The sequence below is a fragment of the Drosophila obscura genome, unplaced genomic scaffold (assembly GCF_018151105.1).
Source record: "Drosophila obscura isolate BZ-5 IFL unplaced genomic scaffold, ASM1815110v1 contig_194, whole genome shotgun sequence".
In the NCBI taxonomy this organism is placed as follows: Eukaryota; Metazoa; Arthropoda; class Insecta; order Diptera; family Drosophilidae; genus Drosophila; species Drosophila obscura.
Window position 1 is genome coordinate 1,351,023 of NW_024542783.1, and position 72,089 is coordinate 1,423,111.

The following is a 72,089-nucleotide window of genomic DNA, read 5'->3' on the forward strand; positions in this document are numbered from 1 at the left end:
AAAAAAAATGACACCATAAAAAAAAGAATAAAGTACTACAAAAATTTTTAAAGCCCGAAATCTATCAGAAAAAGTCATTTTGGTTCACAGCCTAAATAAAAAGTTCAATTTTGTCGAGTAGTGTAATTTCAATAAATCATTGTGCTGATCCTCTCCAACTATGCGCCTGGTTATTGCCGAATTAGGGCTATTGTAACCGCGACGTGCATCTACGCGTCCCTACCGCCCATGTAGTATATTTGTAAAAATGTATGTAATTCGGTTGGCATTGGCAGCATGAGCCTACATTATGGTACACTTATCCTTTAATTTTAAATTTGGAATTTTATGGTTGACCATTTTCCTCAGAAGATATTGTTGACTATTTCTGTTGCTCCGAATGCGAATGTACTTCAGGAAGATGTTTGAATCTGAATCCGTGCCGATGAGCAAGCTTTTCAATGGTTCCGGTGGTGTTTCAATTTGATGTAGTTGCACTTTTCCTGATACGCAACACATACCATTTGACTCATACTTATAGTTGAGCGCGTGACAATGGGGACATTCTTTGTCCACCAATCAGCACCAATCAACACTTTCTAATATCGGAATATTCAATATCCGTATGCATATGCGAATGCGAAACGAAGGAACGAAACGGATGTAAATACTCTTTATACTTGTTGGCGTTGTCGGTAATTTTCTGTAATATTGTCCATAATGTAGCAGTGCCCACGTCTCCGTTCCAATTAGCTGTTCTCATCACACAATAACCTAGGTTATATTTTAGCATTTTTATCTTGCTGCCAAAAACAAACATACAAATAAACGCAGGTTAATGTGGAATGCGATGGAATTGTTTTTTTTAGCTCGCGCCACCGAAGCGGAACAAACTGGACAACCGTAGATTGCTCTGGAATGGCTGGAAGTCTAGAAGGAGCAGCAGAAATAAAAGGAATAATCTGGAAAATTGCGAGCAGACTTGTAAATAGAGCTGCTTAAATTTGCAATGGAGTGCAAAGAATTAATTCAGTGAAACTTGTTGAAATTTCACAATTTGCACAAAATCGTTGTTATTGTCATTAGCTGTATTTTGATGGACATGAGATGTGCTCAGTGTGAAATCGGTGTTTTTGAGACTGGGTGTTGTATTTAAAAGTGCGCAGTAAATACTGAAAAGTATTAGTATTTTTTTCAATATATTTACAGTCTGGAATGAACGGTATCTTTTAACGTAAAGCCACGTGTTGAGCTCGTTTCTATTTCAGGCGGGATTTGAACTTCACATAAAACTTGATTAAAATTAAAATTGTATTTAGTTTTTCTAATATAGAATGGATGTAATATCTTGCGGCTGGTTTAGTGAAATTCAGGCCGAGTTATGGCCTGGACAGGCATTTTCTTTAAAAGTAAAAAATGTCATTCATAAAGAAAAGTCCAAATTCCAAGATATTCACATAATTGAAACGTGAGTTATACACATGTACATACATATGTAAAATATCCATACTTACCATTCTACACGTAAAGTTTAAAATCTGTAGTGGCGCCAATCTTGCAACATGCTGTTGCATAGCAGAAAGAGGGAATCCAATATTCTAATCATATCACAATTTAGCAATTTTTTAGTTGTAAATTTATTGAAAGGATGTACGAAGTATGCGAGGTTGCTAACACCGGCTAGCCAAAAATACGAACAATTCTATTCTAACGCTGCAGACGTAGATGTTTCAACTTATATCCTGTTAAGGGCTTTAAATACATGATTACATATTCAAATTTATATGCATATTTTTGAGTCACCAAAAAAACTTTAAAGTACAGACTGCTGTACACACATATGTACATATGTAGTCGGATTGTATAATAAATATTAGCGATTAAAGTATGCCTGTAACAGCATAGTCATCTCAAGATGGAAATAAAAAAGATGGATTTGTTATATGTACATTCGGGTGGCGGTTATTTTCGAAAATTCTGAATTTCTAAGCTCTTGGGGTCTTAAAATGTTCCTTTTGTTATTAAACAATAAATTAAAAAGTGGTATACGATTAGAGGTGCAGACTTGAGGTCACAGTTAAAAAAATACGATATTTTGGTTGTATGGCAGCTGTACCTTATATTACTCCGATCGAAATGATTAAGAATATGAGAATATCAGGGGTGCCACAGAAATCACTAGTGAAATTGGAAACCGCGCAGAGGATTTCCGCCATACCACAAAATTCTGAGCGATTTCATTTTTCTTAGCATTGTCACAAACCAAATTCGAACTAAGGCTAGGGCTGACATCTTTCAAGATTCAATTCGAATAGGGTTCATTTTGCAGTTTTATTGGTTTTATCATATCAAAACAATTGCTTTTTCTTTTATGATATAAAATAATTGATTTTTCAAAGGCAACTCTAGCAGTTCTCTGGCAACTCTCCGTGCTGTTCAAACAAAACGGACATCTGAATTTTACGGTAAACTTTTTTTTTTTTTTTACGTTGTCTGGACGTTGATATGCAATGACTGCACCATCAAGTGGCCCATGCGACACCAAGCCGAAGCCTGTTACGCGCGGAACCCAGGCAGAAACGCAGCCCTCCTCCCGCCCAACCGACCGAGGGGCGCTGCCGCATGACGCGCGACGCGTGTTACCGAACCGATCGCGAGCATGCAGGAAAGATAGGTGTTAGACTAAAATTCGAGGAAAATTAGAGCTAAACACAACTCAAAGAGCTAAGCATGCAAAGATAGCTAAAAAATATAACTAATTACGGGAAAGGTATGTTAGTATTAGTGATTTAAGAAGAGGAAGGGAATTAGTAGTTGATATTATGTGGTAAAGGGAATTGAAGTCCGAGCAAAGTACCCTAAATGGTTCGTGCAAGGAATAATTCTATCTACAAAGCGGAAGGAAAAGAGGAATGAAGTTTCTAGTAGATCTAATAGGAATCGTAAAGCTTATGCGGCTCAACAAGTCAGGGCTATCTACATCACCCTTGATCAGGTTGTGCATAAAAATCACACCAAGCATTTTTCTACGACTAACTAAGGTTGGAAGGTTTATTAAAAGCAATCTACGAGGATAAGATGGCAGTCTCACACCTGCATCCCAGTTAAGGCCACGCAGAGCAAAAAGTAAAAAGTTTTTCTGGACTGATTCTATACGGTCCTGGTGTACTTTGTACTGGGGGCACCATACACAAGAGCCGTATTCTAAAATCGGACGAACAAGCGAGATATAGAGAGTCTTCGTTATATAGGGGTCGTCAAATTCCTTTGACCACCTCTTTATAAACCCAAGCACACCCATGGCCTTATTTACCATGGTAGAAATGTGTTCAGAAAACTTCAACTTTGGGTCTAATTTAACACCAAGATCATCAACCAAGGTAATTCTCTCAAGAGAACCACCGCAGAGGCTATAAGGAGGCAAAAGGGGGCTTGAGCGATGAAATGTCATTACTTTGCATTTCGAGGCATTTAGGTGTAACATATTTGCACAACACCATGATTGAAAGTTATTGAGATCTGATTGCAAGCGAGAGTGAAATGAAATGTCCTTATACTGGACACAAAGTTTAACATCATCCGCATACATGAGTACTCGAGAGTTTGTTAATACTGAAGGCAGATCATTAATAAAGAGTGTGAATAGTAGGGGGCCTAGATGGCTGCCCTGTGGTACTCCAGAAGTAACCTTAACAGGTGAAGAGAAGGAGTTTTTGAAGAGGACTCTTTGAGACCGAGAACGAAGGTAGCTAGAAATCCATCTCAAAAGATTAGGCGGAAACCCTAAAGGGTCAAGTTTTTGTGCTAGAAGGGAATGGTTTACAGAATCGAATGCTTTACTGAAAGCAGTTTAAATGACATCCGTCTGCAAGTTACCTTGAAAGCCTTTAATGATAAAAGAGGTAAACTCTAATAAATTTGTGGTTATTGATCGTCGCCTTATAAATCCGTGCTGGGACGGAGATATAAGTGATTTGCAGAGATGTTGCAAGTGCGGAGTTAAAATTTTTTCAAACATTTTAGGAATAGCGGATAACTTAGATATACCTCTATAATTATTTGCACCAGACTTGCTACCTTTCTTATGGAGCGGAATAATAAAAGATTCCTTCCAGATGGGGGGAAGCATGAAGAGTTAATGGATAGGGTGAATAGTTTAAGCAAGGGTCCACACAGAGCGTCGGCACAGTACCTAAGTACACAGCCGGGAACTCCGTCGGGACCTGGTGAAAACACCGGCTTAACTAGTCGAAGATCATGAAGCAGTGAGCTTTCATTTAACAAGGGGCTGAAGATGCCATTCGACCTTGGTAAACTGTATGGATACGGCTGACCAGAGTAGCTTTCATGAGAATAGGTTGTTTGGAAAAATTTGGCAAAAAGATCGGCAATTGCCTGATCATTGTTTGCTGACATATTGAGAAAAGATAACGAGGATGGATGTACGGACGTTCTACGCTTACTATTTACGAAGCTGTAAAACTGTTTAGGGTCCTGTGAAAATCGTATCCTGCATCGAGATAGGTAAACTTAATTAAAATGCTTTTACCGAGACTGTTGGCCATCGAAGAGCTACGGAGGCAACATATTCGAATACAAACCTTGCAGCTCAGGCTTCTGAGATGCGCATCGGACTCGTTTTCGCGTTCAGACGATACGTATGTGGTTTTTGTGATTATCTTCACAAACTACTGCTAATTTAGTTCGTTACAATTACCTGTTTTAGGTATAATGATCGCTATGCTTCTATTTGTGCTGCCATGGGTCTGCACTTAGCCGAACAGGGTTTTTTGACATAAATGCAATGGCAATAATATGTAGAAATGGTTTGTTAGTTCTGTTTTGGCATGCCACCTGGTATAACTACAAATTTTGTATTTGTATTTATTTATTTAATACGGTTCAACTATGAGCAGTTAAACTAACAAATTATAACGTAATATGAAAAGGACAAGAACATGGATTATCAGACTATGGATATTATCTTGACCCAATAGGACTAATTTATTGGCAAAATAGCCGCTATGGTCCAGCTCACAGCAAGTTGTGGTCAGGAAATAGCCTATAGCCTATTAAGTTAAGATAATTAATTTAAGTTATTTGTTAACAAAGATTTTACCTTAATAGAACTAGTGTCGAAGGAAAACAGATGGAAGAAGGTATTGTAGTTACGGCAAACGCTATGGAAAGATTCATGGTCAGAGTAATTAGAAAGACAGAGTTGAAGATGAAGCGGAAAGTAATGCCTAGTCGGGCGGGAAGTGACAGAAATGCTAATAAGGCTACTAAGGGCAGTGGAATCAACCTCACCAGCGAGAAGTTTTTGAAGAAAAAGCACTCCATGGCAAATCCTACGGCTTTCAAGAGAGCAGATATCGAGGAGCCGGAGCCTACTCTCATAAGAAGGAAGATGTCTAGAGGGGTCCCAATTAAGGCCACGAAGTGCAAAAAGGATAAACTGTTTTTGAACCGACTCAATCATATCCTGATATTTTTGATAATGCGGAGACCAAACGCAGGAACCGTATTCAAGGATAGGTCGGATAAGGGATACATATAAAAGTTTAGTGGTATAGGGGTCGGTGAGCTCCTTAGACCATCTTTTGATAAAGCCCAGGACGCCTCTGGCTTTATTCGAAATAGTGGATATGTGTGAGTTATAACACAGATTAAGTACAAAGATAATTCCCAAGTCAGTAATGGACAGTTATGGATATTATAGTCAAAGAGGTAAGGCTTTTTGCGATGGAATGTCATGACGTTACATTTGGAAATGTTAAGGGGAAGAATGTTTATTAAGCACCAGTTGTTGAAGGCGTCAATATCAGATTAGAGACATAACGGGGGCATGGCGTCGCTATAGGAGAAACATAACTTCACACCGTCCGCATACATAAGTACTCGGGAATGAGTTAAGACTTGGGGAAGATCATTGATGAAAAAATTAAACAACAGAGGGCCAAGATGGCTACCTGGAGGTACCCCCGACGATACAGAAACAGGCTTAGAAAGAGAGTTATTAAAACAGACACGCTGAGATCGACTACAAAGGTATGCCTTAATCCAGAAAAGAAGTTTAGGCGGAAGCCCTAGGAGAGATAATTTATGGATAAGCAGATTATGATTTACTGAATAAAAGGCTTTACTAAAGTCAGTATAGACTACGTCAGTTTGCGACTGCTTAGCGAAATCCTCATGCACGAAAGTGGAGAATTCCAGGAGGCTAGACGAAATAGACCGACGTTTTACAAATCCATGCTGCGATTCAGAGAATAATGAACAACAAAAGTGTTGGAGCTGGAAAGTAATTATTTTTTCGAAGAGTTTGGGAATGGCGGATAAATTGGATCCCACGGTAATTAGAAACATCCGATTTAGAGCCCTTTTTATGAATGGGAATAATATATGACTCTTTCCAGACAGTGGGAAAATCGCCGAGCTCGAGAGATAGGTTAAACAGTTTAAGGAGGGGCACGCAGAGAGAATCTGCACAAAGTTTAAGGACAGCACTAGGAACCATATCGGGGACGGTAGAAAAAGAAAATTTACATGACTTTACATTAATTAAGAGGTCATTATAGTCGATGAAGGGGGGATAGATACAGTTAGAACTATTCATGTGGAAAGGATAAGATTGATTGGGACGAAGTATGTCAGAAGAAGCCAGAATAGAGGGATGGTTATTAGAGGGAACTGAGTAGCAGAGTTGAAAAAATGAAAAAAAAAACATTACAATCGTTATCAGCCTGGCTGCCGTTAAAAGAAAAAGATGACGGAAATTGGGAAGATCTTTGCTTAGGATCATGCTTAAAGCTAAGTCTACATTTGGACAGGTAGTCATTATAACATGTTTTATTAAATAAAAGAAAATTTCCCCTTAGCGATTGAATACCTAGAGAGGTCAGATTGCGAACCAGTTCTTTTGAGCCTTTTATACAAGCGAGATTTAATCTTCCGAAGGTTTAGCAAACGCGGGGTGAACCAAATAGGGCCACTAACATGATGCGAAGGTGAAATTAAAGGTACATAGGTATTAAAGACATTAAACAAGGAACAATAAAATGCATTTGTAGCCGGATCAATTTCATGAAAGTCTTCGAGAAATGACCAATCAATCTGAGAAAGTGCAAGATTCAGGCACGTAAAATCTGCTTTCCTGAAGCCAAATTAGACGGTGGCTTAACGGGAGTTTTGATGGGATCCGAGGAGGGCACCTGCAAGAAATTTCAAGTGTGGGATGATAAGGATCTTGTGGGAAAGATAGAGGAGACCCTCTGCAGACCATGGTATTCGATATGTCGGAAGAAAACACGAGACCAAGAAGTCTACCCAAGTTATTGGATATAGCATTGACCTGACCCAGCGATGTATCCGACAATGAATCAACAAAATCATGCTGAATAGATGGGAACATCAGGTTAGAGTCAACAGAAGGAGACCATGAGATATTAGGTAGGTTAAAGTCGCCAAGGACTATAAGACGATCAGAGTCATTAAGTTGGGACGAAACAGACTGAAGATGGGAAACGTGAAGTATATAAGTGGAGAATTCGGAGGACGGCGGAATGTAAGATCAGGATATAAAGAGCTTAGAAGAGGGCCAGCAAAGCTTAACAACAATAATTTCAATGTTATTAAGCCCTTCGACATGAACGATTTGGGAAGCTATGGTCGAACGAACAGCAATCAGGACTCCGCCACCACGAGATGGACGATCATACCTATATATGTTAAATTTGTCAATGAGAATCTCGGAGTCATAAATAGAGGAGTTGAGCCAGGTTTCGAAAAAAGCGATTACATCAGTCTCAAAAGATGCACTGTCAGTATATAGCTTGTTAAGCTTACTGCCCAAGCCCCGAGCATTCTGATAGGTTATCTTAAGGGAAAGAGGCAAAATTAGTTTTTTGAGGCCGGGGGTAAAGCTGCCGGAGATGGAGTTGGACGGACAGAAGTTAAAGCAGTCGGAGATGGAGTTGGAAGGACACCCACTCGTCGTTCCGGGCTAGAGGGACGATTGGTAAACACATGACAGATAGTATGTCTACAATGGCTACAAATTTTCACAATTTGCACAAAAAGTATGGACACGTTTGACGTAAAGGAAGTATTACTGCAATGAGCTATTTTTATACCCGTACTCAAAAAAGAGTGTGTAATGTGTGTAACGCAGAGAAGAAAACGTTTCCGACCCCATAAAGTATATATATTCTTGATCAGCATCAATAGCCGAGTCGATATAGCCATGTCTGTCTGTCCGTCTGTCTGTCTGTCCGTCTGTCCGTCTCGATGAGCGCCTCGGTCTCAGAGACTATAAAAGCTAGAGAAACCAAATTTTGTTTCCACACTCATGTGATATCACACTGCTACAAGTGTATTTCAAAATTTCGCCCTGCCCCCTTCCGCCCCCACAAAGGACGAAAATCTGTGGCAGGCACATTTTTAAAGATACGATAAAACTAAAAACGCAGTATCGTAGAGAATGCTCATATCTACCGGACTGCCGAATCTGAATCAGATCGGATCATAATTATAGCCAGAATGAAGAAATTAATTTTCAGTTGCTTCCCCTGCTCCCTCCTGAAACGACAACGCAACTCATTTTCTTTCTCGCTCGCACACTCTGCCGCGTTCAGTGCGCGAGCAACCCCTAGCGGAGGAGATGTAGAATATAAATGGTACATGTAAAATCTACATGTTAGATGTAGAATAGACATTGTATATGTAGATGTAGATAGCAGATGTAGCAAAAAAATGTAAAATGTAAAATTTATTTTTTAATTCTAAAATTCTAAAAAATCATATGCTCAAAAATGTATATACTGACTGAGTACGGGTATAAGTAGAGTCGCGTCCCCAGAAGCGACTCGCACGTTCCTTCTCGTTTGTAATGCTTAATTAAAGAAAACCAGAATGCTTTCAATAAAATTAATATTAAATATCTTGCTCCGAATTCGGCTTAAAAAAGGTGGCATTACTATTTTAACTTCGAATGTCCGAATCGCCATAGGTGGCCACCTCGGGCTGCAGCGGATTGAGTGCGGAATCGTTAAGTGAAAATTCAGTCAGCGGATTGAATAGTGATTTACTAAAATACTTATTTTATTAACTTAACATGTATAATGTTAAATTATTTGGATGAGGGTCAATCACCAATTGAACAACCTTTATGGGAAAGTAAGATTCGAATCATTTTAGGTGTGTTTTATGGGTGTATTTAATCAAATCGCTGGAGAAATTGTGAGCGATTTTGATTCCGCTGAAAAATTGGTGTGTGGCACGGCGGAATGGAATTGAGGTGATTTTCCAGCGGAAGTGATTTCTGTGGCACCCCTGTATAACTCTTCTTCAAATATTTCAGCTCGATTGGGTTATATTTAAGCCAAAAAAAAATAGTTAAAGCACAGCCGCTCCCTGATATTTCATGCATTTGTGACTTCTCTAGTCGGTGGTTTTCGCAAATAATATACTTTTTTCCGACCAGAACGGTCAAAATATTGTTTTAACTATTCCAATAGGGCTAAAACTTATTATTAAAACTATTAAACTATTATTTCATAACAAAAGGAACATTTTAAGACCCTGAGATCTTTGAAATTCAGAATTTTCGAAAGTAAGCGCAGACCTAATGTACATGCTTAATTATGAATACTGATGTTTAGTTATTAAATCACTAGCTCTATCCTAGTGGTAAGGTACTTGCGAAAAACCCCATATCCTTTCTGCCTCCTCTGATTAGCGTGTTTTCACATTTTTCTTAGAGATAAATAAATTCAAACATGTGTATGTAGAAACAGCAAACAACAGTACCTTCCGACCGGGGTTCTGTTATATTCTGATCTTTTGGTTTTTAAAATTATAGTATTTTTTTTTCTGTTTTCAGTGAAACATATGGGAAGTGCTTAATATTAGATGGAATAATACAATGTACGTCCAGAGATGAATTTTCGTACCAGGAAATGATAGCCTTTCTACCTCTTTTTTCTCATCGGAATCCCAAGAAAGTATTGATTGTTGGCGGCGGTGATGGTGGCGTGGCGCGTGAAGTTGTAAAACATCCCTTGGTTGAGGAAGTACATCAAATAGAAATAGACGAGCGCGTTGTGGAGCTTTCAAAACAACATTTACCTTCAATGGCATGCGGCTTCAAGAGCGAAAAGGTAAAGCTCACTATTGGCGATGGTTTTGAGTACATGATCAAACATAAAAATGAATTTGATGTCATTATAACGGATAGCTCGGATCCAATTGGTCCAGCAGTAAGCCTGTTTAATGAAAGCTATTATAATTTAATGAAACATGCTTTAAAAGAAGATGGAATCGTGTGCTCGCAAGGAGGTAGCTTTTGGCTAGACTTAAGTTATATAAAAAAAACAATGGCGGGTTGCAAAGAGCACTTCCCAAAAGTTTCCTATGCAATAACTTCAGTTCCGTCTTATCCATGTGGTCATATAGGATTTGTTATAGGTTCTTTAAACAAGAATCAAAAGTTCATTAACTCTGTAAATGAAATAGAAAATTTTGATATCGAAGCTTTGAATTTAAAGTACTATTCTCCGGAAGTACATGATGCAGCATTTGCATTGCCACGCTGGGTACAGAAAAGCTTAATGTCGGACCTAAATTAAATTTTAACTAATAGTCAAAATGTTAATTCCTTATTTCTAATGTTATGTATAAATACAAGTTGAAATTTTCCCAAAAAAATTGTCAATTATTTACTATCGGAAGTGCAACGGTGTATAGAGTTTCGCTGGAGGGGTTCTCCGTATTCCCCGAAAAATCCGAATGATCTCGGATTGATCTCAGCCATCATGTTTTGAGTTCTGGTGAACGCGTATGATGCATACTTTATTATCGCAACGTCGTTAATATAATCGGCTCAGAACCTATCGATATTGGCTTCGAAGATTCGCGACTCGCTCCACGAAACAGGCACGTAAATTTGGCATATTTTTTCGTAAAATCGAAGAATTTAGCTATTTTTATGATTTGTTTATTTATTTTCTTCGCGATTAAGTGTGTCCTCGAATCAATACGTCAACTATCGAAATAAGCCCTTTCGCCACCACAAAAGACGAACATCTGTGGCATCTAAAATTTTAAAGATATGAAAAATCAAAACGAGAAGTAACGCGTGAGTCGCTTCTTTGGACGCGACTATACTTTTATACCAGAGGTCGGCAGCGTCGTATGCCCTGTTCATAATAAAAAATTTCGGGCAGCGCAGTTTGCACACGTACAGCGTAAAGACTTCGTGTGGTTTCGTTATTCTGCGCTGTTGACGTAGCGGCAGAGAAAATTCTGCCTCACTGACGTAGCGGCAGAGAAACATGCTTCGGGCCATGCACAAGCGGCTTCTTATTCTGCTCACTTGCCTCAGCGGCAGAGAAGCATTCGTGTGCCCTATGCACAATTACTCGGCTTTTGCAGCGGCGGAGAATAAGTCACGTATTTGACTTCGTGTCTTTTGTCTTCGCACACAAACGCACCAAAAAAATGTGTGAGTCTGTGTGCCGACCCCTGTTTTATACCCGTACTCAGTCAGTATATAAATTTCTGTCTTACATTTTTTGCTACATCTGTTATCTACATCTACAATGCATATTCTACATATAAAGTATAGGATGTACATCTACTATTTAGATTATACATCTTAGCCAGAGGGCGCTCGCGTACATAACGAGGCAGAGTGTGCGAGCGAGAAAGAAAATGAGTAACGCGATCTCTGGCTGGAGGAGGTGGGGGAAGCAACTGAAAATGAATTTCTTTATTCTGGCTATAATTATGATCCGATCTGATTCAGATTCGGCAATCTGGTAGATATGGTAATTTTCTACGATACTGCGTAGTCTTAGCGTATCTTTAAAATTGTGCCTGCCACAGATTTTCGTCCTTTGAGGGGGCGGAAGGGGGTGGGGCGAAATTTTGAAATACACTTGTAGCAGTGTGATATCACATGAGTCTGGAAACAAAATTTGTTTCCTCTAGCTTTTATAGTCTCTGAGATCCAGGCGGAAAACAAGACGGACAGACAGACATGAATCTATCGACTCGGCTATTGATGCTGATCAAGAATATATATACTTTATGGGGTCGGAAACGTTTCCTTCTCTGCGTTACACACATCCACTTTTACCACAAATCTAATATACCCCTTAACTCTTTTTGAGTACGGGTATAATTAACAGATAAAACAAAATGTTTTTGGATACCTAAATCAAAAGAAACTTATTAAGAGACCTACACATTCTTAACTTTTATTTCGTCTTACCTTTGAGAACCAAATAGAACCATGTAACACATTAATTTAACTAACAACGCACACTGTAATCACTGAATCCACTTACCTGACTAAAAAACTGAAAAAAAAACTTTTAAAAGAATAAACATTGTTTGGTTACGCAGCCAAATAATCAGTAGATCATAGTCAGTGGTACAGCAGTAGAGAAAATATCTATTATTGTTCAGCATTTCTACTGCCCACTGCTTAACTTTGTCATCTACATACATATGTACATATTCATGCTCCCGCACGGCAGCAGCCTATGCCGCCGTCCTCTCGCGTCTTCAACTCACACCTTTCTTTCTATCGCCTTTCGCTATTACTCTCTCGCTTGCATTAGGGCACGGGCAATTCGGCCCGCCTGCCCTTTGAATTAGTCTTGATCTTGCAATCACTGCGCATCGTCTTGGAATCGAGCTATTCAATCCGACACCGTCTTGAACCGACCCCCGCGTCTTCAAGCTGACCCCGTCTTGAATCCAGCTAACTATCTTTTCGACTCTGTATCGCTTATTTACTTCACCACAATAAACTGTGAATATATATATTGAACAATCATCGCCTTTTTAATAATATCGCAATACAACTCTACTGAAGAAGCTCAGTAGCTCAACATTTGGTGACCCCGACGTGATATAAACAATTAAATCACAAAAACAATAAAACTTGTCGTTCGTTGAATTCGCATTAAGCCACGGGCTTTCGGTATTCGGTTGTGCACAAGCAACAAAAACGGTGCTCGCGTCGTCTGCTTTGCGATCTGCTTGCGGTTCTTGCTGCATTTATTGCAAGCGTTCGCTCTTCTTTGCGGTCATCTTCCCGCTAGAAACGTTTTCTAGCGCCTGCTGCCGAAATGGGTGCGAGGAACGACGGTGCAGTGACCGCTGCTGGAAACAGTGTGGCTTTCCTAAAGCGGAAGGCACCAGCGTTATTTCAACGGATGAAGCAGCTAGAAGTTGTCTTGGAGAACGCTTCCCTATTTGACCACTTCATGCTCGTTGGCAGGCTGAAGCAAATCGAGGAGCTGCACGGCACTTTTAAAACCGTGCACAGTGAACTCGAGAAGCTGGACTGCGACGAGATTGGGAGTGAACTCGCCGATGACTTTGAAGAGCTGTTTGTGACGCTCACTGGGATCATTCTCTCAGAGATCACTAAGCGGTCCACTTCCGTAGCTCCGCATCCTGCGTTTGGTCAGGAAATCACACCGGCCCCATTCCAAGTGGATTCGTGCGCGATTTTGGAGCCAATTGGACTGATCGACAGAAGTCAATGCCAATCGAAGCATCTGTTTATTGTTCCGGCTGTTCATGGTGGAGCAGGGGACGATGAATCCTATTCGAAGTTAGATGGCGTCCTCGATTGCATCAACACAGGTGGACTTGCGTCGGATCAGGTTCCTGCTCAGGCTACGACCTCGCTTACATACCTTTAAGCATTGTGGATTCCCTGCAAACGCCCCGTTCCGGCCGATGTTCATCTGAACGAGCCCCCGCTCTCTGCTGGCGGACGTAATTCTGGGCATCGCGCTGGACCTCGAGCTGTGCTGGGCCCAAGACCATCCCCACATTGCCCTATTGGGGGGAGAGCAGAAATTGCTAATCCCTCAGTCTTAATTTCAGAGAGCCATGCTAATCTGGACACATCACTTCCAGTGCCTGGTTTGAATGCGCTATTCTTCTTCGCCTCTTCTTCTGTCGCCGAGCCTCACATTACATGGCTCAACTTCAACCGAATGGGTGCCGGACAACGCGTTGCTTCCATGCATCGAATCTACAGGTCTCGATGGAAGGAAGAACGGCCCCATCAACAACAAGCTTTGCCTGCTGAACCCTGTATGCTGTTGAAAAGGGATGTTAAAGACCCGTGCTCTTCAACGGGGGGAGTATGTTTGGTTACGCAGCCAAATAATCAGTAGATCATAGTCAGTGGTGCAGCAGTAGAGAAAATATCTATTATTGTTCAGCATTTCTACTGCCCACTGCTTAACTTTGTCATCTACATACATATGTACATATTCATGCTCCCGCACGGCAGCAGCCTATGCCGCCGTTCTCTCGCGTCTTCAACTCACACCTTTTTTTCTATCGCCTTTCGCTATTACTCTCTCGATCTGTCGCTCTCTCGCTCGCATTAGGGCACGGGCAATTCGCCCGCCTGCCCTTTGAATTAGTCTGGATCTAGCAACCACTGCACATCGTCTTGGAATCGAGCTATTCAATCCGACACCGTCTTGTACCGACCCCCGCGTCTACAATCTGACCCCGTCTTGAATCCAGCTAACTCTCCAACCGACTCGTCATCAATCTAACTTGAACCTTTCGCTATCTCTTTGACTCTGTATCGCCTTTATACTGTTTACAACAATAAACCATATTTAATCTAAACGACCATCGTCTCGTTAATAAACATATAGCAATACTACGCTAGTGAAAAAGCTCGCTAGCTGAACAAACATCTAAATCAGGGGTGCTTACGGCAGAACCACTCACCAATACTCCCAAACAAAAACACAAATACGAATAAGGGAACAGTGCAATCTCGAAGAAAAGACAACAACAAAATCATAACAAAAGTCGGTAACACCAATCAGAGAAGAGACAAAACCGTTTTTTGCTGTACGGATCGCATACACACAAAGATGTTTGCATGTGTTGGGCTTTCGGTATGCTGGTACACAGCACAAACTGTGTATGCACACAAGAATTGGTTTCCTATGCTGAGGCCAATTACTAAAACAAAAGGGCTCGCAGGGCAATGGGCCTGGGCATCGCTGATCTAAACAGACGCTCAACTAAAAAAATCACAGCTGCTCACAACAAAAGAATGAACCAATTAATCGGTTTTTTTTTCACTCAAACAACAACAACCAAAATCCATATTCTAATGATCCCGTGATTTCATCTATTAGACATTGGAGATTTTAATATAAGTCGGCACATTGTTATTAAACAGAAATGTTAAGTTTATTAGATAAACCTTCCATTGTGGAAGACTATTAAAAAAAATGTTGTTTGCATATTTTTTAAAGCAGGGGGCCCCCTGCTTACTCGTTTCGCTCGTTCGCCAAGTCTTTTATAGATCTTTATTAAAAAGTTATTATACCTGTACTACCTGCAGAGAAGGAAACGTTTCCGACCCCATAAGGTATATATATTCTTGATCAGCATCAATAGCCGAGTCGATATAGCCAGAAGAAGAAGAAGATGTAGAATTCAAATAGTAGATGTATGTACAACCTACATTTTATTTGTAGAATATGCATTTTAGATGTAGATAACAGATATAGCAATAAATTTAAAATGTTTTAAAATTCTACATAAATCATAAGCTCATATATTTAAATACTGACTGAGTACGTACGAGTATAAAAGTAGAGTCGCGAATCACACGTTCCTTTTCGTTTTTGTTTTGTACTTGTATCATTTCATTCATATCAATAAAAAAAACATAATCTCGTATAATTGGAAACATTTAATAATGAAGAATTCACATCAGCAAATGTAGCCATGTCGCTGCCTTTATTCACATACTTGTAAATATATTTGATAAATTGCACTGAAATGCAGACCTCAACATTAGTGTGAATGTTTTGCTCAGCAGAGGAAAATATAGTACTACCCATCGACTGTCAATGTCTACGTTATTGGTTTTTATCATGAATGGTTGTACACAATTATCAATATTTCTTTTTCAACGCTTTGTAAATTTTCCATATTTTATGCGAGGCGGTAAGCGATTCATATCACCGTATGGGCCATGAATCATGTTTGTGGTAATTATATCAGTAGACGGATCTAAAATTTCCGCGGAAATTACACTATCTAAACTTTGTAATGAATCTCATTAAAGACTTCAAATTTTGTTTGATGAATAATTTAAATAATTCACTGTGCTGATTAAGTAGTTCGTCCACCTTTCCAACTATGCGCCTGGCTTTTGCCGAATTAAGGCTATTGTAACCGCAACGTGCATCTACGCGATTGGCTAGTGCGCGATTTATGTCCTTACCACCCATGAAGTATATTTTTAAAAACGTATGTGCTTCGGTTGGCGTTGGCAGCAGTGTTTCGATTTGAGGTTGTTGCACTTTTCCGGATGCGCAACACATTCCATTTGACTCATATTTATATTTGATCGCGTGATAATTGGGACATTCTTTGTCCCTAGCACCAATCAACACTTTCTAATATCGGAATATTCAATATCTGTATACGAATGCGAGACGAAGGAACGTCTCCGTTCCAATTATCTTTGTTCATTTCGTACCTCTACTTATTAGGTTAGGTTAGGTTAAGGCTTTAGTTGGAGAGAGATGGGCAAATCCCCCCACCCCAACTCACTTGGTCCTTCTAGAGGACCGTTGTGACGCCGCATGGGCGTGTACCCTTCTCCCCTACACCGTGGTGAGCAATCTGATTGCGGAGTTAAGGGGAGTCCCATCCGGTGGCTTGGATGTATTTGGACAATATTCATGGTCTGATTTCGGACAGGTCCAAAATGTCGGTGAGGAAAGGAGCCCCAAGGAACCGTAGCCTACGGTTTCCCAGGGCCTGACAGTGACAGAAGAAGTGGGGGACCGACTCCTCATCGACTCCTGGCTAGTTCGTCGGCAGCATCATTCCCGTGAATATCGCTGTGTCCGGGGACCCATATTAGGGAGAGATCTTAATGCTCTGCGGTCTCATTAAGAGACCTACGGCATATTTTGACAGTCGTTGAGTTCGACGGTATTGAGCAAAGTGCTCTGAGAGCTGCTTGGCTGTATGAGAAGACACACACTGAGTGTCTGTCTCAAGAAAGTTTGGAGACGATAGAGATAGCATCGTTTATTGCTTCAACCACCGCTTGGAACACACTACAGTGATACGGGAGTCTGAAACAATGACTAATGTTGAGCTCGTTACAGTAGACGGCACCACCCGGCCGTGTGGGTAACTTTGAGCCATCAGTGTATATGTGGATCGCATTTCTGGGTCCTGGTTCGCCCTTCTCCCAGTCCTCCCTGAGTGGGATTGATACCTGGAAGGGCGTCGAGAGGTGATCACTCGGTATACAGTAATCTGTCCCCTCCGATAGTTGCGGGAGTCTCGTCAAGATTCCCGAGTGTCCAAACGTGGATTCTTTCCAGAGTTTGGATTCTCTCATTCTGAGAGCGAAAAGAGTTGCCACCTTTTTCCCCATGAGTTCTACAGGGAGAAGGTACAACATGGTATCTAGGGCTTCGATTGGGGTTGTGCGTATTCCGCCCGTTATGCATAGCTCTGCTATGCGTTGGACACGGCTGAGTTTGCTAAGACCATTTTTCTTGTCCAGTGCTGGCTACCATACAACCACTCCGTACATTAGGATTGGTCGTATGATGGCGGTATATAGCCGCCGGACTATATACGGGGTCATTCCCCATTTGAGTCCGATGGTTTTTCTGCAGGTATAGAGCGCCACAGTGGCCTTCTTTACCCTACCTCAATGCTCAGTTTCCAATCGAGCTTCCTATCGAGGATCAGACCAAGATACGTGGCATTATTTCTAAAAACTAGCGCTTCCCCACACAGTTTTGGGGGAGTCAGTGTCGGGATCTTGTACTTCCTGGTGAAGAGTACTAATTCCGTTTTAGACGGATTAACACCTAGTCCGCATTTGTCTGCCCATTGGAACAGTTTCATGAGAGTGCTTGTCATGCACTCGCACAGCGTCTGTGGAAATTTCCCAGTGAATGCTATGGTAACATTATCAGCGTACGCCACCACGTGACATCCACCCCCCTCTATCACTCGCAGCAGTTCATTTACCGCTACGTTCCATAGGAGGAGCGAGAGGACTCCGCCCTGCGGCGTACCTCTGCTGACAACCTGGTGGAAGTTGACGTCCCCAGTGAGGCCTCAACGGTCCTGCATCGAAGCATCTGATCGATGAGACTCACCGTCCGGGAATCAGTCCCCAGGTCCGTCAGTGCACCCGTGATGTCGGTCGGGATGATGTTGTTAAAAGCCCCTTCTATGTCAAGAAAGGCCACCAGTGTGTATTTCTTGCAGTTAAGGCACAATTCAATGATCGATGTGATCGCGTGTAGGGCCGTTCCATCGTCTTTAAAAGAAAGGACGAAAGACTTATTGGTCTGAAATCTTTGGGGGCAGTGTGCGAGGGTTTACCTGCCCTGGGTATAAAAACGACTTTGATCTGAAGCCATGTGTCTGGGATTTGTCCGTGAGAGAAAATTCTCTCGTAACTCTGTTTGAGCCAAATTATGGCCCTTTATCCGGCGTGAATCAGTTGGGGTGAGATGATGCCATCTGTTCCCGCAGACTTGTATGGCTTAAAGCTTTTAATTGCCCAGAATATGTTCTCCTCACTTAGCAGGTTAGAATGGATCTTGAGGCAACAGAAGGAGGTGCGCTGTAGTTTGGTCTGTTTACAACGCAGCCTGGCAAGTGTGTGTTGAGGAGAAGCGATTCATTGCTGGGCGTCGTCCATGACTGATCGGCTCTCTTCAGGTAACCCAAGGTTGGGGTCGACTTCGATAGTACTTTGCGCAAGCGTGAAGCTTCGGAGTTACTTTCGATTTCACTGCAGAACTTACGCCATGAGGTGCTTTTGGCTTTCCTAGGTTCCTTGTTATAGGCTCTGTTGAAGAGTCTCCAGGAGACTTTACGGAGTTCCCTCAGTTTCGGAGTCCATCATTCAGACTTCTTCCGGCCCCTAGATTTACTAGGTGGACAGGATTTGTCGAGCGCCGCATTCCAGGCGCTAAGGGAGAATACGGCCCAGGTGGTCTGAGTAACGAGTCCAGTTTGTCCGCCTGAGGTTCCGAAATTGGACTGGGCTCGGTATGTTTCCACGCACCTGTGGTCCGAGAAGGAGTGTTCTTTAAGGACCCTCCCGGATACTCTGTTATTCTGTATCGTGTGAAAGGCAAGTGTGAGGTCCAGGACCTCCTCGCGATTTTTAATAATAAAGGTGGGATCGTTCCCCCGGTTTAATATGACCATCTGAGTGGTCAGTATATAGCTGAAAAGGGACTCACTCCGTTCATTGGTGTCTGTGCTTCCGCACTGACTGTGGTGTGCGTTGGCGTCGCATCCCACAATTAGGCCGATGTCCTTGGCCTCGCAGTCTGCGATGAGAGCTCTTAGGGGCGCGAGCATCTTGGCCGGCGATGGCTTTCACCGTGCCTTGATGCCATCCGGCGTCCCCACATTTATACGGTGGCCCGCCATTCTCCGCGAGCTCCTCCAGAAATCTGTCCTGGAGCTCTGCATCGATCAGATGCCATTTGTCCCGAGGGACATTACCGTCCTTGGCGCCCCTATCCAGGACGCCAATTAGGGTCTTACCCCTCGCCACCTCCGCAAAACGATCTGTTCGCAGGATGGTTTTTCGGCCTTTTGGCTTGCTGGGCGTGGCCTGGCTGTTGAGCAGGATCATCCGCTGAGCGCTGCCGCTTGGTCGAGGCTTTGGCTTCGCCTTTTCCAGCTTTGGCTGCCTGGAAATTCGGGATAATTGAGCTGGCCCAAAGCCTCTGCTCCTTCCCTTTCACCGACGACCTGAAGTCGGGTCGTTGTTCGACAGGATGAAAGCAGCGCTGATCGTAGGCTTTAAACAGCAATATGATCGGCTCTTGGCCATGAACACTCAGTTCAGCAGTTTCCAGCTGCTTTCCGAGGCGCAAGAAGTCTACTCCGCGGGACTTGCAAGTGCCGACTGCCTCATGTCCGCCGGCATCTGAAAAACTTTCTCCGACCACTCCTTTAGTGCAGCAGTTGATTACGTTTGCTACTCCAAGGGCAACGATCGCTGCTGGTGATGCAGATTCGGGAGCCGAATGCGTCACTTCGGAGAGTATGCAGTTAGAAATGTCTGTAGAGTCCGTGTCCATCAAGTCCGCACCCTTAACTATCCCCTCAGTTTCGCTCCCACCAGCTAATAGATGTCCAGGACCACCGGATACTGCCATCACAGGTACTAGGCCTGTGGTGCCAGAACCACTGGTAGGAGTCCCACCAAAGCGACAAGTTTTTGTCTCGCGGTTAGCCCCTGACCTCACATCCAATGATGTGACCACTTTTATACAAAGCAAAATAAAAGCCGTCGGCTTAAAGGTGGAAAAATTTAACTTTTCTTACGCCAGGGAGATATCTTCCTTCAAGATAAGCGTCTCCCCAACTCAATTTGAAACCATTTGTTCCGCCAAGTTTTGGCCAGAGCATTTGGTGGTTAAAGAGTTTAAGGCTAAGAAATAGAATAGGCCCCCCATTACTCTTCCTAGCATTCAGACCAGTGCTCCATCTCCATCCTCATCATCCACCTCTACTTCCACCCATCCAAAAAACTAACTTCCTCTCTTGTAGTTACCTACCAGAATGCTAGAGGCTTGCGTAGTAAGCTCAGCACTCTTTTCCTTGAGAGTCTCGCATTCTCATCCCACGTTATTGTGTTGACCGAGACCTGGTTAAAGCCGGACATCCTTAGTTCCGAAGTTTTGGCAGGTCGGTACACAATTTTTAGAAATGACCATTTGTCTCGACGTGGACTCCTTATTGCAGTGGACTCAAACTTCACATCGGAACATTTCATGGTCCAGGTTCAGCAAGACCTGGAATTCCTGTGCGTAAAACTGATTCTCCCAGGCTTTTCCATTTTCATTACTTGCTCGTATATTCCACCTTCCTCGGATATCTTAATATACGAGCATCACCTGTCCGCTTTAAAAACAGTTTCTTCCTCGCTATCAGATAAAGACCATATGATAGTTCTTGGTGATTTCAATTTGCCAGGTACTGTTTGGTCTTCGGTAAACGAGTCTAATAACCTTGTGCCCATGTCACGACATGACTTTATCGACGGCTTGCTAGACCTATCCCTGTCTCAAGTCAACCATGTGAAAAATTCCTTGGGTCGATTGCTTGATCTGTGCTTTGTCTCGGATCCGACCATAGCGTTGTTAACCCGAGCCCTACCGCTCAGTATACCTGAAGACTCCTACCATCCTACATTCGAAGTGTCAGTCGATATTGGCCCTAGTGTATTGGATCGAATGGGTAGGCTATCTGAACGTGTCCGCTGCTTTCGTAAAGCCGAGTTTACGAAGCTTAATAACCTTATTAGGGATTTTGATTGGTCCGCTCTGTACTTGTGCACTGACGTTATGAAAGGCACAAACATTTTTTACAATGTACTTGACACATTTTTTGATTCTTGTGTCCCACTTTCTTGTCCGGTTAGATCTGGAAAGCCTCCTTGGTTTACCAGAGTTATCCAGTCTAAAAAATTTAAAATCAAGACTTTATAAAAAATTTCGAGAAGTTGGTTCTTCCTCTTCTCTTTCTCCATATGTAATAGCTCGGTCAAATTTCTCCGTTCTTAACGCTCAATGCTATAAAAACTGCCTATCTCGATGCAGGATACGATTTTCACAGGACCCTAAACAGTTTTACAGCTTCGTAAATAGTAAGCGTAGAACGTCCGCACATCCATCCTCGTTATCTTTTCTCAATATGTCAGCAAACAATGATCAGGCAATTGCCGATCTTTTTGCCAAATTTTTCCAAACAACCTATTCTCATGAAAGCTACTCTGGTCAGCCGTATCCATACAGTTTACCAAGGTCGAATGGCATCTTCAGCCCCTTGTTAAATGAAAGCTCACTGCTTCATGATCTTCGACTAGTTAAGCCGGTGTTTTCACCAGGTCCCGACGGAGTTCCCGGCTGTGTACTTAGGTACTGTGCCGACGCTCTGTGTGGACCCTTGCTTAAACTATTCACCCTATCCATTAACTCTTCATGCTTCCCCCCCATCTGGAAGGAATCTTTTATTATTCCGCTCCATAAGAAAGGTAGCAAGTCTGGTGCAAATAATTATAGAGGTATATCTAAGTTATCCGCTATTCCTAAAATGTTTGAAAAAATTTTAACTCCGCACTTGCAACATCTCTGCAAATCACTTATATCTCCGTCCCAGCACGGATTTATAAGGCGACGATCAATAACCACAAATTTATTAGAGTTTACCTCTTTTATCATTAAAGGCTTTCAAGGTAACTTGCAGACGGATGTCATTTAAACTGCTTTCAGTAAAGCATTCGATTCTGTAAACCATTCCCTTCTAGCACAAAAACTTGACCCTTTAGGGTTTCCGCCTAATCTTTTGAGATGGATTTCTAGCTACCTTCGTTCTCGGTCTCAAAGAGTCCTCTTCAAAAACTCCTTCTCTTCACCTGTTAAGGTTACTTCTGGAGTACCACAGGGCAGCCATCTAGGCCCCCTACTATTCACACTCTTTATTAATGATCTGCCTTCAGTATTAACAAACTCTCGAGTACTCATGTATGCGGATGATGTTAAACTTTGTGTCCAGTATAAGGACATTTCATTTCACTCTCGCTTGCAATCCGATCTCAATAACTTTCAATCATGGTGTTGTGCAAATATGTTACACCTAAATGCCTCGAAATGCAAAGTAATGACATTTCATCGCTCCAGCCCCCTTTTGCCTCCTTATAGCCTCTGCGGTGGTTCTCTTGAGAGAATTACCTTGGTTGATGATCTTGGTGTTAAATTAGACCCAAAGTTAAAGTTTTCTGAACACATTTCTACCATGGTAAATAAGGCCATGGGTGTGCTTGGGTTTATAAAGAGGTGGTCAAAGGACCCCTATATAACGAAGACTCTCTACATCTCGCTTGTTCGTCCGATTTTAGAGTACGGCTCTTGTGTATGGTGCCCCCAGTACAATGTACACCAGGACCGTATAGAATCAGTCCAGAAAAACTTTTTACTTTTTGCTCTGCGTGGCCTTAACTGGGATGCAGGTGTTAGACTGCCATCTTGCTTTGCTTTTAATAAACCTTCCAACCTTAGCTAGTCGTAGAAAAATGCTTGGTGTGATTTTTATGCACAACCTGATCAAGGGTGACGTAGATAGCCCTGACTTGTTGAGCCGCATAAACTTTACGATTCCTATTAGATCTACTAGAAACTTCATTCCTCTTTTCCTTCCGCTTTGTAGATCGAATTATTCCTTGCACGAACCATTTAGGGTACTTTGCTCGGACTTCAATTCCCTCTACCACATAATATCAACTACTAATTCCCTTCCTCTTCTTAAATCACTAATACTAACATACCTTTCCCGTAATTAGTTATATTTCTTAGCTATCTTTGCATGTTTAGCTCTTTGAGTTGTGTTTAGCTCTAATTTTCCTCGAATTTTCGTCTAACACCTATCTTTCCTACATGCTCGCGATCGGTTCGGTAACACGCGTCGCGCGTCATGCGGCAGCGCCCCTCGGTCGGTTGGGCGGGAGGAGGGCTGCGTTTCTGCCTGGGTTCCGCGCGTAACAGGCTTCGGCTTGGTGTCGCATGGGCCACTTGATGGTGCAGTCATTGTATATCAACGTCCAGACATATGTCGCATGAATGTTGCATTATTTATTCGAAATTAATATTCAGTTGTTTCCCCCGCCCCATCCTGCCGGCGACCACGCTACTCATTCTTTTTCTCGCTCGCACACTCAGCCTCGTTCAGTGCGCGAGCAACCCCTAGCGGAGGAGATGTAGAATCTAAATGGTACATCTATAATCTACATGTTAGATGTATAATATACATAGTAGATGTGTTATCTACATCTATGTAGAAAAAATGTAAATTTTTTTTTGTTAATTATAAAATTCTAAAAAATCATAACCTCAAAAGTGTATATACTGACTGAGTACGGGTATAAGTAGAGTCGCGTCCCCAGAAGCGTCCCCCACTTTCCTTCTCGTTTTAATTAGATCGCTGGATCAATAGTGCGCGATTCCGAAACAGCGTTAAAATCGGTGTGTGGCGCCGCGGAATGAAATTGAGGAGAAATTCTATCCGTTAATCCATTTGTTTATTCTATATTAAAAATATATTAGCATAAAATGATATACAAACAAACATTTCTTCTAATATTGTTAAGCAAGCTTATAAAAAAACTGTCATAATACTCAAAAAGAGTGTAAAAGGTACGTGAGCTCAAAAGACGAAAATGAAAACAGATAATTTAAAACTGGTTTCGGGAGCTAAGAAATGAAAAAGCATACAATCATGTTTTACACTATACACACATTTGCGTAGCTATGTTGCTGTCGGTCGGCCCGTGTCAAATCATGAGCCGAAAATTACGTTAAAAAAATTAAAATGTTGAATCAAGTTAATTTGTTTTCCATTTTCGGAAAGTTAACAGTTGCGTCAGTTTCTGATTCATGTGCGTCTATTCGAAATATTCGTTTGCTTTTGCTCATTTTTGGGATTTTCTGCCTATCAGCGCAACTATCACCACTAATAACAACAAAAAATTGTAGATCAAAAATCAAATTTTGGCGCTAAAAATGTATGATTGTGCAAAAAGGTGAAAATATACATAAAGTCATTAAATAAAATACTTGAAACTGATTGTATTATTATCATATGAAATTTTTCTGACCCCCTGATGCCATTAAGACACTGCTGGAGACGAACTTCGGTGGTTTTCATAATTTGAAGAAGAACTCCCACAAACTCTACAATGAAATGTCTGAAAATAATATTTAAATATGAGAATCAATTCTTTTTCGTCCATTTTCCTGACGTCTTGCTTAATTCTGTTGATTTTCAAAAATTTGTGTATCTTTCCTTGTCATCAAACACCCAAATCCAAATTCAAGACGCAATGTAAGACGCTTCCAATGTAAACGCCTTTTCTGCTTCATTGCGTCTATGCCGATATCGATAGCAGACGCGCCCAGTGTAAAAAGGCTATTATATAACCGAGACTTTCGTATAATTGATCTTTTTAAATTGTGAGTGATTTTGATTCCGCTGAAAAATCAGAGTGTGTCACCGCGGAATGGAATTGAGGTGATTTTCCAGGGGAAGTGATTTCCGTGGCCTTGTGAAAAAATGTTTAGTCATTTGTAGTTCTACCAGGTGGCATCGCTTCAAAATGCCAGAACTAACAAACCATTTCTACACATTATTGCCATTGCATTTATGTCAAAAACCCGTGTTCGGCTAATTGCAGACCCATGGCAGCACAAATAGAAGCATAGCGATCATTATACCTAAAACAGGTAATTGTAACGAACTAAATTAGCAGTAGTTTGTGAAGATAATCACAAAAACCACATACGTATCGTCTGAACGCGAAAACGAGTCCGATGCGCATCTCAGAAGCCTGAGCTGCAAGGTTTGTATTCGAATATGTTGCCTCCGTAGCTCTTCGATGGCCAACAGTCTCGGTAAAAGCATTTTAATTAAGTTTACCGGAAAATTCAGATGTCTGTTTTTTGTCAGACAACTGCTAGAGTTGCCGAGTACATTTTTTTTTTTGACTCGCAGGATATGGGATTTCTTTTCTACTTTGAAATTATAAAAGTGCAGCTTTGAAAAATCAATTATTTTATATCATAAAAGAAAAAAATAAAAACCAATTTATTTGATATGATAAAATAAAAAAAAAACTGCAAAGTGAACCCTATTCGAATTGAATCTTGAAAGGTGTCAACCCTAGCCTTAGTTCGAATTTTGTTTGTGACAATGCTAAGAAAAATGAAATCGCTCGAAATTCTGTGGCATGGCGGAAATTTTTATGCGGAAATCCTCTGCGCGGATTCCCATTTCACTAGTGATTTCTGTGGCAGCCCTGATAATAAGATAAAAATACAATTATAAAAATAAATTGTTTGTTATATAATTATATGGATTATACATTTTTGTAATTATATATGGAGAAAAGAATTCCATTCCTCTTCAGAAAGTATGATTTTATGCACTTTTAATTTTGTACAGAACCCTTTTTTGTAAGTTAAGCTCAGCTGACCAAGTAGTATAACTGTTTTGTATGTACACCGGGAAGTGTATATTATTTTACTGCGAGGCTTAAATTATTACGGGAATACCCCATTTGTTAATTATAAAATGCATATCGAAAGCAACACTATGAAATGATTACATGTTAAGAGATACGTAGACCAACGCTATTGGTCTGGTCGCACCCAATCAAAACGCTCCAGCGCAAATTTCAAGTGCCTCATTGCCATCTCTTTTTAACACTCAAAGAAAACGCTTGGTTCAGTTTTATATAGCTTGCCGGCATTTAGTAACTCCGCTGGACAAACTTACTTTAGTTGAGTAAGAACATTCACGCGATGTGTTATAGAATTATAATTCTTGCCTTACTGGCAATAGTCGGGTTGATAAATGCACACATATATTTAGAAGAAAAATTTGAAAATGGTATACGCCGGTCGTACTTATTTCGCCTGTGATCCGTTTTCATTCTTTTCGCTTCTTTTTTTTTAGGTAATTGGGATGATACGTGGATTTATAGCAAACATCCTGGTAAGGAATTTGGAAAATTTGTCCACTCTTCCGGTTCATTCTTTAACGATGCTGAATCAGACAAAGGTATGTAATATTTTAAGAGTATCAGTGTAATTATGGTATTTGCATATTGATTATTAATTTGAGGTGCGGTGCTAATATATTTTCATATTAACACGTAGGCATATTTTCATAAAATGTGTTTCTTTGACTATCTAAATATATTCTATATATGTAATTGTGTCCGTTTGCATATTCCAATAGGCATTCAAACTTCGCAGGATGCACGTTTCTACGCAGTTTCCCGGAAATTTGATGCATTTTCCAATGAAGATAAACCGCTTGTTGTTCAATTTTCGGTAAAACACGAACAAAATATTGACTGTGGGGGTGGTTACGTTAAACTCTTTGACTGCTCCCTGGACCAAACAGACATGCACGGCGAGTCACCCTACGAAATTATGTTTGGGCCAGATATATGTGGTCCCGGTACAAAGAAAGTCCACGTCATTTTCAGCTATAAAGGAAAGAATCACTTGATAAACAAAGATGTAAGATGTAAGGATGACGTGTACACTCATTTTTACACGCTTATAGTAAGGCCTGACAACACCTATGAAGTTTTAATTGATAACGAAAAAGTGGAATCTGGTAACTTGGAAGATGACTGGGACTTTTTAGCACCAAAAAAAATTAAAGATCCTAATGCGAAGAAACCGGAGGATTGGGATGATAAGGTATGCATATACAAATTTATAAAACGTAAACCGGCAACATACATATGTTTACATATGTATGCATGTACATTCTGACATGCATATTAATATACTTTTCAAAATTATATTTTAATTTATTGCAAATCAGCCTACAATCCCTGACCCCGACGATAAGAAACCTGAGGATTGGGATAAATCAGAACATATACCAGACCCAGATGCTACAAAACCAGAAGATTGGGATGATGAAATGGATGGTGAATGGGAGCCGCCAATGGTAGATAACCCTGAGTATAAGGGGGAGTGGCAACCAAAACAATTGGATAATCCAAACTACAAAGGGGCTTGGGAGCATCCCGAAATAGATAATCCTGAATATATACCAGATAACAAGCTTTATCTACGCAATGAAATATGCAAATTAGGATTCGATTTATGGCAAGTTAAATCGGGAACAATTTTTGATAATGTCCTCATTACCGATGATATTGAGTTGGCACAAAACACAGCAGCTGATGTAAAAAACACTCAAGCTGGTGAAAAAAAAATGAAAGAGATTCAAGATGAAGTCCAAAGAAAAAAAGATGAAGAAGAGGCGAAAAAGGTCTCGGATAAGGATGACGAGGAGGAAGATGATGATGAAGATGAGAAGGATGAATCTAAGCAAGACAAAGAGCAGAGTGAACATGACGAATTGTAAAAGCATTCTAATAAAATACGTCAAATCTTATTAGGTATTTTTTGTGTATAAAAATTGCTTTAGATTTCAAAAGCATACTAAATCCACAATTACAATTTGTAAGACTTATATTATATTTATAAACACATCTCTATTGTTTTATTTATCAGTAATTTGTATTCAACACATTGGATAGGTAACACATTTTTCGATACTTGCAAACGATACGAGTGTTATAATTTGGGTAACATCTGTGAAGTTTAACCATGGTGTGGCCAAATGTTACTTTCAAAGTAAGGACGGAATGATCCGGGTAATGGTCGTCGGCCACGTGTGTGGGGTTCTTGGGTGGATGTACATGTCCTAAACTGAGGCCAACTTGCTATTATTTTAAATTTAAAAACGTGTGTACAAAGGAAAGTTGAACCGGACATAAATCAAAACACTTTTACTACATTGTAAACGGACATCGAACCAGATTGCTTAGGTGGTCTAAGGAGTAATATAATGTATGTATGCCAAGCTCTTTAAAATTCATTAACAAGACCATCTTAGTGACAAGCACAATAAAAGTGAATTAATGAATGTTTCATTCCACAAATGTATTACTTTCTTTTTTTTAATTTGATCAAGTATATTATATGTTCTTATGAAATTGTATATTCTATTTATATTATAGGGTGAGACTGCCAACAGATGTGTAGATGGTAGAGTTCTGAAAAAATGTTTTTCTGATACTCTCCAGGGTCCAAAATATGTGTTGTTTTTGTTAGTGTGTTGGTTTGCTTTCTCCAGTAAGTAGATATTGGTGGGTTGCGTTACTGTGTCCGATTCGAAGCCTACAAATATAAGACATTCGATCGAGGACAACTGCTTGCGTAACGAAATTTTTCGTGGTTAGGATTAACAAGCTTATATTTGTGTTGAAAAGATGTCGACCTGGCAATCCGTTCAGAGAAAATTGGCTTGGGGGGAGAGTAGCGCCAGAGCCCATTCGTATAATATTGAAAAATTCATTCACTTTGGCAAGTTCTATCATTTTTTTACTTAAAATTATGGCATTTTCGGCGGACATAAGTTTAATTTAATTGTGTTTTAATACAATTTTGTTTATTTGTTTGAAAGCTATTATGAATAAGACTACAGATAGTGGTGATCCTTGGGGTATGCCGTTATATATATAGGTTATAATATTCGGAGAACAAATTGTTAATTTTGACTCAGAATAAGCGTCGGGTCATAAAATCCTTAACGATATTGAATACTATTATACCCACCCCCAATTCGGCAACTGTTGAAGAACAGTGTTGACACCCACGCGATCAAACTCTTTTTATACCCGTACTCAAAAAGAGTTAAGGGGTATATTAGATTTGTGGTAAAAGTGGATGTGTGTAACGCAGAGAAGGAAACGTTTCCGACCCCATAATGTATCTATATTCTTGATCAGCATCAATAGCCGAGTCGATATAGCCATTTCTGTTTGTCCGTCTGTCTCGATGACCGCCTAGATCTCAGAGACTATAAGAACTAGGGCAACCAAATTTGGTTTCCAGACTCATGTGATATCACATTTTTATTTCAAAATTTGGCCCGCCTCCTTCCGCTCCACAAAGGACGAAAATCTGTGGCAGGCACAATTTTAAAGATACGATTAAACTAAAAACGCAGTATCGTAGACCCATATCTACCAGATTGCCGAATCTGAATCAGATCGGATCATAATTATAGCCAGAATGAAGAATTTAATTTTCTGTTAATTCCCCCGCCCCCACCAGCCAACGACCACGCTACTCATTCGGGCTTACGACCTTTATTACAGATGGATTTAAATACTCTCAAAAGCCCCATCTTGCCAGAGGCCGGTAAATGCTTTAACATCGGATAAGATATCCGGTCATGGCCGGGTGTTTTGCCTTTATATTTTTGTAGGGCAATTTCTTTTTCGACGCGTATATTCGTTGTCAAAGTTTTTATCTTTTGAATATTCGAACCAGTTTTTAGCAAATTCGTTAGCGATATCCAATGATGTTGTTAGTAGTTGATCCAGGTGATCCTGAGTTTTAATGCATTTCCCCGGCTGGGAGTTAAGTTGAAGGTAAATGTCTAAAGCTTTCTCGCTTTGCTTCTGTTACTTCTCGTTTAAAGAAGGCGTTTGCTCTTTTATATGCCATGATGTTGGCGTCGTACAGCGGGGACTTCGGCCATTTCAGCTTGTTAAAATAATAAGATAAAGATAAATAATAATAATAATAATAATAAATAAGATATCTTCATGAAATAACTGCATTTTAAAGAAAAATCTTTTAAAATATATGTACTATTCAAGAGAACATGGTGCTACAATGTCTAGAAGTTTTACAATAAATTCTCAAAGTTTAACTTTGTTGCCAGTACATATTTTTTTTGTGGATAAAAAAATTTTTAATTTTACAATAGATAATAGTTTTGCATCTATTTTTTTGCGAATAAAATATTTTTAATTTTCCATTTTACAAAAGATAATAATTTTGTATCTATTTTGTACCTTAATTGGATTTTACAGATTTTTGTGCGAGGTTACGACACAAATCGATCTAGACGGGCCTGTTGCGCAAAACGCCGCAAAAACGACCTATATACATTAAGGCAGCGATGCCCAGGCCCATTGCCCTGCGAGCCCTTTTGTTTTTGTAATTGCCCTCAGTATAGGAAACCAATTCTTGTGTGCATACACAGTTTATGCTGTGTACCAGCATACCGAAAGCCCAACACAGGCAAACCACTTTGTGTGTATGCGATCCGTCCAGCAAAAACCGGTTTTGTCTCTTCTCTGATTGGTGTTTTTGTTTGGGAGTATTGGTGAGTGCCCTGCCGTAAGCTGACTTTGGGCATCGCTGCATTAAGGTTATGAAATATTCAAGGACAATTTAAAAAAAAACCGTGAGGAACGTATGAGTCGCTTCTGTGGACGTGACTCTACTTTTATACCCGTGTTCAGTCACAATATAAATTTGTGACCCTATGATTTATGTAAAATTTTAAAATATTTTACATTTGTTTGCTACATCTGTTATCTACTTCTACATATACAATGTCGATTCCACATCTGAAATGTTGATTCTACATACACAATGTAGGTTCTACATCTTCTCCGAAAAGGTTGCACATTGCACAGGGCAGAGTGTGTACGAGCGAGAAAGAGAATGTTAGCGTGGTCTCGTGCTGGAGGAGGTGGGGAAGAAACTGAAAAAGAATTTCTTTATTCTGTCTATAAAATTGATCCGACCTAATTCCTTTTAGGCTATCTGGTAGATATATTCATTTTCTTTTTTAAATACACTTGTAGCCGTGTTTTACATATCACATGAGTCTAAAGCTTTAGCTCTGAGTCTCTGAGAACTAGGCGCTCATCAAGACGGACAGACAGGCAGACGGACGGACAGACAGACATAGCTATATAAACTCGGCTATTGATGCTGATCAAAAATATACATATATACTTTATGGGGTCGGAAACGTTTCCTTCTCTGCGATGCACACATCCACTTTTACCACAAATACAAGGGATATACCCTTAACTCTTCGAGTACGGGTATAACAAATCTCGCGAGAAGCTGGAAGAAGTAATTTTCTACATGATATCAAAGTTGAAAAATATGAGCTGTCGGGCTTTTCCGACCACTTGAATAATTTCCAAAAAAGAAAGTCAACGCGAAATCGTTTAAACTTAACAATGTTGGCTTTATTCTCGCTATGCACTCGGGCTTGATCAGTGAGCGAGCGTTTGATGGGCGTGCATTCGATGTAAGAGCGACAGCTAGCGCAAAGAGCTTGTTGCCAGCGGCTGCTCCGAACAATAAAATTTCATTTCCAACAATCCAATTTTTTTTTATTGCTCAATGTTAACTAAAAATAGATACCAAAATAATAACCATACATGCCATAGTTTACGTCTTATTTGACCTGAAAGATTAAGTATGTGCATAAAAATTGAGCAAATGCTCATATCTCTGAAACTAAAAACCGATTTTCTTAAAGTTTCCATTTTCGAAATCCTTGGAAAATTCTTTATCAGATTCATGTATTTTAAATTATCCAAAGCTCGCACTCAGAAAATGGCTTGCCACCATCTTTTCGGCTGAGGCTCCACTAAAATGGCCTTATCCTGAGCATTCACCTCGATTAGAAGACTTTGTCGTCTACACGTCGAATTGTGTATGGCTGTTCCAGCGGTTTCTTGACAGAGACTACAATTTTGAATACATGAGTGCAGTTTTGTAAGTTCTTGGATAAGAAAACATGGGGCTTCCTATGGTGAACCGTGGGTATTGGCTTGATGGCACGGATATGCTGCGGATGCGGATATGCTTTTTAATGAAACGATGCTGGGCCATTGGATTTTCCGGGCACTTCTGAGTGTAAAACTTATTGGGAAGTCGAATAGTTGTGCCAAAGAGCATTCCTACAGTTGACGCTTGTAGGTCCTCCTTATATGCTGCGCGCAGACCGAGAAATGCAGTTGGAGGAGGAAGGAGTTGGAAGGATGTGTGAGTTGCACATTGGTAAAGCCTTCAGTGTGCAATGCCATCTCTCGACAAGCCCATTTGACTGTGGTTGGTTTGCTGTAGTCCGTACCCTCATAGCACCGATAATTTCTGACAACTGATCGACAGCACTACGAGTGTGCCGGTGGATTTTCGAGCGCTGACATGAAACACATTGACGTGACAAAGCTATATCGTCCCGGCCAGGTCTGACCTGGCCAAATTAATCGTTGTCTCAATAATTATTAATTTTGCCGTTGTACGACCGCTTGGGTGTGCCAAAGCATGTATGTATTGAGTCAAATTGATTTTCGTGCACAGTAATTCAGCTGCTGTTAATTATGGCTATTGTTTGCAGTGCACCGAAATGCGAATTCAGTGACAACATTACCGGCGATTCTTTTCTGAGTTGCTGGCTATGCGACAATTTTTCTAACATAAAATGACCTGGTGTCGGCTAAACGATCTCATCTCTGTCTTGGTCTTGTTTTATGAGGCAGACTCGAACTATAATTCTTAATCTCGTTTGAGCAACTTTTGAGCAAATCTCTAAGGTGGAAAATTCCTCATAATAACAACAACGACCTCTTGCATTCCAAACCGATCGGGACGCCCGCTTCCCACATCCAAGCATAGGATTGTTTTGCTATCCCGATTGGTCTTGCCTCGCTGATGGAAATTAATCCGCCATCAGAAGCACCATTCTTCTTCACACCTAGCAACAACGAATCTTCAAAATTCAAAGCCACTTCGACTTCTGTTCCTGTTGCCCGCACTGTGGACGGTGCTTCTGTGAGTGCTTCCAGTGTAGGTGTGCTTGCTGGTGATGGCCTCATTGTTCCTATTCATATGCGCTTATGATTTCATGCAGCGATTTCTTTTTGGAGTGGCTCCTCGATTTTCGGGACTAAACTCAGAGCAGTTTTTCCATGGAAAGGTTTTTTTTGTCTCCCGCCATATACCTGCTCTATCTATGCTATCTATGCTCCAAACTTAAAGCATCAAATGATGACATAACTGTGCCCAAATTTACTTTTAAACATAAGCGTAATATCTCCTGTTCTAAAATCCTCCTCCCTGATTCGAAATGACAAATAGTCTTCGAAAATAGGTTAAAACGTACAAAATTGACGTTAAAACGTTTTATTATCTTGTAGGAATGTCAAACTCTCTATTTGAACTTTTGAAGTCCAGTTGATCTTACGCTCCACATTATGTTATGTTCTCATACCTATGTATATTATGCACATACCTAATGTAAATCATATGTGATTGGACATTCTTTTTTATCGAAGCTTGGGTGTTTGATAGAAAACAAATGGCAGTTCATGGGGCTGTTAAATAAGTCCGTGAATTTTTGAATGAAATACAGGTTTTTGGATAAAAAATAGTTTTATTTTCCAACATACCGACAGTCTCCGGTTTTCACTTTCACAAAAAAAAAGTGATTTACTTTTCAAAACGAAAAGACAGGTGCTTACACATTCGTAAAACGCAAGACTTTTCCGTTTTCAAAACTCCAAACAAATTTCTCGCGGAAAAAAGGGTCTTAATTGCAAAATGAAAAAAATAGATGACCGATTGATGCATTGACATGGATTGGACGCCATTACCAGGGAAATCGAGCTTGTGCACTTTTATAAATAATTTTTTTTTAAACCACCTTAAAATTGGGTGTGAAAAAATTTGTCAGGGTAGCAACAAATAAACAACGAACAGCTGTGGCAGCCCGATTCGGCTATAGATAATTCTTTGTTAAACATAACAGAGGCCTTTTTGTATGAGCTGGCTCTAACGCGTGGGTATAACAGCAGTAAATTTTGAGCTTAAAAGTACAGGAGGAAATAACCGTAAACGTAAAACGCAAAAGTAAGTGAAAGCCCGAGCCAGCCTGAATGTCTATTGTGAAATTGACTATTACAAGTTGGGTGAATTTAAGAGATTCGGTGACCCCAAGGCATGCCGTCCGTTGGACTCTACGGAAGTTCTCCAGGTGTGATTTGGTGTTAACCGTTTCCCACCATACCATGCCTCCGTATGTCAGGATGGGTCTTATGGGGCTGTAAGCCCCATGTTCGTCCAAGAGTCTTCCTACAGGTGTAGAAAGCTGCCATTGCCTTTTTCTTCCTTTCCTCCGTGTTTCTCTTCCAGGAGAGTTTGGAGTCAAGGATGACACCAAGATACTTGGCTTCGCTTGATAGATAGAGTGTCGTTCCACCAATTGCTGGTAGTTTGAATCTCGGTATTTTATATCTTCGTGAGAGCAGCACCACTTCTGTTTTTTGAGAATTGACCCCCAAACCATTGTTGCGTGCCCAGCTGGCGGTCGTGCCCAGTGTGGATTCCAGAAGGTCACTGATTGTGGGCAGAAATTTACCCGTTACCAGCACTACTAGATCATCTGCATAGGCCGTGACCTTATACCCGCTCCTCCCCAGCTGAAGAAGAAGGTCGTTGAGGACCAGGTTCCACAGGAGAGGGGATATAAAAATAAATAATAAAAATATAAAAAAAAATATGCGGAGTGCCTCATAACCGTCTTTCTTGACGAGGAGGAGCCCAGGTTGGCGCTTATCGTTCTACTGCCGAGAACGCTGTCTAGCCATCTGGATACTATCGGGTTTGTGCTAATCTTGGCCAGTGCGGCAGTTATTGACTCCATCCTGACGTTGTTGAAGGCCCCCTCTATATCTAGGAAGGCTCCCAAGGCATATTCCTTATGGATTAGAGTCTTTTCGATATGCCCAACAACTTCGTGTAGTGCGGTCTCAACTGATCTACCTTTGAGGTAGACTGAACATCCATGGAATATTGGAGTCAAACCTACAGCAAAAAGTTTCGCAGTACGATGCAAAGAATATCCGAATATTATCCAATGGAAGCTTGTGTACCCCAAGGCAGCGTGCTTGGACCGACAGTGTATATCATCTTCACAGCAGATCTACCGACAAACAGCCTAACAACAACTTCGACATTTGCTGATGATCCAAGTGCCCAACAAGAGCATCGGAACACTTATCATCTCATCTCGTGGCCTTAGAAAAATGGCTAGCAGACTGGCGAATACACGTGGTCGAGCAAAAGTGCAAGCATATCACTTTTACCCTAAACAGAAAAACTTGCCCCTCAGAAGATACTAAGAACTATCACTAGGGCATCATGATACATACGGAATGAAAATATCCATAAAAACTTAAATGTAGGATCAGTTAAAGATGAAATTGACAAGGTGAAAGCCAAGTTTCAGGTCAAGCTTCAGGCCCATCCTAATAGACTTGCGCAGTCCTTAACGTGGTACACTAGCCATACACGACTCCGGCGAATAGACCTCCCCACCCAGCAATAATACTTAGCTAGGGACGTACTCTAAGTAATTAAGAGCAATTAATTAACTTAATATATTAGATTAAGATTTGCATACTTATCGTCGCCTCTAATAGGGAAGATTCGATAAATAAATTACCGTAATAATAAAAAAAAGCCCAGCAAATGACTATCGGCCTTAAAAATAGTCCAGAAAGAGCTCCAATTGACCAAAAACCGCCAAACTTTGGCTGTTAATGATTGGAGAAACGTTATGTTTGAAATAATGACTCCAGCGATTTGGTTTCTTTTTGTTTATTTTTATTATCTTTAATTATTTATATTCGGCGTCGCGTTCACTTGCTCACTTTCTGCTGATGACGGGTAACTGGCCAGTGTAGTCTCTTTCGCTGAATGATGGTCTACCCCGAGTGACTGCTTGTTGATCGGCTGCCCCGAGTGATTGTTGGCTGATTGACTGCCCTCTTCTTCTGTTGGGTCGGCGCTATTTAAATTCCCAGACGGTGGGTGTTAGAGATTTTTTTGCTTATCCGGTAAAACAGTGTATTACTTATCGAAAATATAGGTCACGGTTTTGAAATGGGGTCTTCTGTGTCTGCATTCCGGCATTCTGACGGAGGGTCGGAAATTTGGGAATGGATTCGGTCGTGTTTGTATTGCGGAAAGTGCTAATTAAATGTGGGAATTGTGCTACTTTGGCTTACCCACCATTGGGTCAGCGTTATATGCCAAAATTAGGTGGCCCGTGGGTTATTATAACTGTTTTAGTAAATCGCGACCTGGTGAGGGACTTATGCTAGGTATACAATTATTCTTCTGGTAGGGAAGTGTGAACTAAAGAATGTAGCGATTCATGAATCTAATGTTTCGTTACAGTAATTTTTATATTTGCGTAAAAATATTCCTGCAACTGCTGTGTTGCATGCGTCTGTTGAAAGAACAATATCCAAATCCGGGTTAAAATGAACTAATAAATTATCTGAACCCATCTCTTTTTATACCCGTATTCAAAAAAGAGTTAAGGGGTATATTAGATTTTTGATAAAAGTGGATGTGTCTAACGCAGAGAAGGAAACGTTTCCGACCCCATAAAGTATATATATTCTTGATCAGCATCAAAAGCCGAGTCGATATGGCCATGAATGTCTGTCCGTCTGTCTGTCTGCCTGTCTGTCTGTCTGTCTGTCCGTCTTGTTGAGCGTCTAGATCTCATAAGAGCTAGGGCAACCAAATTTGGTTTCCAGACTCATGTGATATCACACTGCTACAAGTGTGCGCCCGCCCCCTTCCGCCACCACAAAGAAAGAAAATCTGTGGCAGGCACATTTTTAAAGATACGATAAAACTAAAAACGCATTATCGTAGAGAATGCCCATATCTACCAGACTGCCGAATCTGAATCAGATCGGATCATAGCCAGTGTCTGGTTTCCCAGCCGGAAAATCCCCAACAAATACCTCAAATAATAGCCAGTGGCGCAACTAACGTAATTTCACCTTTGTTTGCTATTTGAATTGCCCACTGCATATAAACATTGTAACCGCTTATAATTACTCAATCTATTCGCCTATGCAACCTTTCTTTCGTCTCTTCGACTCTTGCCTTTCTCCTGTACTTTACTATCTCGCTATATCGCTCTTTCGTTCTATCGATCTCTATTCTTAGCATCGCGTAGGGCACGGGTAATTTGGTCCGTCTGCCCTAACATGCCTTCGCAAAGGCCATGATCTGGTCCAGCACTTGCATGCCTTTGCAATCTCTCGATCTTTTCTGTCGTCGCATATATACATACGCATATATTCGGTCAATTGGTGACACACGAATTGTGGTCTATATATGCATCTCGCTTCCAAGTTTCTTTCGCCATCGTTCTCATCATCTATGCTGCTCTCTCGCATTCTTTCTCTCTATCTATCGCTCGTACTCGGCTCAGCAGCAGCCCGAGCTTCTATCGTTTATTTGCTCTCTCTCGCTTGCATTAGGGCACGGGCAATTCGGCCCGCCTGCCCTTTCTCAGTCTGGTATTGATCTTCATAACGAATCAATCGCTTTATTATATCGGTCACTTTATCGTCTACCTTACATTACCAATATATAATAAATTGTACATTACCCATTGAAACGCTAGACTTTTCTTAACAATTAAACGAGTTTCAACGGCTATTAAAAACGCTTAATAGCCAAACATTTGGTGACCCCGACGTGATTGTGCATTAGTTAATATATTCGTGCAATCACAAACTACAGTTGAGCATTCAAGCATTGCCATATATTGCCGGTTGTTCGTTGTCGTTTGCCCGCGGCTTCAAGTGTCATCGACCACATATATATACACCAGCCGCTCTTGCATATAAGCATATACGTTTTGTTTGCGGTGCTCTTTCCCGTCACTTGCGCGCGGTACTCTTTGTTTTTCATCTTCTCGCTAGAAACGTTTTTCTAACGCCGTCGCTGCTATGGAGTTGGATGGGTCAAACGGCAGTGTAACTACCGCTGCGGAAAACAGGGTGATTTTTCTGAAGCGGAAGGCATCGGAATTGTGCGAAGGCCTCAAAAGATTGAGTGCCACTTGGGAGAATGAATTGTCGGCTTGCGACTACTATATGCTCGTGGTAAGGTTGGAGGAGATCGAGGAGCTGCAGGACACTTTTAAAACCCTGCACAACGAGCTTCAGAAGTTGGACTACAACAAGACTCGCATTGGATCCTTGAACAACTTTAATTATCTGTTCAATGAGCTGGATACTTCGATTCGGCGCGAAATCGCTAATCGATTCCCCCACCTGTCTTCTCCTTCAACGGTTTCTGGAGGAACAATAATTGCTAATATTGTTGGCAGGCAGCTTCCACCACGGAGCAATCCGCCCCCGTGTCTACGCGCTATGCAATTGTCATCTTCGGATAAGAAGAAGTCTGCCTTATGCGTCTCTGAGGGGCCAATGCAGCATTTGAAGATAGATGAGCAGGCAGCGCTGTCTGCTGATACTGAAATCAATCTCCAAGACGTCCACATAGCTGAGTTGGTATCTCATTCGCAGCTGGATTCCAATATGATTTCGGAGAACCCAAGTGCACTTCCATCAATAGATTTAGCGTTGGAATCAGCTACTGATCGGTCTTCTCTCTCAATTTCGGGCTATTCATCATTATCGTGCCTCTGCAGAAGTTCAGTTGTGCCAACAGAAGCCCAGCTCTTTGACGGTTTCGGACTAGCTGCACCTGCAGCTACGTGGTCCAGACTCTTTCTCCAATGGCTGGGCAAAGATACGTTGTCTTGGCATAAAGCCCTGATTGAGATCTCTTCGCGTGGGATTCTTTTGAATGATTTGAGAGAGCCCCCTCTTTTGGCATGTGGGTTTCAATATCGTTCATCCGTGTATTTTGCTGGCCATCATCAAATCACCTTTGGCAGGAAGCATCCAGTTCAGCGCACCACTAATTTAACAATGATCATCGCTCCTCAGCAGAATCTTCACACTGGACTTCGAGCTGTTCTTGGACTCATTCCATCCCAATATTTGTATATTGGGGGGAGTGGAGCTGCACTGAAGACGTACAACTACAACAATCATCGTGCCACTGACCACTCAGATTGTAGATTGGATCATCTGAGGAAGTTTTTTGGCCACATATTGGCCATTTTTAATCCTACAACTTTAGCTTCAATTACAGAGAGCCCTGCCGATCTGGATGTGCCAGTTCGTGACCCTCCCTTTTCGTTTCTTGAGCCCAGCGTAACATGCCTGATCTTGCGACAATTGGATGTCAGGCAATGCGTGGCCTACATACTCCATATCTTCTGTACGCGATGGAAGGAAGACTACATCTCGTCGCTGCAGCTGCGTTCAAAGCGTATGCAGAACCCTGGGCTATCAGACCCACAACAACTGACCAATAACGACATTGGTCAAATTCATTCCTGGATTCATTGGCGTGTCTTGAGATGTTGTGCCAAAGATGGAATTAGGATTGCTACATCAAATCAGCCACAAGCGACGACTGTGAAAGTCAGGCTTTCAACGGGGGGAGTATGTCTGGTTTCCCAGCCGGAAAATCCCCAACAAATACCTCAAATAATATCCAGTGGCGCAACTAACGTAACACTGCATATAAACATTGTAACCGCTTATAATTACTCAATCTATTCGCCTATGCAACCGTTCTTTCGTCTCTTCGACTCTTGAATTTCTCCTGTACTTTACTATCTCGCTATATCGCTCTTTCGTTCTATCGATCTCTATTCTTAGCATCGCGTAGGGCACGGGTAATTTGGTCCGTCTGCCCTAACATGCCTTCGCAAAGGCCATGATCTGGTCCAGCACTTGCATGCCTTTGCAATCTCTCGATCTTTTCTGTCGTCGCATATATACATACGCATATATTCGGTCAATTGGTGACACACGAATTGTGGTCTATATATGCATCTCGCTTCCAAGTTTCTTTCGCCATCGTTCTCATCATCTATGCTGCTCTCTCGCATTCTTTCTCTCTATCTATCGCTCGTACTCGGCTCAGCAGCAGCCCGAGCTTCTATCGTTTATTTGCTCTCTCTCGCTTGCATTAGGGCACGGGCAATTCGGCCCGCCTGCCCTTTCTCAGTCTGGTATTGATCTTCATAACGAATCCATCGCTTTATTATATCGGTCACTTTATCGTCTACCTTACATTACCAATATATAATAAATTGTACACTACTCATTGAAACGCTAGACTTTTCTTAACAATTAAACGAGTTTCAACGGCTATTAAAAACGCTTAATAGCCAAACAGCCAGAATGAAGAAATTGATTTTTAGTTGTTTCCTCCGCCCCCTCCTGCCAAAGACCCGCTACCTATCTCTTTCTCGCTCGCCCACTCTGCCTTGTTCAGTGCGCGAGCAAACCCTAGCGGAGGAGATGTAGAATCTAAATGGAACATATACAATCTACATGTTATATGTATAATATTCATTGTATATATAGATGTAGAAAACATATGTAGCAAAAAAATGTAAAATATAAAATATTTTTTTTTAATTCTAAAATTCTAAAAAATCATAAGCTCAAAAATGTATATACTGACTGAGTACGGGTATAAGTAGAGTCGCGTCCCCAGAAGCGACTCGCACGTTCCTTCTCGTTTTCCTCGAATTTTAGTCAAACACCTATCTTTCCTGTATGCTCGCGATCGGGTCGGTAACGCGCCCCTCGGTCGGTTGGGTGGGAGGAGTGGCTGCGTTTCTGTCTGGGTTCCGCGCGTAGCAGGTTTCGGCTTGGCGTCGCATGGCCACTTGATGGTGCAGTCATTGCATATCAACGTCCAGACATGCAAAAAATAACATGAACGAGAAGGAACGTGCGAGTCGCTTCTGGGGACGCGACTCTACTTAAACCCGTACTCAGTCAGTATATACATTTTTGAGCTTATGATTTTTTAGAATTTTAGAATTAAAAAAAAATATTTTATATTTTACATTTTTTTGCTACATATGTTTTCTACATCTATATATACAATGAATATTATACATATAACATGTAGATTGTATATGTTCCATTTGGATTTTAGAATTTTAGAATTTTTAGAATTTAATAATTAAAAAAAAAAATTTTACATTTTACATTTTTTTGCTACATCTGTTATCTACATCTACATATATTATGTATATTCTACATCTAACATGTAGGTTATACATGTTCCATTTAGATTCTACATCTCCTCCGCTAGGGGTTGCTCGCGCACTGAACGCGGCAGAGTGTGCGAGCGAGAAAGAGAATGAGTAGCGGGTCTCTGGCTGAAGTAGGCGGAGGAACCAACAGAAAATTAATTTCTTCATTCTGGCTATTATTATGATCTGATTCAGATTCGGTAATCTGGTAGATATGGTCATTCTCTACGATACTGCGTTTTTAGTTTTATCGTATCTTTAAAATTGTGCCTGCCACAGATTCTCGTCCTTTGTGGGGGCGGAAGGGTGCGGGGCGAACTTTTGAAATATACTTGTAGCAGTGTGATATCACATGAGTCTGGAAACCAAATTTGGTTGCCCTAGCTCTTATAGTCTCTGAGATTCAGGCGCTCAACCAGACGGACGGTAGGACCGACGAACATGGCTATATCGACTCGGATATTGCTGCTGATCAAGAATATATATACTTTATGGGGTCGGAAACGTTTCCTTCTCTGCGTTACACACATCCACTTTTACCACAAATACAATATACCACTTAACTCTTTTTTGAGTACGTGTATAATAAAAATTGATCATATTACATAGGAAAATATGCACTGCCAACAAAGTTAAACTTTGACTATTTATTGTAAAGCTTCTAGACATCGTAGCACCATGTTCTCGGGCAGATTTTTTAGTTTTCAAAACTAAATCTGCTAGTTTTTGAGGTGAAAACTAAGCTTACCTGAATATACCTAAAAAATAAGTTATCATAGTTAATTTCACATTTGAAAAACTGTACAATTTGCTCAAAATGATGATTGATTTTCCGTTCATTTTTTCAAACAAGGGGAAAGTAACTAAAGTATAGAAATTCTTGCAGTCGCCTAAGAATTCGCAAACTGCTTGTCCGCACAAACTGAAGCGATGCCGAGCATCCTGGACGTAAAGCTAAGGTTAGCTACATGACTCGGTGGTTTCAATTTGAAATGATCACTTGAAAAAGCTTACCGCAAGATTGGTCCTGCATGTGCTCACAATCGACCACAATGCAAAGATGCAGTTTGCACTTTCCAGGGAAAAAATCCATGAATTAGGCTACGAAATGCTCCATCACCCGCCCTTTTCTCTGGATTTAGTCCCGAGTGACTGTTTCTTGTTTCCAAACCTGAAAAAATGGCTCGGCAAAATAAGATTTGTTTCCAACGAGGAAATAATCTCTTTTTTGTTGTGTATGTAACAATGGTAGTATCGTTGGAAATAGTGTAGAGAGCTAAAAGAAGACTATCAGGCAGGCTCCGGCTTTCACACTGACTTTTTGTTTTACTTTTCAGCAAAAAGTCATTCTTTTCATTTCAATGCGCTCTGGAATTCACAAAAGTCGATTTACTTACTCCCTGTATTATAATACTCGACAAAATTAAACTTTTTCTTCGCGCTGCACAGTGGTCGATTCTGCCTATCTGGCAGGTAATAAATGAAAAAAAATTATAATGTCGAATCTTGTTAATTTTTTTAACTTTTTCGAAAGTATTTGGTACGATCAGGTACCAAATGTACAACCAGTACCAGTTTGGCAGTTGGGCTTCGAAAAGGTATTTTTTGTTCATTTTTTTCATTTTTTAGGTTTGGTTAACGTATTTTAGCTCCAAAGTTTCTCCATAGATTTTAATGAGCAATACCTTAAACGACGCCTAATTAATGTACCTATACACAAAAAAATAGAGGTCACAGGATATAATTATATATAATAATATAATGGCAGGCACATTTTTAAAGATACGATAAAACTAAAAACGCAGTATCGTAGAAAATGCCCATATCTACCAGATTGCCGAATCTGAACTAGATCGGATTATAATTATAGCCAGAATGAAGAAATTAATTTTCTGTTGGTTCCCACTCCTTCTCCAGCGCTGCTGACGCTACTGATTCTCTTTCTCGCTCGCACACTCTGCCGCGTTCAGTGCGCGAGCAACCCCTAGCGGAGGAGATGTAGAATCTAAATGGAACATGTATAACCTACATGTTAGATGTAGAATATACATAATATATGTAGATGTAGATAACAGATGTAGCAAAAAAATGTAAAATGTAAAATTTTTTTTTTTAATTATTAATTCTAAAATCTAAAATTCTAAAATAAATGGACATATACAACTACTGTTATATGTATAATATTCATTGTATATATAGATGTAAAACATATGTAGCAAAAAATGTAAAATATAAAATATTTTTTTTTAATTCTAAAATTCTAAAAAATCATATGCTCTAAAATGTATATACTGACTGAGTACGGGTATAAGTAGAGTCGCGTCCCCAGAAGCGACTCGCACGTTCCTTCTCGTTTTATTTATGAAAACAGTCCTTTTTTAAATCTTCTGTGTTGAAACAAATTGCAACTAAGTGCCACACGTTAATTTATTTAATTTTTTAGGGAAAATGGCAGTGTCAAAAAGCACGCTTTTCGCGATGTTTCGCAAGGAAACTGAGTAAGAAAAAAAAGCTAAAGCGAGTTGGATCCATGTTTTCACTCAATTAAATGATGATGCAAAATTAGAATAGTTTTTCTAACCGACAAAAAAAACCGTAAAATTTATTTGGTGGCTTTTAAAGAATTATTTAAAGGCGGGACGAGAATTAAACATGCGAGCGATCGATCAAAACTCCAATTTTCAATTACTTTTTCTGATAGATTTCGGGATTTAATGAACAATACCTTCAACGACGCCTAATTAATGCGTCTATCTAAAACTAAAAACGCATGCCAAGAATTATTTTTCTTTCGTCCAAACTTCGGGAAAAAATACCGCAAAAAAATTATGAAATTTGAATTTGAAAGCTTAATATCTTCCAGGCGTTATGCTGCAGATACAAAGTGTCTGGGTCCGATTTATAGCTGCATTTGCCAGCTTTTCAGAACTGTAAATGCATAAATGCAACCAGATATAAGATACTCAAGTTATCTAAAAAATAGAAGCACTACCTCTAAAAAAACATTAATAAAATACCAGATTTTAAAAAATTCTTTAAATAAAACTAAAAAAACATAATTTGTTTAAAAAATGTTAAACCCAGTAATCTATAAGAAAAATTCATTTTGGGAAACAGCCTAATTGTCGTGTTGACTAGTGAATAAAAACAAAAATTAAGTAATTTTGCCTCTAAGTGAAGTGTACCGCAGAAATCTAAAATACTTAAAAAAACAAAGGCCAGGCAAAAATCCTCCAGCTGAACCCTCCCAGAGGGTGCCGGCCGGGCAATGGGCACTGCATTACCCCGGATCGGGTTAATGCATTGCCGTTTGCTCTGTCCGCGGTAATGCAGTGTCTAGCTAAGGCCGGGTCCAGGTCTTCCCGATATAAATTGGGGGAACTGAACCATGGCCATGGCTGGAGGTGCCTGGCGGACAGGCATAAAACGCTAGGGGGTGGTCCCCCCGATAAATATTAACCACATGGAACGGAGTAAGGATCAAGCAGGGACTGGGATGTCAGTCCAAATGTCGGTGGAAAGCGTGACTGCTACCACCGGCGGGCACGGGGAGGAGCAATCCTCTCTGCGTGTCGCCAGCGGTCACAACTCTGATATGGCGGGAGCAGGTCATATTAGTTTTAAAGCTACTGCCACCAAAACGCCTCTCTGCAAGCTGAGCCGCACGGGTGCCGTGGTCGAAACAGACTCGGACCTGGAGAGCGTGCTCAGCGTAAGCAGAACGGAGGAAGAGAGCCTTCTCCGCTCGCCTGAACCAGGTACCAGCTCCCTTCGTAGGGAAGGGCCGAAGCGTTCTAGAGAGGGGATGAAGGCTAAGGCCCAATACAAGGCGGCCCTCAAAATCCAAAGCCGGCTACAAGGCAAAGAGGACATCTCCCAAGAGGAGAAGTCCAAACTAGCATGGGCTGAGCAAAAGGTAGAAGAGGGGCGTCTCCACTACGCGCAGCTGCCTCAGATGAAGGCGATGAAGGGTGAATTCGCCAATAGGGTTGAGGAAATGATGGCCACCAAAAGGCAACGCTCGACCGAAAGTGCCAAGGACACTCCGGCGGGCAAGCGGCAACGCGGGCCCAAGGTGGTTATCCCTCAACCTTCTAAGACGAAGAAGCCCAAGCAGAAGGCCAAGGTGAGCGACGTGTCCAAGAGGCACCTCATCGTGGCCCTGATCGACCGCAGCGACGAAAATGGGAAGATGACGGCGGCGCAGTGGAAACAGGTCCACGCCCAGCTGGTAGACTGCCTTTTCGCGCGAATGGAGGAAGCGCCGGACGCTGCCATGCCCACCTTTGACGGTGCGGGATGGCTGAACGGGGTGAAGATCCTCAAATGTAATGATGACCCGACGAGGAAGTGGCTGTTGCAAGTGGTGCCCAAATTGGAAGCTCTGTGGGAGGGGGCCAAGCTGGAGGTAGTGGACAGGGAGATGATCCCTTCCATCCCAAAGGCGAAGGTGCAGAGGCAGAATACAGAGGTGCCCACGGCGGACTGGAAAATCCTGCATGCTGGTAGACCGTTACCCAATGAGGGGGGCCAGCACATGATCATCCAGATCAACAAGGAGGCAGAGGACATCCTCTACCCGAGATTCGGGAAGATGGCATGGGGCGTAGGCAGTGTCTACCTACGTCTCAAAAAGCGCCACCCCGAGGACAAGGACGCGCATACCCTGCAGGTAGGCGAGGTGGAAAAGGACTTAGGTCTGGAGTCCATCGTAGAGGCCGCCCAGGATCTTGCGCTGGACGACTCTGATGACGCAGAGGATGAGGACGGTGGCCTGACTATAATAGTCAACCCGTCGAGTGCAGTTGAGCCAGCCTCCCATGACATTGAGAGTGCTGCAGTTCAACTTGCATAAAAGCAAGGTCGCGTCGGCGGAGCTCCTCATTGCCTTGGAGCAAGGGCCCGTCGACATTGCTTTGGTCCAGGAGGCATGGCTTGCCTCCGGCAATGCTGTGGCCGGACTAAAGTCCTCAAATTACAATCTCTTCTACCCACCATCGGTAAGCAGGACTAGAACCGCCGTACTTGTACGAAAGGGCATCCATGCTTATCTTATGTCTCATTACAGCACTGAAGACCTGGCTGCGGTGATGCTTGAAAGCGAGGACAAGCGCCTTATGGTAGCATCCTGCTACATGGCACACGTCAGGCCAGCTCCACCGGAAGAGCTAAGGAGTCTGGTGGCGGAAGCCAGTCCGAAAGACCAGCAACTCATAGTTGGTACGGACGCCAATGCCCACCATAGCGTGTGGGGAAGCCCCGATATCAACGAAAGAGGTGAGTCACTTCTAGACTTTATACTATCCACTAACCTAGATGTAGCAAACGTGGGGGAGGAGCACACCTTCGTAGGCCCCACCTCGTCCAACGTACTAGATCTAACACTCGTAATGGGGAACTGTACTTTGGTATCTGGCTGGAGAGTCCTTGAAAGACCATCCTTCTCAGACCACAAGTACATTCAGTTTAAGTGCGAATTTAAACACTCTCCGAAGATAACTGTCTATAGAAACCCCCGGAACACAAACTGGGAAAAGTTTAAAAAGACAGTTACCTCGAAGCTCGCGAATCGTGCGGGCACAGTGACATCCCCGGAAGAGATAGAATCGTCCCTAGAGACCCTCTCCAAGGAGCTACTGGATGCATACCACGCAGCATGCTCACCCTCGAGAACGAAAAAGAGAACCAGACCACTATGGTGGAACCGGGACCTATCGCTTCAAAGAAATAACCTCAAAGAATTCTTCTAAATCGCCAAACAGGCGAACGAGGAGATAATCGATGAGGAATACAAAACCCTACTCAGGGAGTACAAGAAGGAAATACGCAGGGCACAAAGAAACTCGTGGAGGAACTTCTGCTCCAATATCGAGAAAGTCCCAGAAACGGCTAGACTCCGGAAGTTGCTATCAAAGCAACCTGCCATACAAAGTCAGCTGAAACGAAATGATGGACAATGGACTGAGGGCAGCGAAGATGCCCTAACAGCACTAATGGAAGCCCACTTCCCAGGATGCACCGAGGTTTCTGACGCTACAGAGCACCAGGACCTAGCAACTGTGGAACAGCACCCCCCAACAGATCTCATATCGTCTAGGAGAATCCACTGGGCTATAGACTCCTTTGTGGGTACGAAAGCACCTGGACTAGACGGTATATTCCCAGCCATGCTACAGGTGACCAAAGACGTGATCACCCCATGGCTCTCTGCAATATACTCAGCTTGCCTGAGCACGGGCTATATCCCTATTCAATGGAGGACCTCGAGGATTGTCTTCCTTCCAAAGGCAGGAAAGTGCAGCCATATGAGCCCCAATGACTACAGACCGATAAGCCTTACCTCTTTTCTACTCAAAACACTAGAAAAGCTGCTGGATCTACACATCAGAAATGATGTAGGTGGGCGGATGTCACCCAACCAGCATGCCTATACCAAAGGGAAATCGGTAGAGACGGCACTGCATTCGCTAGTAGCCACAATCGAAAATGCCCTCCAAAATAAGAAGTATGCACTAGGAGTGTTTGTAGACATATCCGGAGCATTCAACAACGTGAATATGAGCGCGATAATGGACCGCCTAGAAGCGATCAACACACATCCCGCAATCAACCTCTGGATAAAGAACCTTCTAAGTTGTAGACGGGTGTACTCAGAGTGGGGCACCGCCTCCATGGTGAAAGGGGCGCACAGAGGCACACCTCAGGGTGGGTTCCTCTCGCCCCTCCTATGGAATCTAGTGGTCGACGACCTGATAAAGAGATTCGAGAGGAGAGCCCCAAAAATAACAGCTTATGCGGACGACATAAGCATAATTATTACGGGAGTATGCCCATCGAGCCTCAGCTCTATAATGGAATCAACACTCAGGGAGATATGTGAGTGGGCGGGAAAAGTAGGACTCAGTATCAACGCGGACAAGACGGACCTCATCCTCTTCACCAAGAGGTACAAGGTACCGGCATGGATCCCCCCGAAAATTGACATAACCAGGCTCACCCCAAAAACACAAGTCAAATACCTCGGCATAGTACTGGATAGCAAGCTGGCATGGAGGCCCAATGTAGTGGAAAGGGTGAAGAAGGCCACCATTGCGCTATACGCATCCAAGAAGATGCTTAGCAGCACATGGGGCCTATCACCTGCACTAATGCACTGGATCTACATCTCGGTAGTGCGACCGACTCTGCTGTATGGAGTCTTAGTGTGGTGGCAGGCTACAGAAAAGAAAACCTACAACAAGCTGATGGACAGAACTCAGCGGCAGGCACTGCTCTGCATTACTGGGGCGCTGAGGTCAACCCCAACAAAAGCACTCGAAACAATACTCGGAATTGACCCCCTAGACATCCACGCTAGACTGACTGCAGGTAAGGCAGCACAACGCCTAGTCGCATCAGGCAATATGTCGCTGCAAGGATTCGGGCACAGTTCAATAGGCCGAGACATGATCAGTATATCTGACTACATGATCCCCCGAACGTGCCTGGACGTCAAAACAGCGATACACATGGAACCCGACGAATGGAAAGAAAGTTGGGACCAGAACGAACACCTAAACATATACACGGATGGCTCCAAGATGGAGGGAGGAGTAGGTGCGGGCATATATTGTACAGACCCTGAAATAAGGCTGTCCTATAAGCTACCGGACCAATGCAGCATATTCCAGGCAGAAGTCTTTGCCATACGGAAAGCGGCGGAGGTTGCTCGATGTACGGAACGCCCACATAATGTGGTGAACCTGTTCGTGGACAGCCAGGCGGCGATAAGATCCATGCAGTCGTCAGCGGTCAGTTCCAAAAATGTCCTGGCAAGCAGGGAGGCACTAGATTTCCTAAGCACGACAAAGTCAGTGCGGATCTATTGGGTTCCCAGCCACCAGGGCATCGAAGGCAACGAGACAGCAGACGTACTGGCTAAGGAAGGCGTCGGGCTGGCAAACGACAGGACTGAGAACGTGCCTGTCTCCCTCAGAGCGCTCCAAAGCGATCTAGAAAGGAGGGCACACATACAGGCCAGCAGCAGGTGGAGGAGAACCACCAACTGCAAGATCGCGAAAACCATGTGCAAGGAGAGCAATGGTAAACTCAGCCAATACCTACTACACCTACCACGGAAGGACTGTAGGATGCTAATAGGTATACTCACAGGTCATTGCCTGGCTGCAGCACATGCAGTCAAACTAGGCATCACCAACAGTGACAAGTGCAGGAAATGTGATGAATCTGGGGCTATCGAAACCCTGGAACATCTAATCTGCCAATGCCCGGCCCTCTCAAGGGCAAGAAACATGCATCTTGGCAGCCCGGTACTGGCATCGCTGGAAGATGCATCCAAGAGGACGCCAGCGAAACTCCTTGCCTTTGCAAAACTCTCCTCGATCCTCACGGATTTCAAAACCGCGTAAAAACACTCAGAAGGTCCATACGCACTAATCCGGACAACTAAGGGCCATATTGGCCTATGCGTGGCCCCGTGAGGGCCGTCCGGGACAACCTAACCTAACCTAAAAAAACAAAGCAAATTTTAAAATTTTGAACTATACCTTTTTTTTTATATTATGTGTTTATAAAAACATTTTTAAATATTTTGTAATACAAAAAATTTATTTAAATACTCCGCTGATGTCTATTTTAAAATACAAAAATATTTTTAAAAATATTACTCATTTATTTTTTGAGTTATTAATTATTGCCTGCCAGATTGGCAGAATCGACCACTGTGCGCTGTGGACCAAAATTACTTTTTCTGATAGATTTCAGGATTTAAAAATTTAAAATTTCAGGATAAAAAAATAAAAATAATTTTAATTTTGTATTTTTTTCATGTTTTTTTTAGACGTAGCGCATCTATTTTTCACATAACTTAATTATCTTAGGCCGGCATCTTATATCAGGTTAAAGCCTAGTACTCAGATCGAAAAACACCTAGCGAACAGAATCAGGGTTGATATTCGTATGAAACCGATAAGCAATGTTTTACGGCAAAAACTGTTTTCTAGGCTCTGTACGGAAGGCAGTACTCAGATCAAAAAGCAAAAAGGTCGGTATATACTGGAAAAGTATCAGAAGTATTTGCTTGTTTTTTTTTGGTATGTTTCGACCCACCTCGAAAAAGATATCAATTTGATATCTTTTGCCAGAAAACACGAAGAAAACATTGCAATAAGAAAAAAAAAACAAAAAATGAAATATTTTAATAATGAAGACAAATAGAATCTAATTAATGGCGCATTATATAAAGGACAATTATATGGATATTATAATATAATATTTTTATTAATTTTCATAAATATAAAACAAATATTGCTTTCAAAACAGTTTGTCTTCACGGTGGTCGGCACGGGTGGCGTCGCCATCTGCTGCTGCTGATAGCACTAGTCAACACGATTTTTCCTCAAGGAACAAAACGAACTTTTTCTTAAAGATTTGGGGCTTAGAAATGGTTTGATGATATATTTTTTTTTCTATGGCAGAACTTTTTTTTAAAGAATTTTTGAAAACTGGTATTTTTTTTTAACCTTTTCTCAGAGGTAGCCCTTGGCAGTTTGGCCCGCAACCTTCCAAAAGGTATTTTTTGTTCATTTTTTCCATATTTTGGGTTTGGCTATCGAATTTTAGCACCAAAGTCTCTCCATAGATTTTAATGAGCGATACCTTAAACGACGAAAAATTAATGCAACTATACACAAAAAAATAGAGGACAGAGGATATAATTTTTTTCGACTTTTCCTGAGTTTTTAAAGTAAAAATTTCGTAAACAATACCGCACAAAAATCATCATTTTTGCATTTCAATGCTTTATATTTCCCAGACAGTAAGCTGAAATCACAAAATGTTTGGGCTTAACTTCTAGCTGTTTCAATTATCTTTTCAAAATAGCAAAGTTCTTTACAACCAGACGTAAGATACTAGAGTTATGTGAAAAAAACAAGCGCTACCTATGAAAAAACCTTTAAAAAAAAATACCAGACTTCAAAAATTCTTCAAAAAAAAGTTCTGCCATAGAAAAAAACCATAATTCTTTAAAAAATTTTAAAGCCCCATATCTATCAGAAAAAGTCGGTTTGGATCCTTAAGGAAAAAACAGTTCGATTTTGTCGAGTAGTGTAGTCAGACACATTACCTTGCCAATAAAATATTGGGAAGCCCAGGATATGCCTGGGGAAGAGCGGCCCCAGCCGAAGAAGTGCATTTTATTTACTTTAAACAAAACCAAGCAGCTGTCTGAGCAGTGTAACCGTACGGAATGCAGTGCACACCTCTGGTCACACCACTGGTCGCTCGAAAAAGATATGAAATCTGTTTGCTAGCAAACAGTTTTTCGATCTGAGTACTAGGCTTTATCAGTCTGGAAGATATTAAGCTTTCAAATTCAAATTTGATAATTTTGTTGCGGTATTTTTTTCAGGAATTTCGACTTTAAAAACTCAGGAAAAGTCGAAAAAAATAGACGCCTTAATCAGGCGTAGTTTGTGGTATCGTTTGTAAGAATCGATGGATAAACGGCCAAGTTGCAGAACGACTCAAAACTCATTTTACCTGGTTACAAAGAATTTTCTTGGTAACGGCAAGAGTGATGATTACGTTAATATCGTTCAAGACCTAATTGAGAATTATGAAAAAATTGGATCCAACATGGCACTAAAAATCCATTTCCTGCACTCCCACTTAGACTGTTTGAGATGCCAAGCTTTTTTGGCACCTATATTTATCCAAATCAGTTAAAGACCTTGATTTAAACGTTATAATGTTTATTTATACCGGCGGCTAGCTGAAGCCAATTGCTCGCTCTTTTGCCCAGCCAGATAAATGTTCACAAGCGGGGGTTCAGTATGCAACCTACGCGGCGAGAGATTAGCATAGAACTACTTGGGCCACGACGGCCGATCAATGCAAGAGCCGACGCAGCAGGTGCAGAGCGCCCTTTAACAGGGAGAGCGCAGCAGCACTGCCGAACGCTGGGGACATACATAAGCTTAGGTTTCGATACTCTTATACTAGTTACAGCTACATTTAATATTGTGATAGACGCTTAAGTAGCCGCTGGCCCGAACATACTCCCCCCGTTTGAAGCTCGCCTTTCAACTGACTTCTCAAGGGGCAGCAAACACAGCCGAGTAACGGCCCTCCTGATGGTTCCTGAAGCCGTCTTCAAATCAGCCACGCGGCCTACTCCATCCTTGCCTTTGACGACGTCGACCACTCTAGCCAGTGGCCAACGCATTGTATTTGTATTTGTATTTGTATTTAATAAGGTTCAACTATGAGCAGTTAAACTAAGAAAAAAAAAAATTATAACATAATATGAAAAGGACAAGAACATGGATTATCAGACTATGGTTATTATCCTGACCCAATAGGACTACTTTATTGGCAAAATAGCCGCTATGGTCCGGCTCACAGCAAGTCGTGGTCAGGAAACAACGCATAGCCTATTAAGTTAAGATAATTAATTTAAGTTATATGTCAACAACGATTTTACCTTAATAGAACTAGTGTCGAAGGAAAACAGATGGAAGAAAGTATTGTAGTCACGGCAAAGGCTACGGAAAGATTCATGGTCAGAGTAATTAGAAAGACAGAGTTGAAGATGAAGCGGAAAGTAATGCCTAGTCGGGCGGGAAGGGACAGAAATGCTAATAAGGCTACTGAGGGCACTGGAATCAACCTCACCAGCAAGAAGCTTGTGAAGAAAAAGCACTCCATGGCAAATCCTACGGCTTTCAAGAGAGCGGATATCGAGGAGCCGGATCCTACTCTCATAAGAAGGAAGATGTCTAGAGGGGTCCCAATTAAGGCCACGAAGTGCAAAAAGGATAAACTGTTTTTGAACAGACTCAATCATATCCTTATATTTTTGATAATGCGGAGACCAAACGCAGGAACCGTATTCAAGGATAGGTCGGACAAGGGACACATATAAAAGTTTAGTGGTATAGGGGTCGGTGAACTCCTTAGACCATCTTTTGATAAAGCCCAGGACGCCTCTGGCTTTATTCGAAATAGCGGATATGTGTGAGTTATAACACAGATTAGGTACAAAGATTATTCCCAAGTCAGTAATTTTGTAAAGGCGGTTTAAGGAACAGTTATGGATGTTATAGTCAAAGAGGTAAGGCTTGCTGCGATGGAATGTCATGACGTTACATTTGGAAATGTTAAGGGGAAGAATGTTTATTAAGCACCAGTTGTTGAGGGCGTCAAGATCAGATTGGAGACATAACGGGGACATGGGGTCGCTATAGGAGAAACATAACTTCACATCGTCCGCATACATAAGTACTCGGGAATGAGTTAAGACTTGGGGAAGATCATTGATGAATAAATTAAACAAGAGAGGGCCAAGATGGCTACCTTGAGGCACCCCCCGACGATACAGAGACAGGCCTAGAAAGAGAGCCATTAAAACAGACACGCTGAGATCGATTACCAAGATATGCATTAAACCAGAAAAGAAGTTTAGGCGGAAACCCCAGGAGAGATAATTTATGAATAAGCAGATTATGATTCACTGAATCAAATGCTTTACTAAAGTCAGTATAGACTACGTCAGTTTGCGACTGCTTTGCGAAACCCTCATGCACGAAAGTGGAGAATTCCAGGAGGTTAGACGAAATAGACCGACGTTTTACAAATCCATGCTGCGATTCAGAGAATACTGAACAACAAAAGTGTTGGAGCTGGGAAGTAATTATTTTTTCGAAGAGTTTGGGAATGGCGGATAAATTGGAGATCCCACGGTAATTTGAAACAATCGATTTAGAGCCCTTTTTATGAATGGGAATAATATAAGACTCTTTCCAGACAGTGGGAAAATCGCCGAGCTCGAGAGATAGGTTAAACAGTTTAAGGAGGGGCACGCAGAGAGAATCTGCACAAAGTTTAAGGACAGCACTAGGAACCATATCGGGACCGGTAGAAAAAGACAATTTACATGACTTTAAGTTAATTAAGAGGTCATTATAGTCGATGAATGGGGGATAGATACAGTTAGAACTATTCATGTGGAAAGGATAAGATTGATTGGGACGAAGTATGTCAGAAGAAGTCAGAATAGAGGGATGGTTATTAGAGGGAGCTGAGTAGCAGAGTTGGAAAAATGAAGCGAAAAGATTAGCAACATCACAATCATTATCAGCCTGGCTGCCGTTAAAAGAAAAAGATGACGGAAATTGGGAAGAGTTACGTTTCGAGTTGACAAACCTAAAAAATTGCTTGGGATCACGCTTAAAGCTGAGTCTACATTTGGAGAGGTAGTCATTATAACATGTTTTATTACATAAAAGAAATTTGCTCTTAGCGATTGAATACTTAGTGAAGTCAGATTGCGAACCAGTTCTTTTGAACCTTTTATACAAGCGAGATTTAATATTCTGAAGGTTTGTCAAACGCGGGGTGAACCAAATAGGGCCACTAACATGAGGCGAAGGTGAAATTAAAGGTACATAGGTACTAAAGACATTAAACAAGGAACGATAAAATGCATTTGTAGCCGGCTCAATTTCATGAAAGACTTCGAGAAATCAATCAATCTGAGATAGTGCAAGATTCAGGCACTTAAAATCTGCTTTCCTGAAGCAAAAAATAGACGGCGGCTTAACGGGAGTTTTGATGGGGTCCGAGGAGGGCAACTGGACGGAAATTTCAAGTGTGGGATGATAAGGATCTTCTGGGAAAGATAGAGGGGACCTTTTGCAGACCATGGTATTCGATATGTCGGAAGAAAACACGAGATCCAGAAGTCTACCCAAGTTATTGGATATAGCATTGACCTGACCCAGCGATGTATCCGACAATGAATCAACAAAATCATGCTGAATAGATGGGAACATCAGGTTAGATTCAACAGAAGGAGACCATGATATATTAGGTAGGTTAAAGTCTCCAAGGACTATAAGACGATCAGAGTCGTTAAGCTGGGACGCAATAGACTGAAGATGGGAAACGTGATGCATATAAGTGGAGAATTCTGAGGAAGATTCTCATCCTTCACCAAGACGACATCGTTGACGCAGAGGTTTTTCGCAGGCGTACGCCACTTCGAGCGCTCTTGCAAAAGAGTCAGATACTCTTCGCGCCAACGCCTCCAGAATGTCTGCTGCAGTTGAGTGACCCGCTGCCAACCATCCAGACGGTTGTAGTTGAGCTTCGTTAGGTCAGGCTCGAGAATTGACTGATGCGGGCCTCCCAAAAGCAGATGAGCAGGCGTCAACACATCCAAGTCATCAGTATTTTCTGAAAGCGAGAGCAAAGGGCGAGAATTAACAATTGCCGCGATCTGGCAGATCAAGGTGCGGAGCTCGTCGAAGCTAAGGATGGATGGCCCAACTGAGCGGTACAGGTGATACTTTGCGGACTTCACGGCCGCTTCCCACAATCCGCCAAAGTGCGGAGAGCGCGGGGGGATGAAATGCCAGTCGATGGTGTCAGCCAAGCAGGATTCATGGACTTCTTTCATGTGCGAGTCGCTCAGGAAAAGCTTCTTCAGCTCCAGAAGCTCATTCTTAGCGCCAACGAAATTTGTAGCATTGTCCGACCAAATATGGCTTGGCCTTCCTCGAGTGGACGTAAAACGTTTCAGTGCGCCTAGGAACGATGCGGTGGTCAGATCTTTAACAAGCTCCATGTGTATGGCCTTAGATGTGAAGCAAATAAACACGCTTATGTAGCACTTGATCGGAGGCCTCGTGCGGATTTCTGATCGGTAGAAAAAGGGTCCACAATAGTCCACTCCAGTTACTTCGAAGGCCCGCGATCCTTCCAGACGCTCCTTAGGCAAGTCCCCCATAATGTGCTCAACCATGCGCGGCCTCGTCCTGAAGCATCTTACACACTTGCTAACCGCTTTCGAGACGGCTTTGATTCCTCCAATAGGCCAATATTCTAATCGAATTTTAGCAAGCAAGGCGCGAGGTCCGGCATGGAGGTTCCGTTGATGATAATAGCTTATCATTGCAGATGTTACGGGATGTCCCTTGGGCAAAATAAGCGGGTGCTGAGCATTAAACGGGAGCGATGAGTTGCCGAGACGACCTCCAACTCGAAGTAAACCCGACGGATCGATGAACGGAGATAGCGAACTGATGGAGCTAGACTTCCTAACTTGCCCATTGCGTCTAATCTCCTTTATGTCCGACCACAAACTTGCCAGCTGAACGTGTCGAACAAGAAGATGCGTTCCTTGCTGTATGTCAGAAACCGTGAGTCCAGGATGCCTAAGACGATGAACGAATTTATGCATGTAGGCGAATGTGCGCTGCATGCCAAAGAAAGAATTAGCAAATTTGCATCCGGACGTGAGATCGGCATGTGGAGACGCGATCAGCAATACACGCTTGCGAAGCTCAATGGTCGGAGTTTCAGAAACGGCAGATACAGGCCACTCATCCTTAGAACCTAACAAAAACGAGGGGCCGTGAAACCACAGCTCTGACTGGATGAGGTAGCTGGGAAGCGAGCCTCTGGAGAGGATATCAGCGGGATTCAACAATGTAGGAACATAGCGCCATTCCATGCCTTGCGTCAACTCCTGAATTGTTGCCACTCGATTTGCCACGAAAACCTGAAATTTGGCTGGCTCATCCCGAATCCAAGATAACGCCGTAGACGAATCCGACCAGCAGTAAAACTGACCTGGGAAAATTCCCGTCTCCTTTAAGTTGCGCATAACCTTCGCAAGCAAATGGGCTCCACTCAATTCCAGCTTTGGAATCGACAATGATTTTAGTGGCGCCACTCGAGACTTTGAGCACAAAACATTGCTCGACGACTCCCCTTGCCTGGACACGACATATATGCAAGCACCATATGCTTCCATGCTGGCATCACAAAATCCATGAACCTCTACAATTGTGCCGGAATTATGGACAACGCGAGGAAAGGAAATGCGAGAGATGCTTGCCAAACTGTTTCTCAGGGCAATCCAAGTTGAGTGCAGCGCTGTCGGTAGGCTTTCATCCCAGTCCAAATGTTCTCTCCAAAGCTGCTGAAGAAAGATCTTACACCTGACAATAACAGGATTAATCAATCCAAGAGGGTCGTAGAAACGCGCAATAGTTGACAAAACCGACCGCTTGGAGGGCCTTGAATTCGAGTCCAGCGCGGACAATGCAAACAGCAGCTGATCCGACGCAGGGTCCCAAGCTAAACCAAGAGTTTTGGTAATGTCGCTTCCATCATGAAACCGTAGAAATTTCTCCACGTCGTCCTCTGGAATTCCATCAAGCACCTCCTGGTTACTCGAGCACCATTTTCTAAGGTTAAAGTTAAGGAGCATCCAGTTGATGTAGCTGCAGAGCCATCGAAAACGACACGGAGCTTCGTCGTGGTACTATCCTCCTTTAAAACGCAGTGATGAGGCAGAAAATACTTGCAGAGGCTACGTGAGTCAGGATGGACTTTGGACATATGCTTTAAATCAGTATACTCCTTCATAAAAGCTGAGTAACGCTCCTTGAGCGCGGGATTACGATCCAGTTTTCGCTCCAAGCTGAGAAATCGTCGATACGCCTGAGTATAGGACTCTCCCAAGTGATCAGCATCATGCTTTAAAGGCAGTCGAACAGAGTACTCCCCTGATGGCAACCGTGAAAATTGGCTTACGAAATGCGCCTCACAATCCGCTTCTTCCTTTGTACTCAAGCTAGCCTCCGCACAATTCTCAACTTCCCAAAACATACGAAGAGTTCGATCCAACCTTGCATTCATTCTATCCTCCGAATCCGGAGAATTTTGGGTTGCCAAAAGCGACGAGCTTGATACCCTCTGTCCACCACCAGATACGATCCACCCAAGCCGGGTCTTCTGCAGAAGAGGCAATCCATCTATGAGCTTGATTTGCCCTACGCAGAGAAGGTCATAGAATATGCTCGCGCCAATGAGGAGATCTACTCGCTGAGGATTAAAGAATGCGGGATCGGCAAGCTGAATGTTGGAGGGAATGTTCCAATCGGCTACATTAACTGCCAGACTTGGTTGGCTATCTGTGATTGTGGGTGCGATGAGAGCAGTGAGTGTGGTCGAATAGTCCGAAGTGCGAGACTGCATGCAAATGCTGACGGTGGATCCCTCAGTGGACACGCTAGTATCGCCCAGACCAGAAACAAGGGCAGACGATTGAGTTCTCCTAAGCTGAAGCTGCTGGGCGAACCTGGAGGTAACGAGATGAAGCTGAGATCCTGAATCTAGAATAGCGCGACAAGGAACCAAAACGCCAGATCGATTCTTCACCAAAACAACAGCTGTGGCCAGCAGCACAATATCGGAGTGGAGACCTTGGGCAGCAAGAGAGGTAGACGCATGAGACGGCACACTGCTGGCAGAATCCTGAACCGGCGTAATAGCTCCTGGTTGTACTGCTCGTTCTGGAGGAGAACCAGCTGGGGAGCCTTGCGCTATAGATGAGTCGAAGTGCAACAAGGTATGATGCCTCCTTCCGCAAACTCTACACTGGCCACCTGTGCATGCACGAGTCCGATGACCCGATTTTAAGCAGTTAAAACACAGTGACAGCTTCTTCACTTCTTTGTGACGCAGAAAAGGAGATAAGTTTGTGAAGATGCTGCACGAGTATATTCCGTGGCCCGCTGAATGGCAGAAAGGGCATCCAGACGGGTCGGCGGAAGAGTTAGAGGCAACAAAGGTTTTCTTAAGGTGTGTAGACTGGCTTTTTCCCACCTGAGCGCTACCAGCGTGTGTCGCTATAGCGTATTGCACGTTCTCCATCTTCTGGCATCGCTTCTCCAGGAAATCGTAGAATTCCCCAGCTGTGGGTATCCTGTCCGATGACGCAGTCTCTTCCCACTTGGTTTGGGTCTTCTCATCTAGCTTTTGCAGCAGCATGTGGATTATCATGCATCCAGATATCTCCTCAGCACTTCCTAATGTCTGCAGGGCGCGCGTATGCAAGTTGACTGCGTCCGAAAACTCCCGAAGCCTTTTAGCTGAATGCGAATCTACCTTCTTGAGCCCAAGAATCTCCTTGATGTGTGCCTGGAAAACAAGTCGTTTATTATTAAAACGTCTGCTAAGTATGTCCAGAGCCACACGATAATTGGCACTGGAGAGCTCCAACGATCGAACCGAATCCAGGGCCGCATCCGAGAGACATAAGCGAAGATGTTGGAACTTCTCGATTTCACTGAGATCTGCATCCCCTTCGATGACCGAATTGAACATGGCAATAAAATCCGCATATTCCACATAGCCACCGGAGAAGCTAGGTAGCTTCAGCTCAGGAAGCCGCTGCTTGTGAGCCATGATGATGGTATGACCTCCAGAGCTATTTGGCATGCTAGTGGAATGAGCAGCTACGCGCAAATGTCCTAGTTCGAGAAATGAAGAAATGAAGAGCGTATCGAACGTTTCACGCAGCTCACTTCCAGTCTCGTCTTCATCCATGGCAACTCATTATGGGAATTGTTGAACTCCTCACGCATTTCAGCCAACATATCGAGGCGCACATCTATATCAGCCGCATTTAGATTGTCGATTTTATTCCCCGAGAATGACTGGCCAAGACGCTGCAGCCGATCATGCAGAGACTGAACTTTACGCTTGTAAAGCCTCAGCCTTCCGCCCGCACCTGTATTCGGCTCTTTGTCCATGCCAACCGGTGTAATACAACGAAACAACGGAATATGTAAGACCGCTTAAGCGACGGCGAAAGAACGGGAGAGAGAATAGAAGACACGGAAAGTCAAGGGCCGCGGCTGCAGCGGCGCAGAGCAAGAGAGAATCGGCGATTAAGCAACGGAATATTAGACGGCTGCAGTCTCACTGAACTCGCACTTTAACTGTTCTTATTTGCACAAAATGTATTTGTTGGTCGTTAAACGGCACAGCAACGAATATCTTATTCGATTTTTATAGTTTTTAAACGAAACGCGATTAAAAATTGTAGTTAAATCACGTCGGGGTCACCAATGTTTGAGATGCCAAGCTTTTTTGGCACCTATATTTATCCAAATCAGTTAAAGACCTTGATTTAAACGTTATAATGTTTATTTATACCGGCGGCTAGCTGAAGCCAATTGCTCGCTCTTTTGCCCAGCCAGATAAATGTTCACAAGCGGGGGTTCAGTATGCAACCTATGCGGCGAGAGATTAGCATAGAACTACTTGGGCCACGACGGCCGATCAATGCAAGAGCCGACGCAGCAGGTGCAGAGCGCCCTTTAACAGGGAGAGCGCAGCAGCACTGCCGAACGCTGGGGACATACATAAGCTTAGGTTTCGATACTCTTATACTAGTTACAGCTACATTTAATATTGTGATAGACGCTTAAGTAGCCGCTGGCCCGAACATAGACTTTTTCCCGAAAAACCTAGGGGACGTTAGGGACGAACACGGAATGAAATTTCACCAACAATTAAAAGCTATGGAACGACGGTATCAAGGTGTTTGCAATGAGAATATGTTGGGCGACTATGTGTGGACTCCCATAAGGTAATCTGATTCGAATAACAAAGGAAGACAGCCAAGCTATCGTTTTAAAAATAGTAAAAAGCATTAACAAACCATCCTTACTGCTGTCAACCCTCACCAAATCGTTCAATTGTTCCCGTGAAAGAGGCTTGCTCCTGATTGGTCATAACTTGAATCCGTTGTTCCATGCGACGAAGACGAAATCTCCTCTTTTTGCGTTATAGTGGCGGTATTTCCTGTAAAGGAAACGTAAAGCCTTGACCAGGATGTTTCGGGTAACCCCATTTCATGGATCTCCCGATTCCAGTTATTTTGAATAAACAAAAGAAACATTCAGAGCCGTGAATCTCTGCTTTTCTCCACAGCATTGGAGTAAAATTAACTGTCCACAACATTTACAGCTCAAATCGACATTAACAGGAAGACACACACATTAACGTAAACTGAAATCTCAAGCCTAGTACTCAAATCCAAAAACTGTTTGCCAACAAACAAATATCATATATTCTTCGAGCGGACAGTGTGTGACCAGAGGTGTGCACTGCATTCCGAACGGTTACACTGCTCAGACCGCTGCTTGGTTTTGTTTAAAGTTAATAAAATGCACTTCGGCTGGGACTGATCTTCCCCAGGCATATCCTGGGCTTCCCAACATTTTATTGGCAAGGTAATGTGTAGTAACGAACCATGGTTCTAGCCATGTCTCGTCACAAACGGCGGAGGGTCAGCGTATCCACGCCGGCCGGAGACAATAACCAAACTGAGATACACAGAGCTAACGAACCATGGCTCTAACCACGGTTCTCCACAAATAGCGGCGTGTCAGTAACTCCGGGAAATAAAATAGTCTTAAGCAACGCACACAGTTAATTAAGAACTCTCTACACATTCTTGTTCACACAACAATTTAAAACACCCCACCTCTTGGCACATTTCGCAATCGATGACCTACATAAGAAATATCATTTGCGTTATTTCACAATAAGTCAAGCCAGCATAAAATAATCAACCTACCGGCCGAAATTCAGCTATTACCTTCGCGATGTGGAGGTAGCCAAATCCCAATTCCCAACTGCAGCCCACCTCTACCGCGATGCAGTCTGAGCAAGCATCAAAACACACTGACCCATTAAGCAATTGTCAACGAAGCACAAAGCTTCGAACCCACTTACCACACCCCCACAATTATTGTCACCCAATAATCAGTAAGTTAGCAATAAGCAATTATTTCCGGGTCTCAGGTGCGATCGCCAGCTTCATAAGAGGGCCAAGATCGGCCGAAAGAGTAGGCAGTCCATTAGCCCGAATACAAGACACTGCACGAGGCAGTCCATCAGCCCGAACACGAGACACTGACTAAGCAATCCACACAATCCGCACAACTACAAGCCAGAGTAAGAACGTAAAAGAACTAAGTGAATGAAAAAATACTGAATAAACCAAGAACAACCAAAACCCAAACTCTCGCGTCATCATTTCTCCCTTGCCTACTGCATTTCAAGCCAGCCCGACACCTGAAGTCACCTGCAATCTACAAATTTTCTTGTAGCGGACCCTGGACAGACCGATGCATACCTCAGCCTGAGATAGGACCTCACAAGTGGCGCCCGAGCAGGGACTTTTTTAACACCTTAATACGGAGCTTTGTGACGTAAAGACCCACGGCCACTGAAAGAAAACTAGGCTAGCAAGGGCTAATACCCGTCCAGCACAAAAACCGGCACCCTCGCAAAATCCGGTCGCAAGCAAAAGTGCTACAGTACGGAAGTACCACAAACAAAACGTAAGTCAGTGCTACTAACCGCAGAAACACACCATGGAAGCCCACGGAGACGGTCAACCCGACGAATTTTACCCTGAAGGACACCATACCAATCTAGGGGTCACCACCGGCTGGATTTACAAACTTCGGCGGGACGAGCTGGAAGCCCATGCCGAGGAATTCGGATTTGGCAACGAAGGAACAGTCGAAGAACGACGAAAGAGATTCGACTGGGAGACCTCGAACGGCAATACGCCAAACCAGCAGGACGCTCAAAGTCCCCCATGCCCACCACTCCTGGGCCATCTGACCAGCGGAAAACGGACCCAAAAGCCGGGTTACAAGTCCCCACCGCGGCCGAATACAGCACACCCGGCCCACCACGCATCGTAACGCCAGCCGATTTGCCCAGACCTCCAGTTACGGAGACCAGTCGCTCGCCCACACAGAGGATCGTGCCAGCCATGGACTCTTCCATAGATGGACGACACCATAGCCACACCGCCCACATCGCGGAACAGATTCGGAAATGGGGAATCAGGTTCGACGGACAGGACGACCCACTTGATTTTCTGGAACTACTCGAAGAACGTGCGCTCTCATATGGGGTGGACACAAATCAGCTACCTCGGGCCATGACAGAGCTTCTTACCGATCGGGCCAGTCGCTGGTACCGCACCAGCCAACTACAAGGCAGCTCATGGGCATATTTCCGCCAAGAATTCTTGACTTTCCTCTTGCCGCCACGGTATTTTGAACAATCGGAAGACCGAATCCGAGCCCGCAAGCAAGCGGTAGGAGAATTGTTGAGGATTACCTCATCGAGATACGACTACTCATGCACCACGCCGGGTACGACGCAGCCAAGGAGTTGAACAGGATCTACGACAACGCTCTGCCAGCATACCAGATGTACGTTGCGGATTCTATGCGTGCTTGCTCTGTTGCTTGTCTTGGACCTGGGCTTCCTGTGTCGAGCGCCGGGTTCAATTGTGTTCGTCTCGTGGTTTGTTTGGGATGCGTGTTCCCTGTTGTTGGCCTAGGACGCGGTTGATCCGTAGTGATCGTGGGACTCGTTTTCCCGATTGCTTGGTTGCTGTTTGCTGGTGTTGACCTTGGATTCGGTTTCTCCGTAGTGTGCCGTGGCTTCGTATTCGTTGCGATTGGTTTGGGTGTCAAGTGCTGCGTTGCGTTATTGGGTGCCGTGTGCGTTGTGGTAGGTCGTGGACGTAGGTTCGTTGCGATTCGTTGGGGTTTCTGGCATCGGGGTTCGGCGTCTTGTACGTGGATGGTAGTAAGCACGGGTTCAGTGGGCATGGGGCGACGGTCTCGTAGCTGTAGCAGCGTGGAGCCGCATTGGATCGTCGTTTCGGTGGCACCTAGGAAGTCCATGCTGACCAGGAGCGGGATTTGAACCTCTCGTTGATCCAGCTTGATGTGCACCAGTAGAACTTGTGAGATCTCTCTGACCGAGCCATCAGCCAGGCGTAAGCGGACACATGCATCTTGCAGGTTGGTGTTGTTGTCTAGTTGTCGGACGAGGTTTGCGCTGATGAAGCTTCTGGATGCACCGGTATCGATTGTGGCTTCCGTTGCGTGTCCTCCTTTGGTCACCATCGCCACTATCCGGCCGTTGCTTACGAGTAGAGAGTTATTTAGTCGAGGGTTGGAGGAGGCGTCGTTCCCGGCTGATCCCGTGTCAGTTGGGGACGCATGTCGTTTCCCGACGTGTTTTGGCGGCAGCAATTTACGGTCCGTGTGCCGCGTTTGCCACATTCCCAGCAGAAGAGGATGGAGGGATTATGGCAGTCGTATGCCGCATGCCCCGCTTCACCACACCGGCGACAGGCTGCGCGTGGGTTGGTGATGGGGGTTGTGATCATGTGGTGGGCTAAGTCGGGATTCGCCGTACTGTTTGGATGAGCTGGTGGTCTCCCTGGTGTGTCTGTCGATTCCCAATGGGGACTTAGAAATGGCGTCTGGTGTGAGTCGCAATTCCTCTGCGCTGACGCCGGCCTTGCGTATCTTGGCGTGTTACTCGGGAGTGCGAAAGTGGTCGGGATGGTCCGCTCTTGGATGCTCTCGAACTCGGTGGCCAACATTGTGAGCTGTGCTAAGCTTTGTAGTTCGTGTCGTCGCGATCGTGTCGTCGCGAGTCCCACGATCACTACGGAGCAACCGCGTCCTAGGCCAACAACAGGGAACACGCATCCCAAACAAACCACGAGGATCTAACACACGAGACGAACACACTTGAACCCGGCGCTCGACACAGGAAGCCCAGGTCCAAGACAAGCAACAGAGCAAGCACGCATAGAATCCGCAACGGAAGAATTGAACAACGGACACCCTCAAAGCCGACCACCAGCATCGAACAAGGACAACGGCAGCCACCATCCGACATCCCAGCAACACGAGAAACAGCCACGCTAACCCCACGCTGGTCGGTGCCCATAATTGAACTGATATCCACAGAGCCCCTCAACGCGAGCCCGGAAACCAGGACGATACCCCAACGATGCACCAACCGCCGCCCTGTCGTACCCACGGCCGACGCCACCCCGATCCTCGCCAACACAATGGAGTACCTTCCACGTACCGACATGATTCTTAGCGCCATGCAACGAGCCATGCCTAGAGCCATGTCCGAGTTCTTCGTCGCCCAAACAAGACGATGCTGCGATACCAGAGGCGTCGTCGCGACTCACCTGTTCACGTACCAGTCTGGCTGTAGTATAACACGAGTACTACACCCGGCATACCAAAATATCGTACCCATGGTCCACACCACACCCATCGTAGCCCACATAAGCGACTACCAACGGAGGATCGAAACGCACAGCGCCTTCGACACAACCCTCTTACCCGAAGACCTCAGCCAGCCATTTGACTCCGAAGCCGCCGATCCAACCGAACATGAGCCCGAACCAGCCGTGGCCGCCGGACTTGGCCCAGCAGACCCAAGCATCCGTCGCCCAAACAAGCCATTGGTCCAACAAAAGAGACATCGTCGAGACCAGCCAGTTCATGCACCAGTCTGGAGACAATACCACCCAAGTTCCACCAGAGCTACAAAACTACTCTACCCACGTCCAACGCCTCCCCGATCATCGCCCACATAAGCGATTACCATCGAGCATCGATCCGTCAAGCACATTTGACAAACCCATCCTTCCGAAAAACCCGAATCAAACCTTTGACCCCGGAGCCACCAAACCCACCGAAAACGACCCAGAACTACCGACGGATCCTTGGCCACCCGACATAGCACCGCAGATTCGAGAATGCCTGGACAAATAACTACCAAAGAAAACTGCCGAGAAAACCATCGTCATATGGGATAATCGACCCACCAAGCAGACACCAACTACAAAGCACCCAGAACAGCATAAAGGCCACGATCACAGCAGCAGTAGAAAATATAACGTTACCGACGCCACGCCAAAGTGACGAGATTAACAGCGACGAATCCGGAGACTCGGCACAAGCCAAAGGACAGGATAATCTGGAAAAAAAGGCGAACCTCAGCACCCGCCAAGCGACGCCACAAATCTCTCCATCACCCATCACCCACCCGGTAGAAAGGGGGGGTGTAACGAACCATTCTAGCCATGTCTCGTCACAAACGGCGGAGGGTCAGCGTATCCACGCCGGCCGGAGACAATAACCAAACTGAGATACACAGAGCTAACGAACCATGGCTCTAACCACGGTTCTCCACAAATAGCGGCGTGTCAGTAACTCCGGGAAATAAAATAGTCTTAAGCAACGCACACAGTTAATTAAGAACTCTCTACACATTCTTGTTCACACAACAATTTAAAACACCCCACCTCTTGGCACATTTCGCAATCGATGACCTACATAAGAAATATCATTTGCGTTATTTCACAATAAGTCAAGCCAGCATAAAATAATCAACCTACCGGCCGAAATTCAGCTATTACCTTCGCGATGTGGAGGTAGCCAAATCCCAATTCCCAACTGCAGCCCACCTCCACCGCGATGCAGTCTGAGCAAGCATCAAAACACACTGACCCATTAAGCAATTGTCAACGAAGCACAAAGCTTCGACCCACTTACCACGCCCCACAATTATTGTCACCCAATAATCATAAGTTAGCAATAAGCAATTATTTCCGGGTCTCAGGTGCGATCGCCAGCTTCATAAGAGGGCCAAGATCGGCCGAAAGAGTAGGCAGTCCATCAGCCCGAATACAAGACACTGCACGAGGCAGTCCATCAGCCCGAACACGAGACACTGACTAAGCAATCCACACAATCCGCACAACTACAAGCCAGAGTAAGAACGTAAAAGAAGTGAATGAAAAAATACTGAATAAACCAAGAACAACCAAAACCCAAACTCTCGCGTCATCATTTCTCCCTTGCCTACTGCATTTCAAGCCAGCCCGACACCTGAAGTCACCTGCAATATACAAATTTTCTTGTAGCGGACCCTGGACAGACCGATGCATACCTCAGCCTGAGATAGGACCTCACAAGTGGCGCCCGAGCAGGGACTTTTTTAACACCTTAATACGGAGCTTTGTGACGTAAAGACCCACGGCCACTTAAAGAAAACTAGACTAGCAAGGGCTAATACCCGTCCAGCACAAAAACCGGCACCCTCGCAAAATCCGGTCGCAAGCAAAAGTGCTACAGTACGGAAGTACCACAAACAAAACGTAAGTCAGTGCTACTAACCGCAGAAACACACCATGGAAGCCCACGGAGACGGTCAACCCGACTCATTTTACCCTGAAGGACACCATACCAATCTAGGGGTCACCACCGGCTGGATTTACAAACTCCTGCGGGACGAGCTGGAAGCCCTTGCCGAGGAATTCGGATTTGGCAACGAAGGAACAGTCGAAGAACGACGAAAGAGATTCGACTGGGAGACCTCGAACGGCAATACGCCAAACCAGCAGGACGCTCAAAGTCCCCCATGCCCACCACTCCTGGGTCATCTGACCAGCGGAAAACGGACCCAAAAGCCGGGTTACAAGTCCCCACCGCGGCCGAATACAGCACACCCGGCCCACCACGCATCGTAACGCCAGCCGATTTGCCCAGACCTCCAGTTACGGAGACCAGTCGCTCGCCCACACAGAGGATCGTGCCAGCCATGGACTCTTCCATAGATGGACGACACCACAGCCACACCGCCCACATCGCGGAACAGATTCGGAAATGGGGAATCAGGTTTGACGGACAGGACGACCCACTTTATTTTCTGGAACTACTCGAAGAACGTGCGCTCTCATATGGGCGGGACACAAATCAGCTACCTCGGGCCATGACAGAGCTTCTTACCGATCGGGCCAGTCGCTGGTACCGCACCAGCCAACTACAAGGCAGCTCATGGGCATATTTCCGCCAAGAATTCTTGACTTTCCTCTTGCCGCCACGGTATTTTGAACAATCGGAAGACCGAATCCGAGCCCGCAAGCAAGCGGTAGGAGAATTGTTGAGGATTACCTCATCGAGATACGACTACTCATGCACCACGCCGGGTACGACGCAGCCAAGGAGTTGAACAGGATCTACGACAACGCTCTGCCAGCATACCAGATGTACGTGCGGCGACACGAACTACAAAGCTTAGTACAGCTCACAATGTTGGCCACCGAGTTCGAGAGCATCCAAGAGCGGACCATCCCGACCACTTTCGCACTCCCGAGTAACACGCCAAGATACGCAAGGCCGGCGTCAGCGCAGAGGAATAGCGACTCACACCAGACGCCATTTCTAAGTCCCCATTGGGAATCGACAGACACACCAGGGAGACCACCAGCTCATCCAAACAGTACGGCGAATCCCGACGTAGCCCATCAAATGATCACGACCCCCATCACCAACCCACGCGCAGCCTGTCGCCGGTGTGGTGAAGCGGGGCATGCGGCATACGACTGCCATAATCCCTCCATCCTATTCTGCTGGGAATGTGGCAAACTCGGCACACGGACCGTAAATTGCTGCCGCCAAAACACGTCGGGAAACGACATGCGTCCCCAACTGACACGGGATCAGCCGGGAACGACGCCTCCTCCAACCCTCGACTAAATAACTCTCTACTCGTAAGCAACGGCCGAAGAGTGGCGATGGTGACCATAGGAGGACACGCAACGGAAGCCACAATCGATACCGGTGCATCCAGAAGCTTCATCAGCGCAAACCTCGTCCGACAACTAGACAACAACACCAACCTGCAAGATGCATGTGTCCGCATACGCCTGGCCGATGGCTCGGTCAGAGAGATCTCACAAGTTCTACTGGCGCACATCAAGCTGGATCAACGAGAGGTTCAAATCCCGCTCCTGGTCCTGCCAAATATGTTGGGACAAGTTATTGTCAGAATGGACTTCCTAGGTGCCCCCGAAACGACGATCCAATGCGGCTGCACGCTGCTACAGCTACGAGACCGTCGCCCCATGCCCACTGAACCCGTGCTTACTACCATCCACGTACAAGACGCCGAACCCCGATGCCAGAAACCCCAACGAATCGCAACGAACCTACGTCCACGACCTACCACAACGCACACGGCACCCAATAACGCAACGCAGCACTTGACACCCAAACCAATCGCAACGAATACGAAGCCACGGCACACTACGGAGAAACCGAATCCAAGGTCAACACCAGCAAACAGCAACCAAGCAATCGGGAAAACGAGTCCCACGGTCACTACGGAGCAACCGCGTCCTAGGCCAACAACAGGGAACACGCATCCCAAACAAACCACGAGGATCTCACACACGAGACGAACACACTTGAACCCGGCGCTCGACACAGGAAGCCCAGGTCCAAGACAAGCAACAGAGCAAGCACGCATAGAATCCGCAACGGAAGAATTGAACAACGGACACCCTCAAAGCCGACCACCAGCATCGAACAAGGACAACGGCAGCCACCATCCGACATCCCAGCAACACGAGAAACAGCCACGCTAACCCCACGCTGGTCGGTGCCCATAATTGAACTGATATCCACAGAGCCCCTCAACGCGAGCCCGGAAACCAGGACGATACCCCAACGATGCACCAACCGCCGCCCTGTCGTACCCACGGCCGACGCCACCCCGATCCTCGCCAACACAATGGAGTACCTTCCGCGTACCGACATGATTCTTAGCGCCATGCAACGAGCCATGCCTAGAGCCATGTCCGAGTTCTTCGTCGCCCAAACAAGACGATGCTGCGATACCAGAGGCGTCGTCGCGACTCACCTGTTCACGTACCAGTCTGGCTGTAGTATAACACGAGTACTACACCCGGCATACCAAAATATCGTACCCATGGTCCACACCACACCCATCGTGGCCCACATAAGCGACTACCAACGGAGGATCGAAACGCACAGCGCCTTCGACACAACCCTCTTACCCGAAGACCTCAGCCAGCCATTTGACTCCGAAGCCACCGATCCAACCGAACATGAGCCCGAACCAGCCGTGACCGCCGGACTTGGCCCAGCAGACCCAAGCATCCGTCGCCCAAACAAGCCATTGGTCCAACAAAAGAGACATCGTCGAGACCAGCCAGTTCATGCACCAGTCTGGAGACAATACCACCCAAGTTCCACCAGAGCTACAAAACTACTCTACCCACGTCCAACGCCTCCCCGATCATCGCCCACATAAGCGATTACCATCGAGCATCGATCCGTCAAGCACATTTGACAAACCCATCCTTCCGAAAAACCCGAATCAAACCTTTGACCCCGGAGCCACCAAACCCACCGAAGACGACCCAGAACTACCGACGGATCCTTGGCCACCCGACATAGCACCGCAGATTCGAGAATGCCTGGACAAATAACTACCAAAGAAAACTGCCGAGAAAACCATCGTCATATGGGATAATCGACCCACCAAGCAGACACCAACTACAAAGCACCCAGAACAGCAGAAAGGCCACGATCACAGCAGCAGTAGAAAATATAACGTTACCGACGCCATGCCAAAGTGACGAGATTAACAGCGACGAATCCGGAGACTCGGCACAAGCCAAAGGACAGGATAACCTGGAAAAAAAGGCGAACCTCAGCACCCGCCAAGCGACGCCACAAATCTCTCCATCACCCATCACCCACCCGGTAGAAAGGGGGGGTGTAACGAACCATTCTAGCCATGTCTCGTCACAAACGGCGGAGGGTCAGCGTATCCACGCTGGCCGGAGACAATAACCAAACTGAGATACACAGAGCTAACGAACCATGGCTCTAACCACGGTTCTCCACAAATAGCGGCGTGTCAGTAACTCCGGGAAATAAAATAGTCTTGAGCAACGCACACAATTAATTAAGAACTCTCTACACATTCTTGTCCACACAACAATTTAAAACACCCCACCTCTTGGCACATTTCGCAATCGACGACCTACATAAGAAATATCATTTGCGTTATTTCACAATAAGTCAATCCAGCATAAAATAATCAACCTACCGGCCCAAATTCAGCTATCACCTTCGCGATGTGGAGGTAGCAAAATCCCAATTCCCAACTGCAGCCCACCTCTACCGCAATGCAGTCTGAGCAAGCATCAAAACACACTGACCCAATAAGCAGTTGTCAACGAAGCACAAAGCTTCGACCCACTTACCACGCCCCACAATTATTGTCACCCAATAATCATAAGTTAGCAATAAGCAATTATTTCCGGGTCTCAGGTGCGATCGCCAGCTTCATAAGAGGGCCAAGATCGGCCGAAAGAGTAGGCAGTCCATCAGCCCGAATACAAGACACTGCACGAGGCAGTCCATCAGCCCGAACACGAGACACTGACTAAGCAATCCACACAATCCGCACAACTACAAGACAGAGTAACAACGTAAAAGAACTAAGTGAATGAAAAAATACTGAATAAACCAAGAACAACCAAAACCCAAACTCTCGCGTCATCATTTCTCCCTTGCCTACTGCATTTCAAGCCAGCCCGACACCTGAAGTCACCTGCAATCTACAAATTTTCTTGTAGCGGACCCTGAACAGACTGATGCATACCTCAGCCTGAGATAGGACCTCACAGTGTCTGACTATCAGCAGCAGCAGATGGCGACGCCTCCCGTGCCGGACACCGTGAATAAAAAATGTTTTGAAAACAATGGTTGTTTTATATTTATGAAAATTAATAAAAATAATAAATTATAATATCCATATAATAATAACACTGCATTAATTAGATTCTATTTGTCTTCATTATTTAAATATTTCATTTGGCCCGAAAAGCCTAGTACTCAGATCCGAAAAAAAATCTCGCGAACAGAATCAAGATTGATATTCGTATGAAACCGATAAGGAATATTTTCCGGAAAAAACTGTTTTCTAGGTTTTCTTGTTTTCAAAACATTATGCATTCACGGTGGTCGGCATAGGATGCATCGCCATCTGCTTTTGCTGATAGTCAGACA

The 72,089-nt window shown here is 43.6% G+C and overlaps 3 protein-coding genes across 3 annotated transcripts; all 3 read left to right on the top strand.

Moving 5' to 3' along the window:
- Positions 1 to 1,204: 1,204 nt before the first annotated feature.
- Positions 1,205 to 10,686, top strand: LOC111074662 (spermidine synthase). Its single transcript, XM_022367543.1, has 2 exons — positions 1,205 to 1,447; positions 9,863 to 10,686. Exons 1-2 carry the CDS (start codon positions 1,314 to 1,316, stop codon positions 10,605 to 10,607), a joined length of 879 nt encoding a protein of 292 aa, XP_022223235.1. The 5' UTR covers positions 1,205 to 1,313; the 3' UTR covers positions 10,608 to 10,686.
- A 15,661-nt stretch (positions 10,687 to 26,347) lies between these two features.
- On the top strand, positions 26,348 to 28,135 carry LOC111074661 (calreticulin). The gene is made up of 4 exons (XM_022367541.2): positions 26,348 to 26,505; positions 26,572 to 26,676; positions 26,857 to 27,329; positions 27,457 to 28,135. Exons 1-4 carry the CDS (start codon positions 26,418 to 26,420, stop codon positions 28,006 to 28,008), a joined length of 1,218 nt encoding a protein of 405 aa, XP_022223233.1. The 5' UTR covers positions 26,348 to 26,417; the 3' UTR covers positions 28,009 to 28,135.
- A 17,151-nt stretch (positions 28,136 to 45,286) lies between these two features.
- Positions 45,287 to 46,259, top strand: LOC121404371. The gene is made up of 3 exons (XM_041593706.1): positions 45,287 to 45,469; positions 45,581 to 46,153; positions 46,239 to 46,259. The coding sequence occupies exons 1-3, from the start codon at positions 45,287 to 45,289 to the stop codon at positions 46,257 to 46,259; spliced, it is 777 nt and encodes a 258-aa protein (XP_041449640.1).
- Positions 46,260 to 72,089: the final 25,830 nt, after the last annotated feature.

Bases quoted from the DNA above. Each gene is read 5' to 3' on its own strand.
- LOC111074662 (XM_022367543.1), top strand. From the start codon at position 1,314: ATGGATGTAATATCTTGCGGCTGGTTTAGTGAAATTCAGGCCGAGTTA. The intron at 1,448-9,862 runs GTGAGTTATACA...TTCTGTTTTCAG, and splicing joins GATATTCACATAATTGAAAC to TGAAACATATGGGAAGTGCT.
- LOC121404371 (XM_041593706.1), top strand. From the start codon at position 45,287: ATGAAGGCTAAGGCCCAATACAAGGCGGCCCTCAAAATCCAAAGCCGG. The intron at 45,470-45,580 runs GTTGAGGAAATG...CAACCTTCTAAG, and splicing joins AGGGTGAATTCGCCAATAGG to ACGAAGAAGCCCAAGCAGAA. The intron at 46,154-46,238 runs GTAGGCGAGGTG...CTGATGACGCAG, and splicing joins AGGACGCGCATACCCTGCAG to AGGATGAGGACGGTGGCCTG.
- LOC111074661 (XM_022367541.2), top strand. From the start codon at position 26,418: ATGTGTTATAGAATTATAATTCTTGCCTTACTGGCAATAGTCGGGTTG. The intron at 26,677-26,856 runs GTATGTAATATT...ATATTCCAATAG, and splicing joins CGATGCTGAATCAGACAAAG to GCATTCAAACTTCGCAGGAT. The intron at 27,330-27,456 runs GTATGCATATAC...ATTGCAAATCAG, and splicing joins CGGAGGATTGGGATGATAAG to CCTACAATCCCTGACCCCGA.